At 40.2% G+C, this 65,744-nt stretch overlaps 1 protein-coding gene and 4 non-coding genes across 5 annotated transcripts; 2 read left to right on the top strand and 3 right to left on the bottom strand.

Annotated features, from left to right (window-relative positions):
- Positions 1-17,223: 17,223 nt before the first annotated feature.
- TRNAV-GAC (transfer RNA valine (anticodon GAC)) lies at positions 17,224-17,297 on the bottom strand. The gene has a single exon. It is a non-coding gene; the product is annotated as a tRNA-Val (tRNA).
- A 9,093-nt stretch (positions 17,298-26,390) lies between these two features.
- TRNAV-CAC (transfer RNA valine (anticodon CAC)) lies at positions 26,391-26,463 on the top strand. Its single transcript has one exon. It is a non-coding gene; the product is annotated as a tRNA-Val (tRNA).
- A 1,491-nt stretch (positions 26,464-27,954) lies between these two features.
- TRNAT-AGU (transfer RNA threonine (anticodon AGU)) lies at positions 27,955-28,028 on the bottom strand. The gene has a single exon. It is a non-coding gene; the product is annotated as a tRNA-Thr (tRNA).
- Positions 28,029-32,834: 4,806 nt separating this feature from the next.
- Positions 32,835-32,917, top strand: TRNAL-UAA (transfer RNA leucine (anticodon UAA)). The gene has a single exon. It is a non-coding gene; the product is annotated as a tRNA-Leu (tRNA).
- A 15,775-nt stretch (positions 32,918-48,692) lies between these two features.
- Positions 48,693-64,104, bottom strand: LOC147915540 (uncharacterized). The gene is made up of 3 exons (XM_087438196.1): positions 63,649-64,104; positions 55,446-55,542; positions 48,693-52,148 (listed from the first exon to the last, which is right to left on the bottom strand). Exons 1-3 carry the CDS (start codon positions 63,824-63,826, stop codon positions 52,112-52,114), a joined length of 312 nt encoding a protein of 103 aa, XP_087294322.1. The 5' UTR covers positions 63,827-64,104; the 3' UTR covers positions 48,693-52,111.
- Positions 64,105-65,744: the final 1,640 nt, after the last annotated feature.

The raw sequence follows: 65,744 nt of genomic DNA, 5'->3' as shown, positions 1-65,744 counted from the left end.
CAAACTAAATTTAAATATATGAACGGGAAATGATTTTTAAGCATCAGGTAAAGTGAAAAAAGAATGATGCATGTAGTACAACATATTTGTATAAATTTGAATAAAAACACCAACAAAGATCTGTATCCATTATGGACAAATATACGTATATAAGAACAAAAAAAACAAGGGCATGGAAGGCCACCCCAAATGAATTATAATGGGGCCTATGGGGAGAGGAGGAAAGAGAGGGGAATAAAACCGGGGACGATGGATATATAGGATGCTGCTTTGTATGTAAACATCCATTTATTATTAAAACTAAAAAGACTAAGCAAATATAACAAAATATTAAGTACTTCTGGATTGTGGTTATATAGGTGACTGTCAACGTGCCCATCTCTACCCAGGCCAGCACACTCTCTCCATCATCCCTGCAGGAGCCTCTGGAGTAAGCGCTGACCAACACTCAGCCAGAGCAGGGGGGATCTCTCTGCACTAGCAACTTAAAGCCTCGCAGGATGCCTTCAATCCCACCGCAGGTGGAACACACTCTAGCTGCTTCCCAGACATTGCCCGACTCCTCCCACTCCTGTCTCTAACTCATGTAGAACGCTGCTTTCCCATTGGTGGATGCATTTCCCGCGGGCTCTGTTTGGTTTTTCCATTGATGGACGAATTCCCAATGGTAGCTCTGATTGGTGGTTTTTAAACATTTGCCAGCTGCTTTTTCCCAACAATCCCACCCAGCCCTAGTCCCTGAGTCCCTCCCTCTCCCAGTGGAGTGTTTTGTGGAAGGCAGAAAGTTACCTATGCCGGCCTACAGCTTTTCACTGTCTTTGAATGATATTGTTACTAACTGTCATTACTTCCATATGGCTCATTCAGGCTGTGAACAGGGAATGAGGTCTACACCTTGGCATAATCCTCAGTGACAGGCACCCTGAGCTGATGCAGATGCCCTCCTCCCTCACCTTTCTGAGCTCCAACTCGTTATTCCTTGCTGCCAAAATGGTGTCTTTGTTATTTCCCTTTTTAAATGCAAATTTCTTTACGGCTTTTTATATAATATCTTTGTTGAATATATGAAGCAATACAGAAAAATTAAAAGCTCTTCCAGAACCTTAAATGCACATTACTAAGCAAAAGAAACCAAGTCTGAAAAGACTCCCTACTGTGTGATTCCAACTGTATGATGTTCTGGAAAGGGCAAAACTATGGAGACAGTAAGAATATCAGTGGCTGCCAGGGGTTGGGGGTTGGAGAATGAATAGGCAGAGCACAGAGGATTTTCAGGGCAGTGAAACTGTTCTATATGATATCATAATGGTAGGTACATGACATTATACATTTGTTCAAACCCACAGAATGTACAACACCAAGATGGAATCATGATGTAAATTATGGGCTTTGAGTGATTATGATGTATCAGTGTAAGTTCATCAGTTGTAACAAATGTACCACTCTGGTGGGGAATGTTGATAATGGCTATTGCATGTGTGGGGCAGGAGAAATGGGAAACCGCTGTACCTTCCTCTCAATCTTGCTGTGAAACTCAAACTACTCTGAAAAAAGTAATCTTTAATGATAAAAAATAAATAAATAAATAAGAAAACACACACACTCAAAAGAAGCCCCTTCAAACCCACTCAAACACATATAACAATCAGGTAAATAGTTTGATCTAGGCCAATGTAAACACATCTCTATATATCTGTTGTTTTTTTTTTTAATTTCTATGTTATAGTTGTTATTCCATTCTACTGTATTGTAATCTATTTTATTAAATCCCATTTATTGGAAATCAGGTTGTTTCTAGTTTTCCTTTCTCATGAAGACATCTCCTATGAACACACCTGACCCTGTGCCTGGGACATGTTATCTTTGAAGGGTAGCAGAATATGTCACCCCAAAACATGCCACTTTGGCATAAAGGTTATTGTCTCTGAGCTGAAGACAATAGAAGAGAAGCAGACACAAGAAAACTCTCTGCCTTCCCTCTATTTGCCTAAAAGCAGGACATAAATTTGTAAAGGTGTCCCGCCACCACCTTTATACCAAGGACAGAAGTAAATCACAGAGACAGCTCTAGACTCTTGTCAGAACAGACATGGCGCTAGAGGAACCTATATAACAAACCTTGCTAAAACTAGCCCTTATCTACAATTAGTTTCCCCATATATTTGCCTTGCCACAATTTGCCACCCCTAGAAGCTCAAAGTCCTTTTCCTTTGTCTTGTCACTTCTCTAAAATTTTATTGTTTTTTGTTAAGATGCTATATAAGCCCAAATTCTAACCACCCCTTTGAGTTCCTCATCACTGAGTTCTACGTATTCAAGACACACATGTTAATAAACTTCTGTTTTTCTCTTAGTAATCTGTCTTTTGTCCAGGGCCCTAACCAATAAACCTAAGATGGATAGAGGGAAAACAGTTTTTCCTCCTTTACATCTTCTTCCTCAGGGCTGACCACGTGCTTAAATGACTCCCTAGTCCCTGATTCAAATGCCCGACCCCTGTGGGGATCCCATCCTTACTAGACTGCTCTGAAGCTGACAGTTTCAGTGGAGACTTCATTGGAACCCATAGACTAGGGACCCCTGGGGCTGACATTTTTGTTTCTTTTGCATTGGGAAGGTGCTTCTTGTGTTCCCTGTAGAATAAGTTGGAATCTGAAGAGACTGGAGACATGAATCCAGCAGAGAGGTCACTTCTAGAGTCACACTTAGACCTACCAAGGCCTCTGGGCAGTGGAGGCAAGCCCTCTATACACAATCTTCTTTCTCTGCATACAACAAGAATACTGCCCTCCCCTCTTAGGCCCCTAACTGTACTGAGCAAGGGCTTGCCACCTGATTGGTGCAAGGGTTGACTCACAAAAGCCAACATTGTGGCATGTCAGTCTTTGAGGGAAGAAAGCTTTATTGTGAGATCAATCATCGACAAGGAGACAGGAGGCCAGGCTCTCAAATCTGTCTCCCTTGTCCAAGGTATGGGGTAAAGTTTAAGGCATCAAGGAGGACCGGCTGGTATGTGGAAGTGCTGGCAGGATGAGTTTTGATTGGCAGTTCAAAATTTTTCTCTTCTGCGCATGCTCCTGGCTGGTTCACTGCCCCTGAAAAATAGCTTTAACATCCTGTTGTTATGATGGGTTCAGTTATGGGAGGTTACTGGGAAAAGTACAGTAAACAAGGATGAAGCTGTTACATAGATTTAAGTCATTGCCTTCTCCATTGATAAGAGTTTCTAGAGATTTACAGTCGTCCTCTCCTTCCTGGCACAGAGAGGGAGGCACTCCTACAAATGGAGATTTCTCTTACAAATGTAAATTTCCCTTACAAAAGGGTAACTTCTACTAGGTTTTCAGAGCTTTCCTTGTGTCTGCTGTTCTTAGTAATCATCAGCTCAAAATAGCCCTTACACCAAAGAGGCGTATTACAGGGTGTCAAATTCTGTTCCTGGTCCTGTGGTTACACTGACACTAACTGTGAGGTCATAAGGGAGGAAGAGGGACCTCAAAAGAAGACTTATCTACAAGAAATCATAAGGACTCCCAGTGAAGCTGAGTACCTGAGGGTTACTGTAAATATTTAATATGAGCATGATTACCCTTCAACCTTGTGCCCAACACAGACACAGATGAAAAGAAGTTAATCTTGTTAGTTTGCTGTTTTCTTGTTTAACCTGAGGAGTGACTCAAAGGTCACAAGTATTTATTAGCTTGTTTTGCAGAAGAAAAACAAGACCTTTAAGGAAATTACAATCACCAGATAACTAGCCCCCAGCTGCCATTGATGCCCAGAAGTCTGATTGTCCAAGGGCTTATGTGGAGTGAAAGAAACACAGATTACCCCTTTGTTTCTCCAAAAGTCCTCCTCCCAAGCCCCTTAGCTCTATAAAATCCCCTGCTCTCTTCTTTTGTTAAGGCAGATTTGAGAGAACATATTCTCCCAGCTTCTCATTTTGGCCAATTTGAATAAACCTTTCTCCATCTTCAAGCATTGATATCTCAGTGATTGGCTTACTGTGCATCACACAATCTTGAGATTAAAAGGTTAGGTATCACCAGGAGGGAACTTGCTGAAAACCTGAGCATACAGTGAGGGAAGTTTTCTCTCTCTTCTTTCCCTGCCCAGTGGCTCCTCCCTGACCCACATCTCCCTTGAAACTCAAGGCAGTGTCCAGGGCCTCCTGTCAGCCCTCTGCCCTGGAGATCTCAAATACCAGGAGAGGGGATGCAAAGTGGTCCTTACACAGAAGGAGAGTGGGGGAGGGAGTCTCTCCACACCCAGTTTCCCTCCTCCAGGAGGCCAAAACCCTCTTCTCCCATGTACCCTGAAGGCCTTCTCTAGGAAAGGATTTTCAGCCTGAACTTTAAAGATGGAGCAGGAAGAAGGGCCCCACCCTTCTACGCACAACCAAAGGAGGCAGAGAAGGTGGGCACCTTGCACTTGCACAGAATGATGGTGGCCCAGGGATGGTGAAAGGGCTGGGGAGAAAGGGCTACCTGGTCACACCCAAGAGCATCATTTCTGCAAACAGCTAATTCCCAGCCTTACCAGGAGATGGGGCCTAGGAAGAACACGTCACTCTTGAACAGCTCTCATGACCTGGGAACTAGCTTTAAGCTACACTCCAACACCTCCACATGTTCACCAACCTGGAAGCTCTCTGAACCCAGTCCTTTGGGCAGTTCATTCAACCTCTAGCCCCTCTCCTCTCCCTGGAGGTCAGGAGGTGGGGAATGAAAGTTCCAACCCTCCAATCACATGATTGGCTCCACTGGCAATGAGCCCCCATCCTTAGGTGCTTTCCAAAAGTTGCTTCATCAACATAATAAAAGACACCTTTATTACTCTCAAAACTTAGGAAATTCTAAGGGTTCTGGAAGCTGTGAGTCAGGAACCATGGATGAAGAGCAAATATATGTGAGAAATATATTTTGGTCATCTGAATGACCAAATATATATTTTACTTATAAATCACAATATTGCAGTGTGATTCCAAACATCCAAGCTCTTTCTCCAATATACCCAGGTTACAGAAACTTTCAGCTTTTTAATGCAGTCCATTTCAGATGGGGAAAGAAGAAAGCAGTAGGCATTGTCTACAGCTCTATATAAATGTATTAATCATGATGGTAGGCTAAATACTGGCCCTGAAATATATTCAGTTCCTAAAACCTAGACCCTGTGAATGCTACCTCACTTTCCAGATGTGATTAAGGGTCTTGAAATGAAGAGATTATCCTGGATTGTCCAGGTGAGCCCTAAATGCAGTCACAAGCATTTTATAAAAAAGAGGCACACGGAGTCTTGACTACAAAGAAAAAGAAGACAAAGTGAACCCAAAACAAGATGCTACACTGCTGACTTTGAAGATGAACAGAGGGGCCATGAGCCAAGAAATGCAGCTCTGGAGACTGGAAAAGGCAAGGAAGCTTACTCTCTCCTAGAGCCTCTGGAGAAAATGCAGTCCTGTTTGAAACATTGATTTTGGTCTACTGAAACTGATTTCAGACTTCTGACATCCAGAGCTGTAAGAGAATAAATATGTGTTGTTTTAAGCCATCATGTTCATGGTAATTTGTTAAAAACAGACAAATACAATGAATAAAGTCATTTTTTATTGACTTCTATATGCTAGGTCCTGTGCCAGGCACTGTGCTGAGCACTGAACATTCAGAGCTAAAATATTACTATTTTCCTAAAGTTTACAATCTAGTAAGGATGACCCGTCAGTAAACTAATGATCCCACTACAACAAACATGTGCCTGAATACTCAAAATGCTCAATTTCCAATCTTTATTAAAAGCAAAACCAGCATATACAAAACATTGCTAAAAGAAATTAAAGAAGACATAAATAAATGGAAACACATCTGGTGTTCATGGATTGGAAAACTTAATATTGTTAACATGTCAATACTACTCAGAGTATATTTGCAGAAATAGAAAAACCCATTCTAAAATTCATATGGAATCTCAAGGGATCCTGAATAGTCAAAACAATCTTGAAAAACAAGAACAAAGTTGAAGGATTCATACTGCCTTATTTCAAAACTTACTACAAAGCTACTATCACCGAAACAGTGTGGTACTGGCATAAAGACAGACATGTAGACCAATGAAATAGAATAGAGATCTCAGAAATAAAACCTCACATACACGGTCAAATGATTTTTGCCAAGGGTGCCAAGACCATTCAATGGGGAAAGGACAGCCTTTCCAACAAATGATGCTGATGGGGGTCAGCCTGGTGGGGTAGTGGTTAAGTTCACATGCTGCACTTCAGTGGCCCAGGGTTTGCAAGTTCAGATCCCAGGAGTGGACCTACACACTGCTCGTCAAGCAATTTTGTGGCAGGCAACCCACATACAAAAAATAGAGGAAGACTGGCACAGATGTTCGCTCAGGGCCAATCTACCTCAGCAACAAAGGAAAAAAAAAAAAGGAAACAACAAATGGTGCTGAGAAAACTTGATATATATATATGCAAAAGAATGAAGTTTGGCCCTTACCTTATACCATATACAAAAATTAAATCAAAATGGATCAAAGGCCTAAATATAAGAGCTAAAACTAGAAGCTCTTAGAAGAAAACATAGGAGAAAAACTTCATGACACTGGATTTGGCAATGATTTCTTGGATAAGACACCAAAATCACAGACAACAAAAGAAAAAATAGGTAAATTGGACTTCAACAAAATTAAAAACTTTTGTGCATCAAAGGACACTATCAACAGAGTGAAAATGCCACCCACAGAATGGAAGAAAATGTTTGCAAATCATATATCTGATAACAGATTAATATCTAGAATATATGAAGAACTCCTACAACTCAATGACAAAAAGATAACCCAATTTAAAAATGGGCAAAGAACTTGAAAGGACATTTCTCCAAAGAAGATATACAAATGGCCAATAAGTACATGAAAAGATAGTCAACATCACTAACCACTAGGGAAATGCAAATCAAAATCATAATGAAATACCACTTCACACCCATTAGGATGGCTATTATCAAAAACATGGAAAATAACTGTTAGGGAGGATGTAGAAAATGGACACCCTTGTGCATTGCTGGCAGGAATGTAAAATAGAGCACTGTGGAAAACAGTATAACAGTTCTCAAAAAATTAAACATAGAATTACTACATGATTCAGCAACACTACTTCTAGATATATACCCCAAAGAACTGAAAACAGAGACTTAAACAGGTATTTGTATACCAATGTTCATAGTAGCATTATTCTCAATAGCCAAAAGGCAGAAACAACTCAAATGTTCATGGGTGGATAAATGGATATACAAAATGTGGTATAGACTTACAATAGAATATTATTCAGCCTTAAAATAGAGTGAAATTCTGGTGCATGCTACAACATGGATAAACTTTGAGGACATTATGCTAAGTGAAATAAGCCAAACACAAGAGAACAAATATTGTATGATTCCTCTTATATGAGGTACCTAAAATAGTCAAATTCACGAAGACAGAAAGCAGCACGGTGGTTACCAGGGGTTGGATATTGCAGAGCTGGGGAGTTGTTGTTTAATGGCTATAGAGTTTCAGTTTGGGATGATGACAAATTCTGGAGATGGCTAATTGTGACGGTTGTGCAACATTGTGAATGTACTTAATGCCACTGAAATGTGGGCTTAAAAACAGCTAACATGGCAAATTTAATGTTATGTATATTTTACCATAATAAGAAAAATAAAGAAAATCAGCACGCACACACACATTACACCAGGCCTAATCTGACAAAAGTGCTTTCCTCCACACTTTTAAGGGTCAAGATTTTCCTCCCCATGGGAGTGAGTCTAAGGGACAACTAAGACTAAGACAAAAAGCTTGAAGTCAGCCTTAAGGTGTATGCATTAAACGCCAGGTAGAGAAGGGCATTGCAGACTAAGGATAACACATGTGCACGGGCAGGTAAGGAAAACAGAGCAGGACCTATTGGGACAACTGCTAAGTAGTCAGGCATGGCAAGGAACGAGGCTGGAGGGAGTGATCACGGAGAAGCCAACGCACTGGTGATGCAGTATGGACAGTGTCCTAAATGCAGTAGGAACATGGAAAGATTTTAAGCTGAAAGAGATAAGTTTCTATTGGGTTTTAGATTTTTCTGGCTGTCTTGTGAGGGAGGAATCGAATGGGTACAGATTAGAGGCTTGGAAATGTATGGGAAACTCTGTGGAGACAGCAGCAAACATTAATGATGTGAGTTTGAAAAGATATAAGGAGCAGGACCTGGTGACAGATTGTAGAGTTGGAGGCAGAGGGGATTGTCAGGGTGAACTATTCTGAGGCACGTCCGAGAAAATCTAAATCTTTAAACATTGAGAAGTGCAGAAGAAAACATGAGTTGTATACTGTACCATCCTGTTAATCATCTCTTCCTAATTTTAAGGCAAGACAAAAGGTATTTTTTTATTTCCCAGAAGGAACTGGATTTGTCTGTATTGTAAAGATCCAATAAGCAAAATACACAAATCCTAGCTGGGTTTTGGGAGGGCTGAATCCTCTAGGTTCTGGGAACGTTGTCAGCTCAGCCACCTTTACTCAAGTTAAATTGTTCCTTGTATGTCATAAAGGCTCATTTATGAGGCAGGAGAACCAGTATCAATCTTTAAGGAAACCATGGGAAAGACAATTCAGCCACGCTCTGCTCATTATTCTCAGAGGTTCTGTTTTTGGAATACAGGATGTAAGGGGAAAAGGGAGAATCTGCAAATAAATACAGTTAATTTCAAATGAACAAGAGTTCTTCCCTGGGAATTACTTGAGCCTGTCAGTGTTCAAATCAAATCATAAAATAGGAGACAGAACTCATTTTTCTGTTATGGGCAGAGGAAAAACAGTTATGAAAAATGCTTTACAAAGTCTCAAGTGTACTTGAAAAGCCCCAGGATAAGCGTTTCTTTGTGTTTATTGTGCTTAAATCGAACAACTTCAAGTCAGGGTGAGAACAAGAAACTATATTAAATTCAAAAGTCACAAAAGCAAAGGCTCCCCAGGCTACCAGCCCCTGCAGCTTACTCAGGGAACAGCCAAGTGTTCCTCTAAGAAAAGGACTGCCTGTGACTGCTGGTGACAACTGAGGAAGACCATTGACAAATATGTATTTTCACATCAAAGATTTCTGCAGGAAGGTATTTTCTCAATTAAATTTGATTCAAAATGCCTAGGTTTTCCTCTTGTTTTTTTAATTAGACCTTCCACCTAAAACTTTCAATCTCTAAAGAAAAAGAGAAAAGGTAATATCTCAGTAACACTAAATGCCAAATTTATTTTCAATTTTTATTAAAAGAAAATCAGCACACACACACAGACCATTAACAACATCAGGCCTAAACTGAAAATATACTTTCCTTTGCACTTATAAGAGTGAAGGTTTTCTCCTTTAAGATGAGGCAAATTCACTTTAATGAAAGAATAGTCAAAATCTTATTTCTCAAAGATCTCTAGCTTCAGAATCACCTGGCAGCTTCTAAAAATGCAGATTCCTGGGCCACACCAGAGACCTTCTGAATTAAAGGGGATGTGGTAGGGAGTCTTAGGAACAGTCCGCTTTGAGAACCACTAGCATAAGTTCTGGGCTTTCCCCACCCTCAGCTCAGAGCCAGCCCCTACTCTTCCTGCCCAGGTTCAGAGGGGATCCCAACTGGTGTCCACAGGAGGAAGCACTCGCTTTGTCTGCACCTCCCTGACGGATCTGGTTCTCGTCAGAATCCACACAGTGGGACAGGCAGGTTTTCTGCAAAGAGGTTTGCATGGATTTCTAGAAGGAAAAGAATGCCACTTCTAAATAGAGAACTACCCTGATGTCAATTCATTAATCAGTTATATGTGTGTGTATGTGTATATATATGTATATGTGTATATATAGACATGTGTGTCTATCTGCGTGTGTGTGTGTGTATATTGGCTCACACAGTAATGGAGGAAGAGAGATCCCACTGTCTACCATCAGCAAGCTGGAGAACCAGGAAGGCCAGTGGCCTAATTCAGTACAAGTCCAAAGGTCTGAGAACAGGGGGTTGATGATGTAAGTCTTGATGTGAGTCTGAAAGCCCAAGAACCAGGAGCACCAATGTCCAGATGTCCGAGGGCAGGAGAAGACGGACGTCTCAGCTCAAGCAGAGAAAAAAATGAATTTGCCTTTCTTTAGCCTTTTTGTTCTGTTCAGGCCCTCAACATATTGGATGTTGCCCACCTACACTGGGGCGGGCCCTCTGCTCTACTCAGTTCACCGATTCAAGTGCTCATCTCTTCCAGAAACACCCTCACAGACACACTCAGAAATAATGTTTTACCAGCTATCTCCACAGTCAAGGTGACACATAAAATTAACCATGCCAGGGGTGGTGAAGAGAAAGTGGGGGAAGAAGAAATACCACCAGGCCCCAGGCCTCAGCAGAGTTGGCCAGTAGGGCGTCTCAACTAGCCGATGAACACATTCCCTCAGCCATCTCCTGGCCCAAACCCCAAATCCCCAAGGACTGGATGTGTAGTGGGACTTAATCTGCATCTCTTCTGCTTGGGGCATTTCCAAATGGTCAATGCATGGCCTCGCCTTTGCAGAAAGCTGGGAGCTACGTTGGAAACTAGAACCCGACCCACCTCTGCAGGTCCGCGCACCTTGGACTCCTGGCTCTGGCTCTCTGCGCCTTTGGCCACTTTAGGCTCCCAAGTTCCACGGGTGCAGTATACAATTCTATTTAGACACAGAAAACTCCAGGAAAGGAATACAGACAGGTGGACCAGATGGAGCTGGTTCAGGGGTGTGTGTGTGTGTGTGTGTACACATGTGTGCACCCATGTGTGTGTGTTGTGTACCATTTGCACACAGTGTCCCTCCTGGGCCTTTCAAGGAAACAGAAGGGTACCTATTCCTACTGAACATCCACCTCAATTCAGGCCAAGACTATCTAGAATGGGAGGAGGGGGTCCAATTGTTCCTGAAATGAGGATGGCATCCTAAGAGATAAAGTATGAAGGCTCACTGGCTGCTGTGGTCCTCATGGGGTCCATGACAACCTCGCAGGCCTCGGAAAGTATCCAAGTAAGAGCTGTGTTGGAATATCTAGCTAAGTGTAGACTCTTTATACTGGAGTTGAAGACTGTTTCCAATAAGGAAAATCACTAAAGATATAATACTACTATATTATCCAGCAATCTCAGTTCTGAGCATTTATCCAAAAGATTCAAAATCAGGATCTCAAAGCGATATTAGCACTCCCATGTTCATTGTAGCACTAGTCATATTAGCCAGGATGTGGAAACAGCCTATATGTCCATCAAAAGATGAATAGAAAAAGAAAATGTTGTATATACATTCAATGGAATAGTATTCAATCTTAAAAAAGGAAATTCTGTGAATCCACATGGAAAGGAAAAGGAAATCCACATGGTTGAATGTTGAGGACATTATGCTAACTGAAATAAGCCAGACACAAAAGAAGAAATACTACATGATCCACTTATTTGAGATATGTAAAATGATCAAACTCATAGAATCAGAGAGTGGAAAAGTGGTTGCCAATGGTTGGAGGAGGGAGAAATGGGGAGTTGCTAATCAACATAAAGTTTCAGTGATGCAAGATGAATAAGCTCTAGAGATCTGCTGTACAACATTGCGCTTTAGTTAACAATACTGTTAACTAGACACTTAAAAATCTGTTAAGACACTTAAAAATCTGTTAAGAAGGTAGATCTCATGTCAAGTGTTCTTACCACAAAATAAAGTTTTTTAAAAATCAGAAAAAAAAATTGACTTCCCTTTATGTTTTTTAGCAAAATGTGAGATAAAACTCATACCAGTGAGTAATTAAAACTTGAAATATTTTCTTCCTCTCTGCTCAATTCCAATAAATCCTGCCACTGGCCCCACAAATCTAGGGCCCCACAAATGTAAGGCGCACATGCACCATTGCAACTCAAGGATGGTCCCACTCCCTCCTCCAGCTCCAGATCATCTTGACTTTCTGAGCCCCCACCTGGGGTTGAGCTGGATTCAGAATCCTGAGGAGCTTGGACCCACTTGAACCCACTGAAGAGTCTGAGTGTACTCATTGGACAGCTCCTGGCAGAGACTGAGCACCCTACCCAGAGGACTTTATGCCTGGAGGGACTGGTCAGTCTCCAGAGCCCCATGCAGCACCCAGTTCCCCGAAAGATGCAGCCCAGCATTGACCCCAAGTGGAAATGTTCAAAGCAGAAGAGATGTAGAATGAAGCCCAGATAGGAACTGAGTCTCTGGGGGTCTTTTCGGGCATGAAGGAAACTGAAAAAGCAAGCAGGATCACGAGAGTCAGGTTAAGCAGTGGCCTCTGAAGAGCAAATATTCATGTAGATCCCAAGGGCAGAAATCTTGTCTTATTTTTCTCTCACATCTGCAACCCACAGCTCTTATCCCCCTCTCCACCCACCTCCACACAAACAACCTTCACAGACCGGTTCTGAAAATACTTCTGGTAAGAAAATAAAGATGCCAAAGACACTTGGTGTCTGTTGTCTGGTAGTCACTACTTCTTAAAACACAGAGCAAACTTTTTACTGAGGTATCACGTGTGCTCTATGCTCATTGGCCATTGATGTATTCTGTGTTGGAAATGCCAGTTCAAATCTTTTGCCCATATTCCTTAAGGTGAAAGCTAAATATTTCAGTTACTAGAAAAAAAAGCATAGAACATCTCTGTGACATTGGGATACAAAAACATCTTAGAGAGGCACAAAAAGAACTAAATATAAACGTTAAATAAATTGAACTTAATGAAAATTAAGAATTTTTTCACAAGAAACCTTTAAGCTGTTTTCCAGCCACAGGCAGGAAGAAGATATTCACAATACAAATATCCGACAAAGAACTCTTAACTAGATGATATACACAAATCAATAACAAAAAGACAACCAATTAAACGTGCGCCGCTGTGATTCTAAAGCGAGCTTTTTTCTGTTTTACGTCATGAGAGCTTCACTCTTTCTGGATTGCGGAGGGTAGTCAGACCCACCCAGGCAGGGGGGACCTCAAGCTCGTAATTCCGGGTAAGAAGCCTCAGAAGTTGGGCCACCAACAACGCACGGTGCCGAACAAAGTCGGGTCCTCGCCGCTGTACCCCATTTGGGAAAATTTTCAGCATTCGCCCCTCCACTAGAGTCGAGTTCAGTGAAACTAGAAATTCTCAAAGTGGGGAGAGAAAATATGTAGATACTGACAAGAGGTGTTTCCGCCCAGTTTTCAAACCAAGGACCTCTCCCGTGGGAGGCGAATGTAATAAGCCACTACACGAGCTACTGTAGCCTCAAGAGCTACCGCTGAAAGTTAAAACGGACATTTCTTTGAAGTCCGATGTTCAGTATTATTACATTGGTGTTTTCTGTTAGAGCATTTTCTTATTCGCGGCACTTTTTTCCTTTCCTTATACCTTCCATTTATCAAAACCAATAATATCAAAACTCTATGATCAAGACCACGGAAGGCTTTTGCCCAGGACCCCAAATCCTTCACAAATGCAGGCCAGGAAACGTCAGGGAGAATACAGAGGAATTTGAATTCAAAACCTTTCTTGGGACTATCCTATCCGGTTTCTCTGTCCGGTTCACGCACCCCGGCATTTAGTTCCTGGTTACAAAGAATGACTTTTTAGAACGAGGATCCCAGTGGATGGTCTTGGAGACCCACAGCCATTTGTACACAGGAAATGCTTGGAAGGGAGAACGGCGGCCTGGGGGTGGGAGAAGGGGGGTCGGGATGTAACCAGCAGTCTTGCAAGAGGTGGTGAGGGTACCAGTCAGATCACTTTACTCAGATTCTTCCCATCCTCATACAATTTACCACCTTCCCCGAGGGCTTAGTCATTCAGCTGCTGTTTCACCGGTCTGTTTTCTGCATATCACTATGATTTTAACTTTGATGTTGTGCTGTTGATTCCAATCTACTTTTTGTTCGTTAGTTTTACTTGACATTAAAAAGTCTCCAGTCTTGCTACATAGGCATCTGCATTAGTGGCGACTGCTGCATATTATGAAGAAGATTTAGCCACTGCAGTGCTTACTCATTCTGGTGAGGGACATCCAGGTAACCTCAACTCTCTGCTACCTCAAATTCCTCCAACAACGAGTCTCCGTGAAGCCACCTATGGCACTAAGCTGGAATTTCACTGAGGAACATTCCTAGAAGTGGGATTGCCAGGTACTAGTTAACAAGGCTCTACAGGAATAAACACTCATTATGCCAGTGGAGCAAAATCTAAGACCTAGATTTTTAAGACTACACTCTTAAAAATTCCATGGAGAAATTCACACACAAGTTTTTATCACAATAATTGGAAACAGAGGAAAGATATCTAGCTCACGTGTATCTGAGAAAAAGTGCCATGGGTAGGTGACCCTTGAGGTAAATCTGAAAAACAGTAAATTTGAGGTAAAAAAGGAGAGAAGGTATTTTGAGCAGAGGGACTTCTTAAGTTTAATGACTTCTTTGCTATTAATAATAATTTCTTTGTTATTAATGACCTAAAAATATTTTCAGCAATGTCATAATCTTTCCTGGGGCCATCCTTTTAAGAATTTTGAAGTAACATAGGTAAACCCATTTTATAGGATCTTATAATAGATATTTCTGCACATGGGGAAGATCCGTGAATTTGCCAGTAAATTTCTGCCAGCAAAAGTTCAGTAGCCCAATTGTGGATGCTCCATCAACCGAGGCTCTTAGCTCATCATCATGACTTTCGGGTTGGCACAGTTTCAAGAATCCCCTGTCTTGTGCAGGACCTGAGTTGGGTATCTGACTAGGGACAGAAGTGTAACTTTTGCCTTGTGCCCACAGCAATCTAGGTTGTTCCAGGGAAGAGAGAGCTTTTCTTTTTTGTTTGTGTAGTTGTGATCTTTTAAGCCAGGTTCCTGGATACTGGTCTGTCAATGGATTGTGTACAAGTGATGGCCTTATGATGAAAATTCAACTTTCTGACATCAAACAAAATCCTGACTATTCTTCTATAGTTTTCATGGATTGCCTAGTTTTGCTTTATAGTTGTAGCGGGGAATCTACTATTGTGATTTTGTGACGTGGAGTGTTACCAGGATCCTGCTCCGTTGTGCTCATTAGAAAGAAAGAAACTGTGCTCAGCCCCTACAGGGGGCAATTTGGCAGGATCAATCAAGATTTTGAATTCATATGTCCCTTGATGTGTATTTCCACACGTGTGCAAAGTATGCCTGCACACATTAGAAATTATTATATTCAAATTATTCATGCAGCGTTACTTGTAAGAGAAAGTAAGGGAAAATCTATTTATCATCATAATATAATTAGTTAAATAAATTATGGCATATATACAAAATGGAATAATATGCATATTTAAAAAATAATAAGGAAGATATTTATTCATTTAGTTGTGATTTTTCCAAAGATATCTCTAAGTGAAAAAAGCAAGGTGCAAGACAGTGTGTCTAGATACTACCATAGGGATGAGATGGGAGAGAATATACATTCGTTTTAGATTGTACATGCACTTTTAAACCTTTAGAAACATAGCAAGAAACCCACAACAATGGTAACCTGTTGAGGGGGCTGGGAATGGGGCAGATAGCAAACAGATGGAGGAAGGTGATGTTCATGGCATTTCTATCTGTACTGAGGATGTTTGAACCAGTGAATGTTTTACCTATTTTAAAAATTAAAAAAATTTAAGAAACACTATAAAACATAGCAAACAGCCAGAGTAGTCTCTGCAATGGTAACTGAAGCTAAGTTACTTATTCAAAAAATAAATGCTTTAAGGAAAACTTATAAACACGTAATAAACAGGGCTAGTGGGTGAAGCAAAAGTGGTCCTAAGGAGCCCTCAGAGCACAGAAGCGCCATATGAGACCATTTGGGAAACTCGTGGCAAAAAGAGTAGCAAGATCCGCAATGGCATCCAAGACCGGCGGTGGATGCGCGGTTACGTGAGTTCTGGAAGTCTTGGGAGGATCATCGGATCCAACAAAAATCAGACCTGCTTGTAATGACTTTCCACAGAAATTGGATCTGCCAGCAGTGACCTGAGCCTGTGAATCCAGGGCATGTAGGAATCTCAGCCGGTCAGACCAAGATCTCCCGTCCTGATTCCAACCCTTTGAGGAGCAACCTTGATTAGCTCAAGGACTTCCTAAGAGACGTGGAAGAAATGCTCTCACCGTAGCACCTTCTCAGTGGATTTTCTGGGCCAAATCCACAGAAGTGAAAGAGCGAAGCTTCTTACTTCAAGTCTATCAGTCGGTTTTGGGTTTGGGTGAGGAAGCCTGCTTTTGTTTTTATTTAGGCGCAGGTACAAAGTGGGAAAGGACGTTTTTCCTATTTTCCAAAAACACACAAGAATAAGCACAGACATTCACTTTCTCAAGCTCTTTGCACTCACAGGAGGTTTTTATTGTTGTTGCTTTTTGGTTTAGCTTACAACTATTTAGATGGTTTATAAAGTTTATAAGAAACTGGGTGAGTTGCGACTGGCGGATTACAAAGGTGGAAACAGGAAGAGTTTGGGAATTGCCTGATTTATTAGAGTAAAACTTTAAGTGACAATGCTGGTTTAGCTCGATCTTAAGACGTAAAGAGAAAAGAAATTATTTTGTTAATTAGGTGATTTGAGCGTCGCGAGGATAATGCCGCTATTAGGAGTTTGGTCCTCAAACCGGCCAGGCCAGGGTCTAATTCCCCCTAATTACACAGTTTCTGTGTAAGTGCCAGGATGCATATCCAAATGAGGTTGCCACTAACTACTTTCATGGGAAATCTTCTCTTTGCTTCAGTAGTCAAGAGCAGAGAATAGATTCTCCAATTCCCGGCTCGGCTCACAACGGAATTCTGTTCCTTCTCAGAAATCGCTTAGAAAACTCTCTTTGCAGAAAACCCAAATTCCTGCTCTCAGGATTCCAAGGAAGCCAGTCTCATCCTTTGTGTTGCAGGAGGGGGTCTTTTGCTGCAGGCGCTTCCTCAGGTTGACACCACTAGGGGCCCTAACAGCCTGGGGACTGCAGCTGAAAAGGAGAGAGAGGGGGCGGCGAAACTATCCGGTGGTGGGATGAGGGGGGAGGTAGGACAACGCAAGCTTCAGTGTGGCGCAGCACTATGCAGGGAGCGAGAGTGTTCATCCGTTGATATAAACAAAGATATATTTGGTTCAAATGGAGACTCTGAGAAACAAAAAAAGAAATAAAGCAAGAATAATAATAAAAACAAGAGCATGTTTCCGCCCGGTTTCGAACCGGGGACCTTTACGCGTGTCAAGCGAATGTGCTAACCACTACACTACGGAAACACTCATGGGCATCAGAATTGAAGGAAGTATGTCTGGAAAATCCAGATCTGGAAACCTTTTCTTTTCAGAAGTTTTTCTGGTGTGGTCCTTTCATATCTCTCAGATTTTCTGTTCATTAAAATCAACAATATCACATCTTAATGGTTGATATTTGCCAAGCAGAATTTAGAACATATATTCACCAGATATATTTACCAGAATGTCCAGCAGCCCATTCACAATAGCAGTCAAAAGAAGGGAAACTTCCCAAATGCCCTCCTGCAGTCTCATGAAAAAATAGAATGCAACCAGAAAGAACAAACTACAACTTATATGGATGAACCTCACAGACCTGTTGATCAAAAGAAACCAGACACAAAAAAAGGACGTACACTATGACTCCAACTGTTTAAAATTACAAAGTAGGCAAGACTCCTTCCCCCTGTTAGAAGTCAGAATAGTGGTTCCTGCTGGAAAGAATCTGGGGATGTTCTTGATATGCATGCTGGTGACCCAGGTGTGTTCAGTTTGTGTAGAATCATCAAGATGAAAATTTATATATTGGGGGGTAGGGGTGGGATTTATTGGAGGAATTGGCTTATGCCAATTGTGAGGGCTGCCTAGGCAAATGTCAAATCCATAGGGTAAGCACTCAGGTAAGGCAGGTCATCAAGAAGGGCAGGCTAGAAACAATATTAGAAACCAAAATTTGGTTCTTTGAAAACTTCACCAAAATTAACAAATGTTTAGCTAGACTGAACAAGAAAAAAAAAAAAAAAAAGGATGGAAGAGGAGACTCATATTATTAAAATGAGAAATTAAATTGGAGATATAACTATAGATTTTACAGAAATAAAAATGATTTTAAGAGATACTATGAAAAATTGTATGACAGCACATTGGATAACTTAGATGAAATGGACAAATTCCCAGAAACACACAATTTACCAAAACTGAAACATGAAGAAATAGAAATTTGAATAGACCTATAACTAGTAAGGATATTGAAACGGCAATCAAAAACTTTGTAACAAAGAAAAGCGCAACCCAGATGGTTTCACTGGTGAATTCTACCAAACATTTAAAGAAAAATTAACATCAATCCTTCTCAAACTCTTCCAAAAAATTGAAAAGGAGGGAATACTTCTTAACTCATTCTATGAGGTCAGCATTCTCCTGATACCAAAGCCAGACAAAGACATTACGAGAAAAGAAAACTGCAGACCAATATCACTTATGAATATTGATGCAAAAATTCTCACCAAAATACTAGCAAACTGAATTCAGTAACATATTAAAAGGATTATACACCATGACCAAGTAGGATTTATTCCTAGAATGCAATGATGGTTCAACATATGAAAATCAATCAATTTAATACACAACATTAACAGACTGAAGGAAAAAAACCACATGATCATCTCAATAGATGCAGAAAAAACATTGGACAAAATTCAACATTCTTTCATGATAAAAATACTCAATAAACTAGGAGTAGAAGGAAATTTCGTCTTTATAATAAAAGTCATTTCCACAGCTAACATCATAGCCAATAATGAAAAACTGGAAGCTTTTCCTCTAATATCTGGAACAAGACATGGATGCCCATTTTCACTACTTCTATTCAGTACAGTCTTAGCCAGAGCCAGTATGCAACAAAAGAAATAAAAGGGATCCAAATTGGAAAGAAGAAACTAAAATTATCTCTGTTCACAGGTGACATGACCTTATTTGTAGAAAATCCTGAAGATTACACACACACACACACACACACAAGTGTTAGAGCTGATAAATGAATCCAGCAAAATTGAAGGATACAAAATCAACATACAGAATTCAGTTGCATTTCTATACACCAACAATGAACAATCCAAAAAAAAATTAAGAAAATATTTCCCTTTACAATAGCATCAACAAGAATAAAATACTTGGGAATAAATTTAATCAAGGTGGAGGAAGATGTGTATACTGAAAACTATAAAACATAGTTGAAAGAAATTGAAGAAGATACCAAAGAAATTAAAGAAGATACCAATGAATGGAAAAAACATCTATGTTCATGGATTGTAAGACTAATATGGTTAAGATGTCAATAATGCCCAAAGCTATCTACAGATTTAATGCAATCCTTACCAAAATACCAATATTTTTTCCAGAAATAGAAAAATCCACCCTAAAATTCATATTGAATCTCAAGGGACCCCAAACAGCCAAAACAATCTTGAAAAAGAATAAAGTAAGCGCACTCACTTCCTGATCTCTAAACTTACCATAAAGCTACAGTAACCAAAACAGTGTAGTACAGGCGTACAGCCACACATATAGACCAATCGAATAGAATAGAGAGCCCACAAGTAAATTCTTGCATATGTGATCAATGGATTTTTGACAAGAGTGCCAAGACCATTCAATGGAGAAAGGACAGTCTTTTCAACAAATGACACTGGAAAAACTGGATATCCATATGCAAAAGAATGAAGTTGGACACTTACCTTACACTACATACAAAAATTAACTCATAACAGATCAAAGACCTAAATGTAACAGCTAAAGCCATAAAACTCTTAGAAGAAAACATTGGGGAAAATCTTCATAACATTAGATTTGGCAATGATTTCTTGGATATGACACCAAAAGTACAGGTAACAACAACAGAAAATAGATAAATTGGACCTCATCAAAATTAAAAACTTTCGTGTATCACAGGACACTATCAAGAGAGTGAAAAGACAACCCATAGAACGGTAGAAAACATCCGTGAAGCATATATTTGATAAAGGATTCATATCCAGAATATATAAAGAACTCTTACAACTCAGCAACAACAAAAAACCCAATTTAAAAATGGACAAAGGACTTGAATAGACATTTCTACAAAGAAGATATACAAACCGCCAACAAGCACATGAAAAGATGATCAACATCACTAGCTATTAGGGAAATGCAAATCAAAACCACAATGAGATCCCACTTACGGTGACTAGTATATTTAAAAGAAGAAGAAGAAGACAGAAACTAACGTGTCAGGGAAGATGTAGAAAATTGACATCCTTATGCATTGCTGGTGGGAATATAAAGTGGTGCAGCCACTGTAGAAAACAGTTTGACAGTTCTTCAAAAAGTTAAAAATAGAATTACCATATGATCCAGCAATATCACTTTTAGGTGTATACCCAAAAGAATTGAAAGCAGGGCTCAGATACTTGTGTACCAATGTCCACAACAGCATTATTCACAATAGCCAAAAGGTGGAATCAAGGCAAATGTCCACCAACACATGAACAAAATGTAGTATATACATACAACGAAATATTATTCACTCTTAAAAAGAAATGAAATTCTGATATATGCTACAATATGAATGAGCCTTTAAAAAATTATGTTAAGTGAAATACGCCAGACACAAAGGACAAATATTGTACAATTCCGTTTATATGAGATACCTAAAATAGTCAAATTCATAGAGACAGAAAAAGTAGTTACCAAGGACTGGGGTCAGGGTGGGAATGAGGAGTTATTGTTTAATAAGTACAGAGTTTCAGTTTGGGATGATGAAAAAGTTCTAGAGATGGATAATAGCTATAACGCCACTGAATTGTACACTTAAAAATGATTTAAATGACCAATTTTATGTTATATATATTTTACTACAATTAAAAAAATGCCCTGGAAAAAATAAACATAAAAATGTTTAGCAAAAGGGGTAGAGAAACATATACAACACAAAGGTCAACCATAAAAAAAGTTGGTGTGGGTGTATTAACATAAAAACAAAGTAGACTTTAAGACAAAGAGTATTACCACAGACAGAGATACTTCCTAATAAGAAAAGAGAGGCATTTCATAGTGTCAGAAGACAGACATTTTATAAAAGAGAGATATAACAATTCCAAATGTGTAGGCATCCAATAACATAATTTCAAAATATATAAATAAAAGACATGAAAACATACGTCCACACAAAAATCTGTACAGGATTGTTCATAGCAACCTTATTCATAATAGCAAAACACTGGAAGCAACCAAAATGTCCTCCAATAGGTTAATGATTAAATAAACTACCATGGAATACTATTCAATAGAAAAAAGGCAAGAACTATTGATACAACAAACTGGATGGATCTCAAGGGCATTAGGCTAGGGGGAAAAGGCCAATCTTAAAAGGTCATCCAGGGCCGGCCCCGTGGCTTAGCGGTTAAGTGCGCGTGCTCCGCTACTGGCGACCCGGGTTCGGAACCCGGACGCGCACCAACGCACCGCTTCTCCGGCCATGCTGAGGCCGCGTCCCACATACAGCAACTAGCAGGATGTGCAACTACAACATACAACTATTTACTGGGGCTTTGGGGGAGAAAAAGGAGGAGGATTGGCAATAGATGTTAGCTCAGAGCCAGTCTTCCTCAGCAAAAAAAACAGGAGGATTAGCATGGATGTTAGCTCAGGGCTAATCTTCCTCACAAAAAACAAACAAACAAAAAAAAAAGGTCATCCACTGTATAATTATATTTATATAACATTCTCTAAATGACAAAATCACAGAGATTATGAACAGATTAGTAGTTGTCAAGGGGAGAGGGAAGTGGGTATGACTATAAAGGGGTAGCAACAGGAGGGAGAACTCTGTGGTGATAGAATCGTTTTGTATCTTGCTTTTGGTGATAGTTACATGAATCTACACATGTGATAAAATGACCTGGAACTATCACATGCACATCTTGTACCAACGTCAAATTCCTGGTTTGGATTGTACTATAGTTATATAAGATGTAACCATTGGGGGAAACGGGGAAGGGTATACGGGACTTCTCTGTACTTTCTTTGTAACTTCCTGTAAATCTATAATTATGTCAAAATTTAAAAGTGAAAAAAACCTGATGGAACTAAAACTAGAAAAATCCACACTCTTGGTTGGGGATTTTAACATACTTCCCCCGATAATAAATAGAACAAACATAAAAATACAATCGGGATATAAAAGATTTGAACTACACTCTTAACCAAACAACTTGACCTATTAGACTTGTGTAACACATAATTCCAAACAACTGCAGAATACTCTTTTTAAGTTGTGAGGGATAAGAACTGGCCACCCCAAAATATGTCTCTTTGCCTTGGCTCGATTATTTTTAAGAACAAAAGACTCTGAAAGAAACTTTGGCCTTCCCCTAACTGCCTAAAAGAATTTTAGATAAAAGACCTGTCCCCAGGACAGGCCATCACCATAGATAACTCTGGGTATTGATAGACTGGGAGGGTCCTTGCTAAGCCCATTCTTATCAAAGTTCTGTTTACCAAACATTTGCTTTTCCATCTCCACATGAATTGCCTTCCTTCCCTTTGAAGTCCTAAACCACTACCCCCAATATCCTCCTTTGTCTTTAGCTGAAGATGCTATTTAAGATGAAAGCCTCCACCATTTTGGCAAGTTACTCAGTTTTCCTGGGTCTCTTCCATGTACACATTATAAAGCTTTGTTTGATTTTATCCTGTTATTCTGTCTCACGTCAACTTAATTCGTAACCCAGCCAGAAGGACCCACAGGGTAGAGGATATGTCTTCCTCCCCTACAAAGTGCACGTGGAAAATTTACAAAACTTGAGCCATTAAGAAAATTTCTCTAAATTGTTAAAGGACTGAAATAATAAAGCGTTCTCTAATCAATATAGAATTAAACTAGAAATCAGTAACAAAAAGGAAATGAGAATATCTCCAAATGCTGAGAAATTAACATCACACTCCTAAATAACCCATGAGTCAACAACAAATTACAAGGGGAATCAGAAAATAGCCTAAACTAGAAAATTATGAAGTACGACATACCAAAATTTGTGGATAGCCTGTAAAACAGGAGAGAAAATTGGAGAGAAAATTATAGATTTAAATGCATATTATCCAGTCAGGCATGTAAGAAGTTGGAAGTCACCACTCTGTACAAAAAACAAGTAGAAAGTTGGACAAACTGGAAAAAAAATAACTCCTGTTAGATCCATCAGAGAATGAGGTGACCTGGAGAGACCTGGCAAATGCATAGAATTGCAACTTACCAGAGCAGAAACCCACAAGCATAAACCTCTGCAGGAAGGAGAATGGCGTAGAAACCTGAACTGTAATTTAGGAACTGCTGGAGGCTCAGCGTGGACAAGTCTTGTAAGTGAGCATGTGAGGCCATCTTGTTACACTAAATGGTGCCAGCCCCTCCGCTGTGTGACTACTCGCTATTCTGCACATACTCTAAAAAATTCACATGCTCTCCTGATTTATAGCCTCCGCTTAGGTATGTACCCCCCAATAGCTTGATAAATCAAAAACTTTGTTCTATGGATTTCTCTCCAGGAACAGGCTGACTACAGGCAGGAAACACGCCTACCAGGTATCCATCACAGCTGACAGAAGAATGGAACAACATCCCTGGACCCCCTCCTCACTGCCCATTTTCCCTATATAACTATCTGAAGATTCTGTAATCTTTGAAGATGGGTTTTTGAGACATTAGTCACCTGTCTTCCAATGTGCCGGCTAATCTAATTAAACTTCGTTTCTTGATCTCTAACCTGTTGTGATTAATTGGCTCAGATCGTGGCTACCGGAGCCAGCCCATTGCTCGGTGTCAGTCTGAGAGATAAAAACTCCCAGGGCACCCCATCATCTGGGCTCCCACACTAAATTTTACCTCCAGGCACTCCACCAGCTTCTTGCAGTAAATATGGGAGAAAAATCCTTTCATGCCTCTGGCAAGGGGAGGGGAAAGGAATCTTGTTTAAATACGTGGGAGCATTCTGTTCTTCTTAACAAGGCCTGCCCTCAGGAGAAACTAGTTACCCAGAGTGTAACTTCCTGGGTTTTATCACAGCCTAACTGACTTGGGGGAAGAGAAATAACCACCTCCCGCTGGCTGGAGCCTTCTATGCAGAAGAAAGGAAATACCCAGCTCCAGCCCCCTCTAGACTTCCAAGTGAGAGAAGGGAAATACCTAATTCCAGCTCCCTGTAGCGTTCCTGTACTACCCAAGGCAGGAGGAAAAAACTGAGAAGCATATGTGAAGTTCCCAGTTTAAGGACACAGGCTCACTAAAGGACTGAGACCTAATCATAGGACTATAGGGCGCTTCCCTTCCCCCACACCTCACCATCACATTACTGAAGACCTATTTACAGCAGTTCATTTTAGCCAGGATATCATGTCCAGCTAACAAGAAAAAAATAGAAAACATACTAAAAGTCAAAAAACACAGTTTGAAGAGGCAGAGCAAGCATCAGAACCATACTCAGATATGGCAGGGATGTTGGAATTATGAGACCCAGAATTTAAAACAACTATGAGTAAGATGCTAAGTGTTCTAATGGACAAAGTAGACAACGTACAAGAACAGATGGGCAACGTAAGCAGTGAGATGGAAATTCTAAGAACTAAAAAGAAATGCTAGAGATCAAAACCACCGTAAAAGAAAGAAACAATGCCTTCTGCTCTGTGAAAGACACTGCCGGGAGAATAAAAAGACAAGACAGACTGGGAGAAAATATTTGCACAAGACATATCTGATAAAGGATTGTTATCCAAAATACAAAAAGAACTCTCAAAGCTCAACAACAAGAAAACGACCTGATAAAAAATAGACCAAAGACCTTACGTCATCATATGTCATCAGAGAAATGCAAATTAAAACAACAATGAGATACCACCGCACCGACCACACCAAATGCTGGTGAGCATGGGGAGCAATAGAAACTTTCATTCATTGCTCGGGGGAATGCAAAATGGTACAGCCACTTTGGGAGACAGTTTGGCCATTTCTTACAAAACTAAATATACTATTAGAATGCTATCCAGCAATTGTGCTCCTTGGTATGTACCCAAAGGACTTGAAACTTATGTCCACACAAAAACCTGCACACGGATGTTCATAGTAGCTATATTCATAATTGCCAAAACTTGAAAGCAATCAAGATGTCTTTCAGTAGATGAACGGATAAATACTGTGGTCCATCCAGACAATGGATTATTATTCAGCGCTAAAAAGAAATGAGCTATCCCACCATGAAAAGACATGGAGAAATCTCAAATGCATATTACTAAGTGAAAGAAGCCAATCTCAAAAGGCTACGTAAGATATGATTTGAACTATATGACATTTCGGAAAACGCAAAACTATGGAGACAGGAAAAAGATCAGTGGTTGCCAGGAGTTAGGGGGAAGGGAGGGATGAATAGGTGAACACAGATTTCTGGGGCAGTGAAACTGCCCTGAATGATACTATAATGATACATTTCATTATACATTTCTCCAAACCCAGACAATGCACAACACCAAGAGTGAACACTAATGTAAACTATGGACTCTGGGTGATATGAGTCAATATACGTTTGTCAGTTGTAATAAATGTACCACTCTGGCGGGAGATGTTGATAATCGGGGAGGCTAGGCACGTGTGGGGGCAGGGGGTAAAGGGGAAATGTCTGTACTTTCTACTCAATTTTGCTGTGAACCTAAAACTCCTATAAAAAAAGAGAATGTATTAAAAAATAAGTGCATATACTAGAAAAGAAGAAAGGTTTATGTTTGTGGATTTTACCAAAGGAAATAAAATTTTGAATTTCAAGGTAGGCAGAGAATAATAGATTGAGAGAGCCAAGCCTGGGAGCTGCGTGGAGAGCAGTGAAGAACAGCAGTGAAGAACAGCCTGAACTGGGGACCCATAAAGAACAGAAGGGAGGGATATTTCGTAGAGTTTGAAGGTAAACTCAACAGAATTTGCAATCATTTTGCTGGGTGAGAAGGTGGAAAGGAATTCTGAGAGATGTAGGAGGACGAATTTCAGTGCCTCCATCGTCACGTCAAGAAGTAAAAGTCAAGTTTGGTTAGCGCCAAGATGTTTGAGATTTTTCTGACTGTGGTCATGGTTTTAGTACGAGGCTCATAGAACTTAAAAATTTCTGGGTGTTGGCTACCTCCTAACCTCGGCGTGGTGCTTGCTTTGGATCAATTTTAAAACGCAATTGTAAACAATGACTTGCTAACAAACCTGAATAGAAAGAAGACCACAGATTTTTAGGAACTATCACTGATGAACGCAGGAAACCTAGGTTAGGTCTACAGAGGGTCCGTTGTTACCGAGGGGTTTCCGTAGTGTAGTGGTTATCACGTTCGCCTCACACGCGAAAGGTCCCCGGTTCGAAACCGGGCGGAAACACTCATTCGTCGCAATCTTTTTTTTTTTTTTTTTTTTCCTCTTCTCTCTCCTTCTACCAATTACGTCGCGAGTTTTATAGCGACTCGTTTTACCCTTTCCGACCCAGTGCGTTCTAATCAATTACATGAGTGGTATCCAGTGCGCAGCTTTGCGGTGTGGAATACAGCCTTGTCTCTTCCTCAACGAAGTTAAGAAGAAAGAGCCAGGCGACGCCCCAAGACAACAGGAGGTGAGAATATAATGGAAAGAAAAGCCATCCATCTGCTGTCACCAGGCCAGGTGACGTTTAATAGGACCTGGAAGAAAGAGGAGTTGTTTGAGAAAAGACTAACGAGCCAGAAAAGAAATATTTCAGTTTGAGAGAAGATTCTTTCACAAAGTCATAACTTCAAGAATTGTTTTTACGGTGTAACAACATTTCCCTATCTAGTACCTTTTAAGTTCTCACGCCTTCTAGAAGTACTTGATATCATTGATCATCACTTTAGATTCCATTCCATTTTTAAGTGTCCTTTAAAATCCGGTCTTTTGACAAATGATTGCACTCTCAAACAGGGACGGCTTTATGGATATGCAATCTATGCATTTGCACAAGGCTAGACACTTGATTTAATGCTTTGCTTGCTGGTTTGAAATTCTCAATAATTTTAAACAAAAGGCTCTGCATTTTCATTTTGCACTGGGCCCACAAATTATGTAACAGATTCTTCTCCCAGATGCTCACAAAAGGAACAACCATCCAGTTTCGCCATTCCTTACAAGAAGCAAGAAGCTAAGAGCAATGCCAACCTTTGCTTGGCAAGGAATGTTGCGCACGTTACTAAGGATGAAGGGATGCATTTGTAGAATATAATACTTTGAAGACACGTCCTAGAATATCAAAAGAAGAAGATCAGCTAAAAGGTGAAAACTATTCCAGGGTTTGATGAATTTTTTCCAGCCTTTTATTTTAATCTAAGAAATGATCCAGGACTTCAGGTCTCATTTGCCTCCAGTCTCTTATTAGGATTTTTGTTTTGTTTTGGTATGTTTCTTCACAAATCATCCTTCTTACTCTCTTCGAAGATATCATCATGTTATTCTACTTTCAAAACATTCAATGATTTCCTAGAGTCCAGCATCATGCCAGAAGGAGGAATGGTTGTCACAGAGTCAATTTATACAATATGCATGTCTTATCTCTTTTTTCTTGCCTTTTTTTTGAATTGTATTAAAAGCAAAAATGTTGAGACTGCAAGTTTCTTAGGAAATGTAGAAATGTAGCTACAAAAATTTCAAAGTGGAAAATCATAGTTCAACTCTAGATTATAGCATAGACTTTGCTAATTCATGGTGAATAACTTCCCGACTCCCTTTTCTACTCTCCTCTGCCAAGTGCCTCAAACATCAAGGCTCAACGTCTGAGGCTTCAATTAGGTATAAATCCAAGTTGTCTTAATCACTGACAAGAACTGCCCTTAAGGATTTCACCTTGTAAAACCATGAGGAGAAAGGCCTCGCTGGGATTCGAACCCAGGATCTCCTGTTTACTAGACAGGCGCTTTAACCAACTAAGCCACGAAGCCCCATGCCTCCTGCTCCCAAATCACCTATTATTTTACAAAATTTCACACGTCAATCTGTTAATGTTTTTTATTCCAGCAATTTCTTTGGGATTTAAATAAGAAGGTGTACCTGGGCCTCAGCAGAACCAAAGAAGAACGTAGTTGTTGTAGAATGCGAACAGCGAGTTGAGTAGAGACATCTTCCTTTATGAAACGGTTCTAACATCAGGGACGCCCCTAGACTATAAACTCTGGCAGTTGGGTAGGGACCTTGCTTGTTTTGACAACCATTACATTCCTTAGGCCTAGCACGGAGTCTGACTTCTCTTACAAACTGTCATTTCATTTGTTCACTCTGTGGTAAGTGATATCAGGAAAAATGCCCTGGATTTCATCCACATTTTCCTCTAACTTTTGGCCCCCAGTGATTCTTGTCTCTCTGACATGCAAAATGTACTCACTCCCTCCAAGTCTGATTCCTTTACAACATCAATCAAAGTCCAGGATGGCATCACTGAAATCAGGTGAAGGTTCAGATGAGACTCCTTGGGTAGGAATCCTCAGGTAAGATTCTTCTTAATTTGAACATCTATATACTTAAGATACAAGTTACCTGTCTCCCAACAGACAGGCATAGGATAACCACTATACACACTCCCATTCAAAAAGAACAAAAACAGGAGGTACACTACTCCATGGTAATTCTAGAATCCATTGGGCACACAATGCTACTTTGTTAGGACTCAGTAGTGCTGTCTGGGAATGACTGTCCAGGGCTCTTGGCTCCACCCTCTGGGCTCTCAGTTCTACACTCTGAATCACCAGTCCTTTTAATAGGAAATTTCACTTACTTGCAGCTGAGTAGTTTTCTTAGCCTACTTCCTTCCCGTAGCAGTCTGGGAGGTCCCATGTCCTCTTTTCATTTTGTACTGTCCTCTATCCCCTTTAGTCCAAGTTGTTAGTGTGCAACTACAGTTCTCTTTAAAAACCTGTGATTTTATGAAAGTTGTTGGAGTTTATTCCTTCAGATCTGGAGTTGGCAAACTATGGCCCATAGGCCAGATCTGGCCAGCTACCTGTTTTTATAAAGTTTTATTGGAACACAACCACACTCATTCATTTGGTATTATCTACAGCTGTTTTCCTGCTACAACAGCAGATTTGAGTAGTTTTGACAGAGACTGTGCGGCCCAAAAAGCCTAAAACATTTGCTATCTGGCCTGTTTAAGAAAAAGTTTGCCAACCTCTGTATTAAACAAAAGACTCATTCACGAACCTCATGAAAACAAGCCCTTGTCTGCCTTGGCTTTCTAGAAAGCTGCTGTAGGACCTCACTTTTAAGATCTGTAGAAGAACTTTTGTTTTGTGGATAGGATCTGTAAGGCATGTCCTTAGATTCTTAGGAGTTTGTTTTCTGTTTAGATACCAACTTAACTCACTTTGGGTTCTTAGCAAAGGATTTTACAATCATGCCCGTGGCTTCACCTTTAAACCACATTTTGTGACAGTGCTCTGGATTTGACTTTTGCCTGAAAGTCATTTTTTAATTTTAGCATCATTTTCCACCTAGAGCAGCTGGGAATTGTAAATGGTTTTCCTTTCAAACCCTGTAAGTTCTGGCTTATTTGTATTTAACAGTTCTTCCCTTAACTTAAATCTCTCATCTCATATTTTATTATAAACAGCAAGAAAAGGCTGAGCAACATCTTCACAATTCTGTCTGGAAATCTCTTTAGCTAAATTAGCCAGTTCATAGGCTTGTTTTCTATATTCCATGATACTGCAGGATAACATTTTCCTTGGGATTCATCTGATCCATCTGTGGCTTGCCTGTAAACTTTGCTAGGGTGTCTCCAAACCTTAGTTGGGCTAACTGAGCTCCAATATTAAGGTTATACCTTTGTGAAAACCCCACCTGATGCCCCATAAATTATGAGGTCTCTTCACTATGGTTGGTGAGAACAATTCCGAGCCTTTTATGGCAGCTTACTGTTTTCCAGTGGCTCTTTCCCCAGCGTCATGGAGTTTTAACCCCACTCATGCACCGATCAATATTCCCCCAAACATACAAGAGCTCTCTGCAGACCCTGGACGTCTCTCTTTGTGCAGCTTTCTCCTCCCTAGTATTCTGTCCCACATTCTAACTGCTTCGGCCTCCCTGAAATCCCATCGTTGTCTCCCAATTCAGTGTCTCTTTCTGGCTCTGTCTGAATTCCCCCTCACTGTGCAGAGGCCTAGAAACTGCCTCTAGGCAATAAGCTAAAATCTTTGTAAGACTCACCTCATTTGTTTTCCTTCTCTCAGGGATCAAACGCCTTCACCGACAGCAGACGAATGTCTGAAAACAGTTATTTCACATCTTTATGTCCAGCATCCTAGTTGTTTATAGGGGAAGAGCAATTGCCATAGCAGTAAATCCTTCATAGGTAGAAGCGGAAGTCCGTATCTTTTTCCAGTGCCCTTTGTCAATAGTATTATAATTTTAAGTTCCATCCATGTGCTGCTTGTACCTCTACTCTGTTACTTTTGACATTGCTTAATATTCTAAAGTATGTATTTACAACAGTTTACCTATCCACTGTCCAATAACAAAAATCAAGATTTCTTCCCATTTTAAAAGACCACAAATAATGCTGTGATTAACTTCCTTTCGTCTGCACACTCTGTACTTGTGTAAGATTTGAGGGGGTAGATAGAGTGGGGGAGGATTTACACCTACAGAGCAGAATAGCTCTGTCATAGAATGTAGATATCCTTAATTTAAATAAGAAATTCTCCAGAATGACTTCATCAATTTAAACTCCCACCAGCAGGACAGTAGGGTTCTTATATCCCTAGTCCTGCAATAATTGATTTTACTCAGCTTTTTAACTTTGCCAATCTAATGGCAGTAAAGTAATATCTCTTTTTACTTTTTATTTCTGTGATTACTAATGATTTTGGAAAGTTTTGTAAAATATTTGTTAGTCTTCATATATTTCTCTCTTAAATTGCCTGTCCTATCCTTTGCCCATTTCCTTTGGATCTTGCTGATTTTTATGGCCTCTTGCTATAATATATATATTAAGCCCTTGCCATTTTTGGACAATTCAAATACATTCTATTATCACATCTATTTAAGATTTCTACTATGTGCTTTATTCTACATAGTCTTAATTTTAATGTAAGCAAATACTAGCATTTTTTTTTCTTTATTGCTTGTGCTTTTGAAGTTTTTGAAAGTTCTTCTCTGCTCCCTGGCACATAAGGATATTCTCCTTCATATACTTCCAATAGTTTTATTTTTTACTTTCACATTTAAGTATTAAACTTCACAGCTGATTCTACTGTGTAGCCCATGTTTAGAACAACATTAATAAAGTATTTTGAAAACTTTTGTTATTTGGATTCTCTCTCTCATATGTTTTTTGTGAAACCCTTCAGTCATCTCCATCCCCATTCCCAACTCAGTTCTTGCCCCAGCACGGAGAGATCTGAATTTCCTTCAGTACTTGGTAGAAGCAGGAATCTCTCAGGCCATATCTCATCCTTTCCTAGAAAGGAATGGAACCTTGATCTGGCCAGAGAAAGAACCCAGATCTGGACAGCCAGAGTACTTGAAGGGGCCATTCCTTGTACATGAATTTATCAGGCAAAGAGAAAGATCTGGATATGGACCCATTCAGTCTGAACATTCCAAATAAGGGTTGGGCTTCATTTTCATCAACTGAGATTCTGGGGAGAATTGTCCTCGGATCCTGTTTGCTTGTCTGGTACAGCTGACACAACCTTCCCGTATTGTGGCACTTTCCCTTGTTAACTGAAGGACATGTCACACAGTAGGCATTAAGTACTGTTATATAAATTAATTATATTCTAACCTGTGCTTCAGGACTTCATTTCAGCTCTGTCTTCTCCAGAGACCCCAAATTTCCATCTGGGAGCTTCTTTCGTGGATTCTTAACTTCCCCAGGACAACTTTTACCACAATTAATTGAGTGTACTTAGCAGACGGTTGATGTTAGAGTTACCTGGGAGTGCTTGGTAAAATTAAGATTCTTGGGATCCACCCTATATCTCTTTAATTAGGATCATTGCAAGAGGGATTCTGGAATCTGCGTTTGTAATGTCTCCCTGGGGGATACTTTTGGCCTCTAGGATCGGATTCTCCATTGTAACAATTGCGGGCTTTTCTGGAAGCACTTGGAGTTTGGGGGCGCTGTTACTGTCTGTGTAGCCCCCCCTGAGCTCAATGTGTTCCTTTTGTGGACATGTCGGGCTCTCGGTTAAAGCATTTTGTCATTAAAATCGGAGTCACGAATTTGAACCTCCTCTGTGTCCGTTAGAGATTTCCAAATTTACCCCCCAAGGCGAACTCATTTTAATATAATGTCCCTTGGGCCCCAACCCTGTTGCCTCCAGTGCTTCAGTGAGTCTGGAGTGGAGGCTTGAATTCAGCAGGCAAAACGATGATCTCTTCAGGAAAAACTGGGACAGCGCCTTTGGCGAAGTAGAGGTAGTCGGTGGCGCTAACACGGTTTTTCTTTCTCTTTGGTGGCGCCAGTGCGATAATTTTTCTTACTCTCTGTCCCCCTCCCCCCACTAGTTTTTCTTTTGGTATCAAGTAAAAAAAAGATTTCTCTGGAACAGAAGAGGTGATCGAATGAGGGGAGCTCGGGAAAAGTGGGCTCTTTCTGAAAGCACAGAGAGCATGCTGTGTTTTCTCTATCATAATCCTCATATCTGAATGCAATTCTCCAAAAACAAATAATTCAATATTTTCTTAATGCTCAGCACAAATACATTGGTTCTAATAAAAAAATAATTGCCTCAGAAGGGAGCCCAGGCACCGGGATGGCCGAGTGGTTAAGGCGTTGGACTTAAGATCCAATGGGCTAGTGCCCGCGTGGGTTCGAACCCCACTCTCGGTAGACTAAGTTTTCGTCTCTAAGATGCTTCCTGGGAGAATACCAGCCTGTGGAAATATACACGATCGCATGTCTGTTTTTCTATCCCTTTGCGAAAACGCTATCCTGCTTTTTGTCTTCAAGCCTGAAGAAATTGCCTCAGTAGGCAGTAGTAAGTGCGTGCATTATTTTCTACCTAGGTCTTATCAGACTGCCAATATAAGGAAAAATCACCAAAGTCGATAGTCTGCCTAAAAGAGCTTTTAATATTCCAGGCTTCTCAGTTCCAAAAGCAATGGAACCTTGGTGGCCAACTGCCCTCCAGGCAACAGAAAAGAAGCTCTAATTCTCCGTAGCCCCCGGGAAGTGAGAAGCACGCGCCGGCGGATTCTCATTGTTTCCCAATCGTCGTACTCAGAAAAGCCCAACTCTGCTTGGGCTATCCCTCCCACTCATTCTGGAAAGCACGGTTGAATTCTCACCAGATTTTTTTTTTTTTTTTCCTAGTTTGACACGTAAAAATGCTCCCTTAGTGGAGTTTTATTTTGCATTTCTCTGGTTATAGTGTCGCTGAGCATCTTTTTATGTTTAAGAACCATCTGTATTTCCTTTTCTGTGAACTGCTTATTAACATCCTTTACTCATTTTTCTACTTAGTTGTTGGGTCTTTCTCTTACAATTTGTAAGAGCTCTTTAAATATGAGTCGATTAAGCCTTGTTTTGATATGTCACAGGTAGTCCAGTTTGTCATTTGCCTTTGAAATTTGTGGTGATTTTGGACATGTAGACTTTGGACTATGCAGCTGAAGTTATCAGTCTTTTCTTCTCTTATTATGTCTGATTTAGACATGCCTTTCCCCACTACAAGATCTACAAGAGTAACAAAAGAACTCTATGATTTCTTCTAGAATGTCCATGATTCCTTTTTTATATTTAGAGCTTTGATTTATCTGATTTTTCCTGTTTTAATGTGCGAGGTATAGATCCAATTCTTCTTTATTTCCAGACGACTACCAGTAATCCCAATACCATAACTGAATATCCATATTCTCCCCATCAATTGAAATGCCAGCAGACTAAATTCTATTCTCTTTAAAATTCAGAGGACCAGAAGCCTGGCGTCTTTAGGATGATTGGATAGAGCATGGACTTTGGAACTCAACAATCATATGTTCTAATTCTGGCTTTCCCAAGGACTCTCTGAGCCTTGATTTCTTCATTTGTTAAATGGAGATAATAATCCCTACCTCATGGAAGGCAGCTGTAAGGCTTAACAGACATATATCTGTGGGAGGCAAGATTCATCCTTGCCGAAGGTAGACTTTCTTATCTTTGTTTCTTTCCCATGGATGGGATAGAGGATGAGTGGAGGGTTTATTTTTTCTGAAATGAGACTCCAGATGACAAAGATTTTACCTGAATTGAAACTTTCTAAAGAGAAAACACAGCAGTCTCTTAGTGGTGGGTTAGCAACGTTGTTTAGAGTGTAATGCTGATGACACCAATGTCTGGGCTCCATCCCTATAGAAGTTTACTTATGTCACTTTTCCTCAAGAGAGAGTCAACTGCAGGTCTGAAATCACCATTCCACACCCATCTCTGCCACAGGGAAGATCTGAACCTGTTGTATCTGGCACTTGTTTTTATTAAATTCTTCCAATCATCAATGATACTGGCAATTCCTACTCAACTCCAACTTCTGTTGTTGTTTCTTGAGTAGGCAGAATTCTATGATGGCCCCCAAGATGCCCTCCCCCTGGTGAATAAGCCCTGCACAATCCCTTGGACTGTGAACATGATTAGGATACGTTATATAGCACAGCTGACTTTAAGAAAGGGAGATTATCAGGGGTGAGCCTGACCTAATCAGGTTAGCCCTTAAAAGGGACTGGGCTCTTCCTGGAGTGAGCAAGTGTTAAGTGTGAGAGGAATTGAGGGATTTGAGGGATTTGAGGGGAGGGAGAGTCTCTGTTCCTGGCTTTGAAGATGGAGGGGGCCAATGGACTGCAGCTGGCCTCTAGGAGCTGAAAGCGCCCAGCTGACAGTCAGCAAGGAAACAGGGATTCTACCATAACCATGAGAGCTTGGAATGCAGCCCTGTGGATGATTTTAGCCTTGTCAGATCCTGAGCAGAGAACCCAGCCACCCAGTGCCCAGATTTCTTACCTACAGAACTTTGAGTAGATAAATGGACATGGCTTTAATCTGCTAAATTGTGATAATGTGTCATACAGCAACAGAAAACTAATAGATTTCTATTTATTTGTTTATTTTTAAAAGCAAATAACGTAAAATGCAAAGATGGAAACGTTATAGTAGACAATTGAGTTGTGTAGGGTGGGGGCCACTCATACCTTGCTCTCCCTGTCCCTTTCCTGGGGTCCTGCTACTGAATCTCTGAGTGACCCTCACACGCTTCCTCCCAATGGATACCTGGAAACTGATATTAATTTATGTTTTAGATTAATATAAGCATATGTTCCCTAAGTGTATAATTTATATATATATATATAAATTTGTACTTGTAGATATTAATTTCACATCTAACACGTAATGTAACAATAGCTACCAATTCATCCCTTAAACTAATATTTTGCAGCATGCATTTTGACATTAGGAATGCAGCACTGGGGGAAAAAAAACTGTCTCTACTCTCCCAGGCTTTCTGGGTAGAGGAAGAGACCTATAGGTGGCTTTTCTTTTCAACAGGAAACTGATTCAAAGAGGCAAAATGAGGCTATCTGGACTGTTTTTGTCTTTGCACAAAAATTGTAAATCTAGCCACACTCCTGCCACCTCACTCTGGGCCATCCTGTCTTTACCAATTGTATTAGTCAGGCTTCTCCAGAGAAACAGAATCAACAGGATATATATATATGAAAATAATTATAAGGAATTGGCTTACAAGATTATGGAGGCTGACAGGTCTTAAGATCTGCAGTTGATGAGCTGGAGACCCAAGAGAGCTGATGGTGTAGTTCCAGTCCAAAGATCAGCAGGCCTGAGACTCAGGAAGGGCCAATGTTTCAGTTCAAGTCTGAAGGCAGGAATAAACTGATGTCCTAGCTCAAAGGCTGTCAGGTAGGAGGAGTTCCTTCTTCTTCAGTGTAGGGCTAGCTTTTTTTTTTATATTCAGGCCTTGAACTGATTGGATGAGGCCCACCCACATTAGGGAGGGCAATCTGCTTTACTCAGTCTATTGCTGTAAATGTTAAACTCATCCAAAAACACCCTCACGGAAACACCCAGAGTAATGTTTGACCAAATATCTGGGAACCCCATGACCCAGTCAAGTTGACACATAAAATTAACCATCACACCAGTTCAGTGTAAGAGAAAACAAGATTAAAAAATAAGGAAAAACAATTTTCACCAAGCTTAGCATAGTAAGAATGAAAGAAAAAGATGCAATATTTTTTTGTTTAAATTTTTTTTGTTTGCATGAGTAGTATATTCACACAGTACAAAAATGAGAAACTATTAAAAGGCATAAGGCGGGCCAGCCCTGGTGGCCTAGTGGTTAAGTTCAGCACGCTCTGCTTTGGCAGCCCAGGTTCGGTTTCCGGGCGCGGACCTACACCACTCCTCTGTCAGCGGCCATGCTGTGGCAGTGGCTCACATACAAAATAGAGGAAGATTGGCAACAGATGTTAGCTCAGGACGAATCTTCCTCAGCAAAAAAAAAAAAAAAAAAAAAGAGTGAAAAAAACAATCATTCAATCCTTGGGATCTTTATACCAAAGATATATCCAGCACAATTGGGGAAAAAATGAAGGAAACTATGAAATAATTAAAGCAAAACTTTAGAAAGAATCTCTTGCCCTGGCAGCCAAAGGTTGATGCTCAGAGTTCCTTACTTGGGATAGGAGGCATCTGACCTACAGTCCACATTTGGTATTAGAAATAAGGAAAGTCAAAACAATAGAAAATTAGAACAATTAACATTCCAGTTTTTTATCAGGATTCTATGAATTTGCTCATCTAGATAGAAGGATCCCTCTAACAGTGGTCATTCCCTGGTAAAAAGATACATTTGCTCTTAAAAGGCAGTGGAGTACAGTAGTTCAGAACAGGGACTCTGGAGCAGACTGCTTAGATCCAAATAAGTCTACTTCTTACCTGAGACCTTTAAAAGGGAAAAGTGAGTGGACACATGTACACTGGAGCCCAATTATCTTGTCTCTCAATTCTAGCTTTGCAACTTACTCTCTCTGAGCCACAATGTCTTCTTTATGAAAATAGAATTATAACTTGTACCCCACAGAGGAGTTGTGAGGATACACACACACAGTATGTGGTAAATAGTAAGTGCTCAATAAATATTAGTTTCTTTGCCCCTTAAAAGAAAACCATTCTCTTGCTTTACAAACTGTCCTTAATGAAAATGTTTCTGTCTAATTTCTATAGCTTTTAAAATATTCTAGACATTCATTTCTCACTTATCTAAAAAGTCTGTATCATCTCATTGACACTTTTATCAAACACCTGTGTTAGATATTCTCAGTGGAATGTTCCAGGCAATATATGACCCTAGAGTCTTTGGCATAAACCTCTAGCCAGGCAATCTAACTTTGGTCTCTAGGATCCCCATGCTGTACTTTTTCACAGCAATGGTTTTATATGTAGTAGGGCCAAATGGTTATTGCCCTTCTGGTGACATCAGATGACCAGACAGACGTCAGAGTGAGGAAGACCCCTCCACCAAACATAGACTGTACCCTCTCTCTGAGCCAGGGCACTGAGAGATCTGAATTTGCAACATTTGCTGAAATTACATTGTGGGAAAAAATTACCAGTCACAACACTACAGAGAGAAGAGGATTTTTATCAAAACCTAAACTTCACAGATGGGGAAGGAGCATTGTTATAGGCAATGAAATACCCCTGCAGAATAGGAAGCCCAGTAAGGGTAGATTTGTAGAATAATGGAGAATAGGCACCTACATAATCTAGGAGCCAAAAGAAAAGACTGCCGATCTGCTTCTCCTTCACACACACACACACAATTCTACCCCTCTTCACTTTTCTCTGCCGTGAAACCCACCTATGGTCCTGAGCTCTAGAAAGACAAATGAACAGAACAAGGAGAAGAAGTTAATTCTTTGCAGAATCAGTGACATTGCTCTTGGAGTAAGTGTGGGTGGCTAAGGAATACCCAATTATGCATGGGGATTGAGTTCACTCTTCATTGAGTTCACTCTTTCTGCTTGGTTTTAGGCTCAGATTTGTCTCTTCTGATGAGATGGTATCCATGTGGCTTGTTTGAGATTTTAAAACTCCAACAGCTCCAAAACACTGGGAATTGCAACGGCAGAGGGCTCCTAAGAAATTAACTATACAGATGATTCGGTGAGGACAAGCTCTAATTTCCAGACTTTAACAGGGCCCAGGGACTAAAGTGTAGGTTACCCATATAAATTATTACTGTCAGCCTGTAACACACTGTCCCAGCTGGCTTCCTGGGCATGCGACTTATTACCATAACATGCAATGTATGTGGAAGCATATTTTCCAACTGAGCCTACGCAAGCGAGTACCAACCTCTCCCTTTTGAACATTCATTCCCCACCAGAAATAAAAGGCCCCTGCTTTCCCTTGCTTGGGGGCCACAGCTTTGGAAACGATTCCCCGTGGTTCCTATTTGCTGCAAATAAATCTTACTTTGTGTGACAACTACTTCTGGTGAAGGCTTTGATTTCAACTCACCAAGAAGAGGACCCACTTTGGTTCAATAACAGTCCTACACATTGTTTTCTATTCTCTATTGTCAAGAAAAGGAAATAATTCTTTCTCATACTCTGCATTCTACCTGTTGTTCAACGTATGTTTGGTGCAGAGAGATTGCTTCTTGACCCCACTTTTGGGGTTTATATTGCAAGACTGAATTACAGGGAGAAATCAAGAAAGAAAAAACAAATTAAATAGGTTACTGGACAATAGGAAGAAGTCATGAAGGAGCGTCATAAGGGACATTCATGCCCAGACACCAAAGAGGAAAAGAAGAAAGTTAGATGATTGACTGTTGATGTAACTTCCACATATTTGAGACTATTAGACAAAAAGAAAAGGAAGATCAAAGAATTAAGATTTATCCACTTCCTGGGAGGTTAACTCACCCTCCTCAACCTCACAGAATCCAATGATCACTCACCAGATAGTAGAAATAGGGCAGGGCTGGATAAATTTATGACATAAGGAAGCTTATAGGTAACATTTGATGGATCAGGTCCCTGACTCACTTCCAAAATTTGCATATAACGCATAAGTAATGAGAGAAACACAAAAGTGCCTGTCAACCCTAAAAAGGGGAAAGAGATAGATCTTTTGATTAGCCTATCCCAGTACTTAAAGGTTTTAGTCTAGTATCATGATCAATAAACTAAAATTATTTCATCATCACTGCCCCTTATTCTTCTTCTGCCTCCTTTGAGACCATTTTTTCTCCTAGATTTTTCTTTTCCTTTGCACCCTCCTAAAAATTTTCTAAGCTAATCAAGCTAAAATTCCACCCTAACCCCAAGGCCAAGACATTCAGAATTCATTCCTGATTCTCCTTACCTGTGACAATGAAGGTAAAAGCACAGGAAAGATACTATTTCTGGGTCTCAGGGAATAACTGAGGGAAGTTCAGCAACAAAAACTTCAAGCAGAATGAGAAGAGAAGGGTGCTAATCATGAAAGTTCCACCCAGCATGAAGTAGGCTAAATCCAGGAAGAATGATGGGAGAGAGAGAGAGAGAATATGAGTTTCTTCTTTTTTGGGGCCTACTCTCTGGTTTTCAGAGTCCCCAGTTCTAAAGGCAAATGTTGGGGGGGTGTCAGTAGGAAGGAGAGGTTGTGAGGGAGACGGGGGAGTGCGAACTAAGGTTGCAGGTTAGTAAGGACATTTAACCCTCTCTGTTTAAACCAGGCCGTATTTGGCTTGGGCATCCAACACATTTCTTACTACTGCAGTCAGTGAGAAGTGCACCGACAAGAACGTTGGAATCTCCAGGCAGTTCTAGTTCTGCCCAGGAAGAGACAAGGAAAGACCACCAAACCAGGGTGATGGCCAGGAAATTACAGGTGAGGATCATGGCCTTGTTCAGTTTCTTTATCTTAAACCACCTATAGAGAGACACTACCTGACAAAGGGAAGAGGCAGGGAGGAGTTGCTTCAAACCCTCCAGATTTACTTCTCATCCTTCAAAAACAATTCCTAATGACCCCTCATTCCTAAAATTCTCTTAAATATTCCGTTCTAGCCCCAACATCTCCTCTATGGTTTAGCACTTTATTCATTTAACAAATACTGCATGCCCACAACATGCTATGCCTGAAGTTCTATAATACTGCCTTCTAACCTATCTCCCAGACTCCACTTATTATGCCCACCATTCCAGACTCTAGATTAACAGCCTCTCCCCTAAATAACTTTATCAGGTCCTTCTCCTGCTTGGAAGCCCCCTAACATCTCCCTGATTACATCTAACGTAATCCTTCAGGTGACATCCACGCCCTTCCTTAATCTCTCCTCAACTCATCATTTCAACTTTATTTCTATCTACTCCCCTCCAAAAATTCAACCTCTTTGCCAAAAGAAGGTCACCACACTGTTTCCCAAATCCTACATAGGCAAGATTTCCTGGAATGGACTTCATTTAAATCTTCCATCCCGTTGCCCACTAAGTAGCATCCAAATATCCCTCACTCATTCAGTAAATAAATATGTCTCGAGCACCTATTGTGTACCTACAGTGCCTACCATTCTAAGTGTCTAGAGTGGTGAAAGCCCCTGCCATTGCTCATCCTTATCTACTAGTTCCTCTTCCCTCTTCCCATCAGCCAGTGTAAATCTATCCTTCTAGGCTCAAGCTTGAGTTGGAAACTTACCCAACAACACTGTCCAAACTGTGTTCACCCTGTGTGAACATATATGACAATGACTGACTGTCCTATCTCACATTCAATCATGCATCACCTCATATATTTATCTTTTCCTCTCTGAATATTTTGATTTCCTACCTAGACGAAATGTTCTGAGGAATTCTACTTCTTCTTATCATCCATAGCACTCAGGAAAATGCTTTGTATAAAAAATGAGTAATTTTTGACTATAAAATAGAAAAATAAGAACAAAATAACAACAATAACAATGTCTCTATTGGTCTTCAGCTCTTTCCACACCACATCATTGATGAGGCAGTTTTGAGGTGCTGGGTACTACACCATTCTCATATCACACAGTTTCCACTGTTGTGTATTTCTATTTGTTTCTCATTACTTTTTTGATCTCCTCGACTTCTCTCCTTTAAACATATTGTTTTTGCATTTTTATCCTTTTTTCCTCTTTGTTCTTCCATTCTAAGTTAATCCCTACCTCCCCCAGCCACCCACACATACAGACAAACACATCCTTCTCTCTCTATATTCTCTTTGCCCTTATCCAATGAGGCTCAATCCTGGTCTCCTCTCTAACATTCATTCAGCAAATATTTATTGACCATGCCCACTATGTGCCGGGCTTGGCTCTAGGCACTGGGGATTCAGTAGTTAACAAATCATAGAAAGTCCCCATTCTCATAGTACTTGCCTTCTTATGAGTAGACAGCAAACAGACAAGCAGAGAACCATTAAACAGACTGGGGATGGGACAGGGAGATAGGCATTCTGTTACTATTTTATATAGGATGGTCAGGAAAGATCTCTCTAATAATGTGGCATTTGAGCGGAGAGCTAAGAAAGTTAAAAGAATGAACTGAACAGGTATCTGGGAGAACCACATCCCAAAGCCTAGAGGCTGGAGCCAGCAAGCAAGGAGGCCAGCATGGCAGCTGGGGTGGAGTGAGAGGGGAGAGTGCTAGAGGTCAGAAAGGAGGTGGGGGTCAGGTTGTGTAGGATTTAGTAGGTAATGTTAAAGAATTTGGTTTTTACTTTGAGAAGTCAGAGAATGTCAGCAGAGAAAAGATACGATCTGACTCACATTTCTATGGATTCACTCAGTTGCTGTTTTAGGATTAGACTATAGGACAAGGGTTTAAGCAGGGAACTCAGTAAGTTATTGAAATAATGATGCAATATGAGATGATAGTGGTTTGGACTATGTTCTTAACAGAGGAGGGCATTAAAAGTCACATTCTGGGTTTACTTTGCAGGTAGAGACACTGGACTTTTTTTTTTTTTTTTTTTTTTTTGGTGAGGAAGATCAGCCCTGAGCTAACATCCGTGCTAATCTCCCTCTTTTTGCTGAGGAAGACCAGCTCTGAGCTAACATCCATTGCCAATCCTCCTCCTTTTTTCCCCCAAAGCCCCAGTAGATAGTTGTATGTCATAGTTGTACATCCTTCTAGTTGCTGTATGTGGGATGCAGCCTCAGCATGGCCTGAGAAGAGGTGCGTCGGTGTGCGCCCGGGATCCGAACCAGGGCCGCCAGTAGCGGAGTGCGCAGACTTAACTGCTAAGCCACGGGGCCAGCACAACACTGGACTTAATGATGGAGTAGACATGGGAAATTAGACAAACAGAAGTCAAGAATGACTTCAAGGTTTTTGGATCCAGATCTGTAAAAACTGAGTTGCTCTTTACTGATATGGGAAAGACCAAGTTGGATGCACAAGGAAATGAGAAGTACTTTGATTTTAGACGTGTTCCATTCGAGATGCCTATTAGATATCTGAAGATGTTAAGTAATTGTATATATTAGCATGGAGATCAAAAAAGAGGCTTGGAGATTAGAGTCCAGGCTAGAGATACAGGGATTTAAATTTGGGAAACATCCACAATACATGGGAATTAAAACCACTGAGAGTAAATGAGATCACCCAGGGTATAAGTGTGGCCCAAGGAGAGAAGTGATCCTACGACTGAGCTCTATGGTTTTCCAGTATTTCCGGAGGCCCAGAGATGAGAAGTACCCAACCAAGAGGTCTGGGAAGGAGTAGTCAGTGAAACAGGAAGAGACTAAATGAGAGTGGTGTCCCAGAAGCCTAGAGAAGAAAATGTTTCAAGAAGGAGGAAATGTCTAACTGTGCGAATGCCACTCATAAGACAAGTAAGGTGAGGAATGAAAACTGATCACTGGTTCAGCAATGAAGTCATTGTGACCTTGACAAGAGCTGTTTGAGTGGAATATAGAGACAAAAAGACTGACTGGAGAGGAGGGTTCAAGAAAAAATGGATGGATGGAGAAGAAATGGAGATAATGACCATAGACAACTCTTTGAAGAAGAGCTTTCAGAAAAAGCAGAGAGGCTGCAGCTAGAGGAGAATATGGGATCACAAAGTGTTTGTTTTTTAACATGCAGGAAAGAAATATTGGTAATTTGAGTGAGAGAGGGCAGTGTTCTTGGGGCTGGCCATAAATAAAAGAATGAGTAAATTATCCATAGTAATTAGGAAGAAAGGCAGAATATATGCAAGTAGGTTGAAAGATGAGATACCGAGAATGTATGGAAAATGTCTTGATTGCTTCTATTTTCTCAAAGGAATAGAAAGCAAGGTCATAGCTGAGGTGAGCATGGGGGAGAAGGTGTTGGAGATTTGTGAAGAGAGAGCTGAGAAAAAGTTATCTGGAAGAGAGGGCTAGGAAACTGCGTGGGATTACAGGGTAGCACTAGGGGCTCTCTCAAGGTTAATGGTCATAAATTCACAGCTGGACAAGTCAGCCTGGTATGTTTCTCCAGTTTCATTCATCTGTATGGGTGTAGGCAATGAATATATAGAAATGCAGATTTTTACAAGGGTTAGAATTTCACAAGACAAGTATCAGGGAACAAGTGGGTTAAGAATGTATGCAAGAGAGTGACTGTAATGGTGAACATGGAATCTAGTTGAATTATGGAGTGGGTCTGATAAGATCTAAGGCAGTTTTTATTTTTTTATTTTTATTTATTCATTTTTTTTAGATTTTATTTATTTATTTATTTTCCCCCCAAAGCCCCAGTAGATAGTTGTATGTCATAGCTGCACATCCTTCCAGTTGCTGTATGTGGGACACGGCCTCAGCATGGCCGAGAAGCGGTGCGTCGGTGCGCGCCCGGGATCCGAACCCGGACCACCAGCAGCGGAGCGCGCGCCCTTAACCGCTAAGCCACGGGGCGGCTCCTAAGGCAGTTTTTAAACCTGCAGCTCTTACAGCAGAAAAACATTAGTACGGGCCGGCCCGGGTGGCATAGCAGTTAGCTGCGTGCGCTCCGCTGCCGGCCACCCGGGGTTCGGATCCTGGGCGCGCACCCACGTACTGCTTGTCGAGCCATGCTGTGGTGGCGTCCCATATAAAAAATGGAGGAAGATGGGCACAGATGTTAGCCCAGGGCCAGTCTTCCTCAGCAAAAAGAGGATTGGCGCCAGATGTTAGCTCAGGGCTAATCTTCCTCACAAAAAAAAAAAAAAAGAAAGAAAGAAAAATATTAGTGGACTGAAAAATCAACTTTGGAGGTCACAACCAACGTTTTGACTTTGTCTTTCTATTATTTATTTCGGATTTTTTAAAATGTATTTAAATATGAGAGGACAAATATTTGGTACTAATTTTATATTTTTCCTTAAAAGTAGCAAAGGAAAGTAGTGGATTGTAAAACATTAAGTTAAAAATACACAAAAATACACAACTGCCTGTATAGTCTGGATTAAAATGTATTTATTACTGTGAGCTGAAGTAAAAGTTGGAAAATATTGGTCTAAGCCACATGAGAGGGTTGCAAGGAAAGAGCAGAAAACAAGATCACTGGATGAGAGATCAGGAATTGGAAGCCCACAGTACTGGAAAGATTGTCTCCCTGGATACTAAAATCACCAAGCATCATGACAGTAGTATTGGAGAATGAGAGTGATCTAAAGGCTTAAATGTTCAAGGAATAACAGGAATTACCCCAATAGTCTGTAGATGACAGCAAAAATAAGGGAAAGGAGTGGTGAAATCTAGGAGAAAAGCTTCAAGGCTGGGAGTTTTAGGGAGGAGAGAGGAGAGAACAGTCTGGAAGAGGCAATGAGGAGCAAGGGGAAAACCTACCCACCTCCAGGCCCAGTGGTACAAACGGTAGGGAAGAAGAACCAGCTACCAGTAAGAAGGGCTACAAGGAAAGCAGGGTCAATAGGAGAGAACCAGATTTCAATAGCTCAAGAGTGTGAAAGGAATAGTCAAAGAGACTGAGAATATAGGCAATTTATTCTGCCTGCTCATTGGTGGGACCACTTAGTGACATCATAAAAGTGGGAAAACCCTTCTGGCCCCACTATTATGATTTAATCTGCCTTTGCTAGCACAGCATATGCATTCTCAGCTTTCTTGGGCACTCAGCACAAAGCCATCCTTTGTGTGTGAATCCTTTCTCTGCTCCAGAAGTAGAAAGAAACCCTATGCTCAGAAACAAAGTCCAGAGTGACTAAAAGAGATGTCAGCATTACTTAGTGAGTGGCAAGTTGTTGACAGATTCTGGGCTTGGGGAGGGAGGAGGTGGAGGGCAAGGTGTAATTGATTAGAGTGTGGGAAACACTCCTGGATCCCCTGAACTATGGGCAGGTGGACAGCATAATAGGCCATACCCTCTGCCAGCTTCTCTCTCCCCTAGGCAAAAGAGATTCAGGCCTCCAAAAATACAAGGCCAAGGAACAGGTGCTATCTCTTAACTCTCCATTTCACTACATTAGCAATTGTGTGCAAGTGTAGCATGTAATTAACATTCAGTTCTTTGCTAAAGGGTCACCTTCGCTCTCCATCCCATATGACAGAGCACTCCTCTTTCCATCATTCTCTGTCCACTTACTCTATTTTTCTTCATAGCTCTTATCTACCAGAAATATTATTTTTTGGTTGTTTCCTCTCATTAGCCTGTAAGGTCCATGAAGGCAGGAACCTTATCTGTTTCTCCATTGCCTAGAACAGTGTCTGGCACATAGTTACTGTCAGTAAATATTTGTTGAATGAATGAGCCCATTGCAGAATGATTGTGCTAGTGCTCAGCAAATGAGAAATCACAAGTGGAATATTCAAAACTGAAATGGTCCAGAGCTACATCTCTTTTACCACAGAACTAGTCAAACCTTCAGGGTTGTCACAGCACTTTTAGGAAGAGATAATTGGAATTATGCTACTAGTAGGAATAAAAGCTCACTATAAACACTTGGGTCTTACTCCAAGAGTTTGATGACTGGTCAAGGAAGACTATGAAAAATGGATCAGTGATATTTCCGTAGCAAGATAGTGGAGTAGGAAGCCCTGGACCCTCCTTCTTCCCACAAATATACCAATTTAGCAACAATTCATGGACAGATTCCCTATATGAGACATCAAAAACTGGAACACCCTGCATCCCAGAGGAACAAAAAACTCGACTTACTAAAACTGGTAGAGATTCAGGACATCCTCTTGCTGGAGACCCTGCCCCTCACACAGTGCCAAACAATCAGGAAGAAACTCCCTAGCTCCCAGCTTCACCCAGGAGAGGGAAAGGGTTGACTTGCCGTCCAGTGCCCCAATATTTCCGAGGGGGCTCCCCAGATGCTTGGCTTCTGTCTCACCAGTCTTGGAGCTCTGATGGTTCTGCCATAGTCTAGCTACCTGGAAGAAAATGAAGGTGGCAATTTGGGATGGTAGACATCAGTGATCCTGCCTCTTGCTCAGCACAGAGGAGCTGAAATATCTCAGCTCTGTTTACCCCTGGAGAGGGAAAGAGTTGATCTGTGCACACAGCACTCAACTTATCCAGGGATGCCCAAAGAAGTAGCATCTATCTCACCAGTGTTGAAGCTCTGAGAGGTCCAGCACAGTCTAGCCAAATGGGGGAGAACAGAGGCAGTGGCTTGTGCTGGTAAACACCATGGCTCCTCTCTTCCCCAACTCCCCACCCCCTGACCCCCTGCTCAGCATAGAGCGAGCAGACAAAAACCACAACTGCCTGCTTCTCCCTGAAGAGAGAAAGACTTGGGAGAAGCCTCCAGAATCTCTGGCCAGGCAGATTGGTGGGGATCTTCTCCTGTAGGAGGCCAGTCTATGAAGACTGGGAGAGGTGTCTGCTTTGTGTAATGCAGACACCAACAAAGAGTCAAGGAAAATGAACAATCAGTCAAAGATGTTCCAAACAAAAGAACAAGATAAATCTCCACAAACAGGCCCTAATGGACTGGAGTTATACAATTTACCTTACAGAGAATCAAAAATAACTCTCATAAAGATGTTCACTGAGATCAAGAGCACAATGCTTGAATAAAATGAGAGTTTCAACATAGAAAAAGGAAATATTAAAAAGTACCAAAGAGAAATTATGAAGCTGAAGAACACAATAAATGAACAGAAAAATTCACTAGAAGGGTTCAACAACAGACTAGATCAAGCAGAAGAAAAGATCAGTGAGCTCAAAGATGGGTCACTGTAACTGATTCAGTCAGAGGATCAAAAAGGAAAAAGAATGAAAAAGAGTGAAGAAAGCTTTAGGGACTCATAACCAAGTCAACCAAAATACCCATTACAGGAGAAAGGACCAGAGGGCTTATTTAAATGGCTAAAAACTTCCCAAATCTGGGGAAGAAAACAGACATCAGATCCAAGCAGCCCAAAACACACAAAATAAGAGGAACTCGAAGAAAAACACACCAAAACACATAATGAAATTGTTAAAAGTCAAAGAATTTTGAAAGCAGTAAGAGAAAAGTGACTTTTCACATACCAGGAAACTCCCATAAGACTAGCAGAATTTTCAGCAGAAACTTTGCAGGCTAGAAGGGAATGGGATGATATCTTCAAAGTGCTGAAAGAAAAAAACTGCCAACCAAGAACACTACGTAGCAAAATTGTCCTTCAGAAATGAAGGAGATATAAAGACTTTCCCAGATAAACAAAAGCTGAAGGAGTTCATCATTGCTAGACTTGTCTTGCAAGAAATGCTAAAGGAAATTCTTTAAGCTGAAATGAAAGAATGCTAAAGAGCAACACAATAGCATAAGAAAGTATGAAACTTGTTGGTAAAGGTAAATCTATAGACAAAGAATAATGTATTGCTGTAATGGTGATTGGTAAATTATTTTTAATTCTAGTATAAAAGTTAAAAGTATTAAAAATAACTATAACTTAAAAATATGTTAAAAGACACATAATATGAATAGATGCAAGTTGTGACAACAATAGTATAGAATGTGGTGGGGGAGAAGTTAAAGTGTAGAGTTTTTGTATGTGATTGAACTTAAGTTGTTATCAGCTTAAAATATATTGTTATTACTATAAGATATTTCATGTAATCCCCAAGGTAACCACACACATACACAAACTACCTCTATAAGTTACACAAAAGAAAAAGAGAAAGGAATCAAAGTATATGAATACCAAAAACCAACAAAGGAAGAGAGCAAGAGAGAAAAAGACAGACAAAAGAACTGCAAGACTAAGAGAAAACAATGAAAAAATGGCAATAGTAAAACCTTCCCTATCAATAACTACTTTAAATATAAATAGATTAAACTCTCCAATCAAAAGGCAAAGAGTAGCTAAATGGATAAAAGACATAACTATACACTCTCTACAAGAAACTCACTTTAGATTTAAGGATACACATAGGCTGAAAGTGAAGGAATGGAGAAAGATATTCCATGCAACTGGTAACCAAAAGAGAACAGGGGTGGCTATAATTATATCAGACAAAATAGACTTAAGTGAAAACTGTCACAAAAGACAAAGAAACACTTTATATAATGATAAAAGGGTCAAACCACCAGGAAGATATAATAATTATAAATATATAATTTATATATATTTATAAATAGCCAACATCAGAGCACCTAAATGTGTAAAGCAAACATTTATAGAACTGAGGGGAGAAATAGACAGCAATACAGTAATAGTAGGAGACTTTAATACCCCACTTTCAATAATGGACAAAACATCTAGACAGCAGATCAATAAGGAAACAGAGGCAACTCCTACAACTCAACAGCAAAAAATAAAAATCTAATAGCCGAATCAAAAAAATGGGCTCAAGACTTGAATAGACATTTCTCCAAAGAAGATATATGAATGGTACACAGGTATATGAAAAGAAGCTCAAAAGAAGCTTTGCATTCAGGGGAATGCAAATCAAAACCACAATGAGATGTCACCTCACACCTGTTAGGATGGCTAGTATCCCAAAAAAAAAAAAAAGACATCAAGTGTTGGTGAGGATGTGGAGAAACTGGAACCCTTGCACCCTGTTGGTAGGAATGAAATGGTGCAGCTGCTATGGAAAACAGTATGGACGGTTCTCAAAAAATTAAAAATAGAACTACTGTGTTCTAGCAATCCCACTTGTGGGTATTTTGCCAAAAGAAATGAAATCAGGATCTGGAAGAGAGAACACTCCCATGTTCATTGCAACACTATTCACAATAGGCAAGATGTGGATACAACCTATAGTTCATCAAGTGGATAAAGAAAATGTGATATATACATACAATGCAACATTATTTATCCTTTAAAAAGAATGAAATTCTGCAATATTCAACAACATGGATGAACCTTGAGGACATTATGCTAAGTGAAATAAGCCAGTTACAGAAGGACAAATACTGTATGATTCCACTTATTTGAGATATCTAATATGGTCAAATTCACTAAATTAAAGAACGGAATGGTGGTTGCCAAGGGTTGGGGGGAGAGGGACATGGGAAGTTATTAATCAACAGGCATAGCTTCAGTCAGTGAAGATGAATAAGCTCTAGAGATCTGCTGTACAACATTGTACCTATAGTCAACAATAATATATTGGACATTTAAATATTTGTTAAGAGGATAGATCTCACGTTAAGTGTTCTTTCCACAATAAAAAAAGAAAAATGGATCACTATAGTTATGGACAAGAGAAAGAAAGCAACTTAGTGCAGACACAGAAAAAACTTACAGGACGATGTCGGGCCAGGGAAGAGTGAAACAGGCAGAATACTTATGATTCTAAATTCATATCCCCTGGTGCTATGTACACAGAAACACCACTCTGGGATTGGGGCCAAAGAGTCCTAAAGCAGCATAGAGGTTAATCTTATGATACTCAAAAATTTGGCTGTGACTATTGCTACCAGGACAAATTTTCTACTCAATTTAGGACATATTCAGGATAACAGTATTTATCTGAAAATATGTGAAGAAAAGGTTAAAGATGACCCAGGGTACTCAAACATACATCTCTTAGGAGTGTATATTGACACTGTGAGCACAAACAATTTGTGATTTGCAGCTTTGCTCCACATTCTTTGCAGATATACCTACTTCCTGAGTGAGAAACCAAAATTGAAGTAATAAATTTGTTTAAACTGATGTAGAACATGATAATGAGGATTCTATGAAGTATCTCTTGGTATCCTCTAGTTTTCAAACTGGGTACATGTATTCCTGGGAATACATGGACAAGGTTTTAAGGAAATCAATTTCCTCATCTTGGACTCCACGTGGATTCACTTATGACTGATCTGGCTGAAAACTTTCTGCTTTTCCACCTCCCCTTTTATCACAACCCTTCTCCCATTAAAGAAAAAGGAGATAACTGTCATCCATCCCATATCTTATCCTTCATCTTGCCCCAAGCTGCAAAACCTCCTTGAAGCATCTGACAAAAGAACTCTAAAATAATGGTGTCAGTGATAAAGTGAAGGGCTTAAATGACTGGGTGACAAAATCCTTTTGCAACTCAGGTGGTTTCTGATTATTACATCTGCTTTCAACAAAAGTGAAAGAGGGTCCAACCCAGTTGTAAGCAATAGATTAACAAAATTTTATGAGAGATAACGTGATTTTGGCATGTAACATAGGAGTTAGAAAAATGAGAATTGCATTCCTATTCAAAACTCCTTTAATTCCTATCTCATCTATGTGAACATAATCTCTCATATCTATAATAATGAAAAATAGACATAAAAGTGATGTTGAACTTGTCTCATTCTTGCAACAAGGAATATTCAGCCATAGATACATGAATTAATTAGAAAATCTTAGTCCCATCCACCTCAGTAAGAGATGCATTTGCAATTCAACTTTAGTTTGTATATCTACTAACTTATCAAAATATATAATACATTCACAATGATGATTGTATACCAATAAAAATTGTAATACCTTAATTCAGAAAACAAATTGTTAACTCTTAAAGCTATATGGTCACTGGAAATTTTTTTTTTTTTTTGGTGTGGAAGATTAGCCCTGAGCTAACATCTGTGCCAATCTTCCTCTATTTTGTATGTGGGTTGCCGCCACAGCATGGCTTGACAAGTGGTATAGGTCCATGCCCAGGATCTGAACCCATGAACCCCAGCTGCTGAAGCGGAATGTGCCAGACTTAACCACTATGCCACGTGGCTGGCCCCTGGAAAGTTTTTTTAAAAATTAAGTTCAGGGCCAGCCGAGGTGGCCTAGTGGTTAAGTTAGGCACGCTCCACTTTGGTGGCTCGGGTTTGATTCCCAGGCACAGACCTATACCACTTGTCAGAGGCCATGCTGTGATCACATTCTTTACCGGAAATCATTTTCTTTACAACCATTTGTACTTATGATGTGAAATTTTTAGATGTCAATCTAAAAATATGCAAGAGGGTACATAATTTTCAAAGGGGTGTGCTTTTAAATCTTGAAGACTACTAGTCTAGAGCAGGAGTTCTTAACATGTGATGTAATGTAGTGGTTACAGACATAGACTTAGGAGTTAGTCTTACTAATTGTGTGAAAATGGGCAAGTGACTCAAAATTCAGCTCAGTCTACTTATCTGTAAAATAGGGATAGTAACAATACCCTATCTACAGAGATAAAGTTGTCAAACTTCAGTATATATCAGAATTGCCTGGAGGGGTTGTTAAAACAGAGTGCTGGTCCCCTACTCTGAGTTTCTGATTCAGAAGTTCTGGGGTGGGCCCCCAAATTTGCATTTTTAACAAGTTTCCAGGTGATGCTAATGCTGCTGACTCAGGGACCACACTTTGAAAACCTTTGGCCTAACTCATAAGGTCATTGTGAGGATTTAACAAGTTAGTACATAAAGTGCCCAGAACTACATTGGCACATGACAGGTGCTAACACATATTAGTCAGTATCATCAGTTAGGATTGTATTCACTGTAACAGAAAATTCAACTCTAGTGGGTTAAACAGAAAGGAGTTAATATACGTCATTTAACAAGAGGTCCTGAGGTAAATCATCCAAGGCTGGTACCACTGTCCAAGAATGTCACGAATTTCTCAGGCTCCTTCTGTCTTCTTGCTCAATTGTCTTTATTCTGTGGCTTTCGTCATCACGGATGCATAATAGCTGCTTTCTTTTCTGAGTGTCTGCATTCCAGATAGGAAGAGAGAAGGGCAAAGAAGTATAGTGTAGAAAGTTGATGGAACATGTCAGCCCAGTCGTGCCTCCCTTTTTAGAAAGACCTTATTTTTTTTAGAGAAATCACTCTTCTTTAAAAAACATTTCCAGAAGCCCCCCACAAGCGACTTTTACTTGATTCTCAATGGTCAGATCCAGGTCACACGCCACCCCAACTACAAGGGAGTCAGGAAAGGGAAGGATTTTTAGCTCTCTAGCTACCATGGTGGAGGAAACCGAAGGAAAAAGGAGTCTGGGACAAATAATATACAGTACCTTCCTAAAGGGTCTCCACGAACACCAGAAACTCATGCAGAGTATCAAGTGTATGTGCATTTTTCTGAGGAGTTGGACCATAGCTTTCATCAGATTTTTTAAAGAGTTCAAAAACTATGGCTCTAAAGCTCACATATCTTGACTCGATGGTCCAAATATTTTAACAAAAAGATGTCCACTCCCCCGCACGCCCCATCTTAGTCACCACATGAAATCATAAAACCTGAGGGCATGGAGGCCTCTTAATTGCTGTCTCCCTTCCTTTTTTTAAAGGTTCTACTAAACTTGTAAATGCTGCTTATATTATTTAAATACTTGTTTACAAGTAGACCTATAGGGTATTTTTTGGTGTGTATGTGTTTTAATGTAACTTCCCAAATACAGCATATACTTCTTTAAAGAAAGGCTTTGTATATTTTCTTCCTGTTTCATTTGTATAAAGTTGGGGAACAAGGAGCATTAATTTATGAATTAAGTTTCTCTGTCCTGAATTTCAAGCTGGCATTAATAATTGGAGAGCTGGGTTCTGACAGAAGACAGTTTCTGTCAGTTTCTTCTGACAGAAGAAACTGGATGGATATTTAAAGAAGAGAGAAAGGACTGGATTTCTTTCTTTTCTGAGTGTTTGAAAGATTGCTTAATTCAGGACTATAACCTAAACCCTGAAGAATTTGCATTCTTTGATATATCACTTTCACTTAACTGGAAGAAGGAAGGCTTATCTATAGCAATGATTACTGGGATCATCTGGAACTTCATCCTGTTTCTGAAAACACTTAGATCAAAAGTACTAATTCTAAACTATCAGCTGATCAGTGTATATAACAGGTTAGGGAATGAGTTATGAAATTATTAAAATGTTAAAACTGAGAAAGTTTAAAAATATTTAAAATGGTACATAGGTTCATATTCTGGGAAAAGTAAATTTAGAAAGTTAACATTCACTAGAAGGCTCACTCCCTACAGCAGATGAGTTGGAGTTTGGCAGAGAAGAGCCTTACCACTCACAAACTGGCCAAGTGGATGTTCCAGTGTGCAGAGAACAAGTGATTTACAAGAAACAAGGGACACATTTAAAGAATGAGATAACAACTTATAAAGTCAACCATTAAATAAAATTTAGTTTGGTTCTGCCCTAACAATGTTATGCTTAACATAGTTTTGTGCCAAGCTTTTTACGTTAAATCATTTCTGTTTTTTAATATGCAACCCAGGCTTGCTTTCGCAGTTGAGATACCAGACTCTCGATAGCAGGTGTACTAGTTCCCTTATATTGGCTTATTTATGGTTTAAGAAAATGTGGAAAAGGTAAATGTCCACTTTCGAGGCTCTTTGCTGAGAAATAAACATTTCTGAAACATGAAATCCACTGATCTAGTTCATAGTGTCAGCTTTTGGCATCTCTGCTGTTTAATCGAATAGAGTAGCAGCTGGCAAATTTATTTGGGGCTGTCATAAAGTCATGTTAAATGTTAATGTGAATGGTTTCCTTAAATATGGCTTCTCTGGTGTCAAATGACATGTGAACTCTGGTCCGATACTTTCTCAACTAGTCATCTTCACAAGCTCCCTTATTACGTATTATGGGTTGAACTGTGTTCCCTCAAAATTCATACATTTAAGTCCTAACCCTCAAAACCTCAGAATGTGACCCTTATTTGAAGACAGGGTCTTTACAGAAGTAAAATGAGGAAAAGTTGAAGTGAGGTCATTAGCATGGGCCCTAATCTGACTGTTGTCATTATAAAAACAGGAAAGATGAACACAGGGACATGCATGGAGGAAAGACAATGTGAAGAAACCTGGGGAAAGGATGGCCATCTACAAGCTGAAAGAGGCCTGAAACAGATCTTCCCCTCACAGCCCTGCAAAGAAATAAGCCCTGCTGACACTCTGATTTTGGACTTCCAGTCTCCAGAACTGTGAGACAATACATTTCTGTTGTTTAAGCCACCCAGTTGTAGTACTTTGTTATAGCGGCCCTAGCACGGCCCTAGCAAACTAGTACAGCAGGGAGTCTGATGTTGTACAAAAGTCCTCTCTCACTCCTCACATTCAAAGACCTTGCTCTTCTTTCCCCATGTGAGGACACTGTTATACCAGAAAGGCTGAGCTGTGGCTGAAAATTTTCCCACACTTTTCATACTTACAGACTCTTTCCTAAATATGTGGCTCCTGTGATGTCAGAAAGATTCTCCCAAGTTTTAGCTTAACACAGAGTATGAGCAAAAATGTGTGCGACTTTCATTCTGTCATATCACTTAAAGGAAGCTGCTTGGACACAATATTTTCTTTCCCTTTCCTAAAGGCTGTGATTTGGTTTTGCCCATGTGGACAAGGACAATGCTCTGGAGACTGCAGAGCAGCAAGAAGAGCACAGAACTCTGTGAACTTTTTGGAAAAAAGCTTCTAGAAGTCTCTGTCTTGCCTTTCAGCAGGACATTCATATGATAAATAAATTTTCAATCTTGCTTAAACCACTGTTACTTGTTCTTTGGAGTACTAATCATATACACAACCTAACTAATATAGGAAAAAAATAGAATAAGGGGCTGATCACTGAGGAGGGGGCCAAAGTTTAACACATTTACCTAGATTATTCTAAGAGTCTCTTAACTGATTTTACTGCTTTTGGTCTTGCCCCCTGTCTAACACATTTTCCACATTATGACTATAAAGTAATCTTTCTAACACACAATTCTGGTTATGCCACCTTATTTAAAACTGCCTAGAGTTGTACTGTCCAATATGGTAGCCACTAGCCATATGGAGCTAATAAAATTAATAAAAATTCAATAAAATAAACTCAGTGGTACTAGCCACATTTCACACGTTCAAGAGCCACAAGTGGCTAGTGACTACAACGGTGGATAACACAGATGTGGGACACTTCCATCATTATGCAAAGTTCTATCTGACGGCATTGGGCTAGAAGATGCAGGTCTATGTTCCCCCACAAGATCTATAAAGCTTTCTCTCTCCAGACTTACCTGCTGTTGCTATATGGTTTAGCCAAAGTCACCAGGCTATTTCTGCTTTGTTTATAGTCGTGCTGCCTGGGAATTCTCTCTCCTCCACCTTGTCCACCTGGAAAACAACAATTTGTTTTTTATGTGTTACCTTCTCTATACACATATATCCAAAAAAGACCAGAGGCATTAAAGGCAGTTCAAGAATTAATTCTGAACATAACTGCTCTTTTATCTACAATCCCTACAAAGAACAGCAGATCCAGGAAGTTCTTTAAACTAAAAAAAAAAAAAAAAAAATCCACAACCCAACAAACAACTTGATCAAAAAAATGGGAAAAAGGGGGCCACCCCGGTGGTGTAGTGGTTAAGTGAGCGCGCTCTGCCTTGGCAGCCTGGGGTTCGCAAGTTCGGATCCTGGGCACACACCAACCTACCGCTTGTCAAGCCATGCTGTGGTGGCATCCCATAGAAAGGAAGATGGGCACGGATGCTAGCCCAGGGCCAATCTTTCTCAGCAAAAAGAGGAGGATTGGCATTGGATTTTAGCTCAGGGATAATCTTCCTCACCAAAAAAAAAAAAAAAGGAAAAAAGGATTTGAACAGACGTTTCTCCAAAGATATACAAATGGCCAATCAGTACATGAAAAGATGCTCAAAATCACTAATCATTAGGCATATGCAAATCAAACACACAATGATAGCACCTCACATCCATTCGGATGGCTACTATCAAAAAAACAGAAAATAACAACTGTCAGCAAGGAGGAGGAGAAATTGGAACCCTTGTACACTGTTGGTGGGAATGTAAAATGGCACAGCCGCTATGGAAACAGTATGGAGGTTCCTCAAAAAATTAAAAATAGAATGATATGATCCAGCAATTCCACTTCTGAGTATATACTCCAAAGAACTGAAAGCAGGGTCTTGTAGAGATATGTGTACACCCATGTTCATAGCAGCATTATTCACAATAGCAAAAAGGTAGAAGCAATCCAAGTGTCTATTGATGAATGAATGGATACACAAAATGTGGTATATACATACAATGGAATAATATTCAGCCTTAAAAAGAAAAGAAATTCCGACAGATGCTACAACATGGATGAAACTTGAGGGCTAATATATTCTCAAACACCCTTGATACAATGATCTTACTTTTCTAAAGACAAGACCACAGATACATAAAAAAAAATATGAGAAGATCCATAAAAAGATATTTCTGCTGGTATAAATAAGACTGGTGGGAGTTGTGAGGAAGGATAAGGGTAAAGTAACAGTTGATTAAGAGAAAAACACACCTACGGGAAGCCACTGAGCAAGAAACATACTCATCTGCAGAAGGGTGGGTGCTGTCCCTGAGAGAATGCATGTGACTAGGAGTGTGCCAGGCAGTCTCCAGCCAGAGTGAAGGAGCTGAGGCCCACTGCCCTGCTCTGGCATGGCGTGATCTTAAAAAGGGCAGGCATAATCTAAGACTAGGCTCTGATGTTTGCTGCTGCGGCACCTGGCCTCTGATCTCCCTTTCCCGGCAAAGCAGAACTGTAGGCAGAGCAAGAAATCAGTCCTAGTGCTGACTCTCTTCACTCGGGCCAGCTCCCCAAACAGTTCATTCTGCACATGTGAGCTGCAGATAAATCTTCTACCAACATATGAACATGACCCACATCCACTACTCCACATGAAGTACGGTAAAGGAAGGGGCTAAACACAGTGGCAGGATTCATATTAATCTCAACATAAATGGAAGAGGGGATACGTTTACAGTGTTTTAGCTCATCGTACAAAAACACAAACGTGACCTTTATGTTAGTCTATTCTAAAGAAATGTCACACTTTAGGAAAAAAAAGATTAGTTATTTAATAAAATTAATCAGCTTAACAGTAATATTTACAGGGAATGGAGGAAGACTATGTTTTCTTCAGCTATCATAAAAGATAATGACACCCTGTAGGACATATATTTACACATACATCATATCATTTAATCCTGTCTTATCAACTCATTTTGCAAGAGTAAATCGAGACTCTGAAAGCTTAAGCAACTTCCCAAAGTCATTCAGTTAATAAGTGTACAAAGCCTGGGTTCACATGGAAGTCTTCTGGGTAAAGCTCAGTTCTGGGAATTTATCCTAAAGATACACTTGCACGTGTGAAAAATGATATAGGTATAAGGTCATTCACTGTTTGTAATGGCAAAAGATCAGAAACAACCAAAGTGTCCAGCACTGGGAAACTGGTTAAATACAGTACGGTTGTCTGGGGAAAACTCCTCTTCCTTTACTCACTGCTCACTGTAAAGGAAAACTGTTCCTTTCTACTTCCCTCAATACTTCTGGCCACCAACGGTGTGTGGGCTTTTTCCTAGACCAAACAATTCTGCAACACCAGCTCCGTGTCCTACAATTCAATTCAGTTCTGATACTATCTACCTGCAGATAGCATCAGACCCCCAGGTTAAGGGCTCAGTCCCATAAGACTGCCCTAGCTTCAGATGCCAAGTGAAAGTCCAGGTTGTTACCCGTGCTTCTAATCGACTGGCTATAAATTGGAGGTTCCCACTATCTCTCTGGTTCAGTTAATTTGCTAGAGTGGCTCACAGAACTCAGGAAAACAGTTTACTTACTAGATTGCTGGTTTACTACAAAGGATATTAAAGGATACAAATGAAGAGATACATAGGGAAAGGTCTGGAAGGGTCCACAGGAGCTCTGTTCCCATGGAGTTTGGGGTGCACTACCCTTCTGGCAGGTGGATGCTTTCTTGTTCACCAACCTGGAAGCTCTCCAAACCCTATCCTTTTAGGTTTTTATGAAGGCTTCAATGCAAAGGAACGGTTGATTAAATCATTGGTAAGTGATTAATTCAATCTCCAGCCCTTCTCCCATTCCTGGAGGTCGGTGGGTGGGGCTTTAATCTCAAGATCGGTTTCCCTGGCAACCAGTTCCCTATCTTAGGTTATCTAGGGCTTTCCAAAAAAATCACCTCCTTAAAATAAATTCAGGTGTGGTTGAAATGGGTCTGTAATGAATAACAAGACACTCATTTCACATTTATCCCTCTGAAGCTATTTCAGGAACTGAGGACAAACACCAAATATTGTAACAAAAGATGCCCTGCTTCTCTAATCACTTAGGAAGTTACAAAGGTTTTGGGATCAGTGAGCCAGGAACCATGGATGAAGATCAAAATACATATTTCTTATTATATCACATCACAGTGGTACATTCATACATAAATGAAGAAGCTTTCTATTACTAATAAGGAACTATCTAGGATACAGTGTTAAATGGAAAAAGTGGGTATAGTATGACACACAGCATAAGAGTGAAAATAAGAATATACATTGTATTTGCTTGTACTTTCACAAAGAAATTCTGGAGACACCTAAAAGCACTAAAGAAAATGGTGTTGTCGGGGGAAGAGGGAGAATCACCCTCTGCCCTTTCCCTTAAGGTTTTTATGGCTGGCCAAATAATCAACAAGACAGGTTAGCAGGAGAAAATAATACCAAGTTTAATAACATGTATACATGGGAGAAAGCAGGGACACTGCGTTTCTCAACACAATAGCAGAAATTTTTGTCTTAAATATCATTTTCAGCCAATGACAAAGGAGGATTTTGGGGGTGGGGGAGTCAGTTACAGGAGATTACCACTAAAGCACAGTAAACAAGAGTAAGGTTTATTATGTAGCTCAAGGCCTCACCTTTCACATTGATAAGTCACTAGAAATGAGCTCATCCCCCTCTCTTTTCCAAACAGAGAGGGAGATACCTTTACAAATGGAGATTTCCCTTATAAATGTAAATGATTGTCTGGCAACTCTTCGCAGGGTCATCTAGAGAATGTGGCCAGAGAGACAGAACTTTTGATAAGAGGGGCTTGTTGGTGCCTTTCCTATTGTAACATTTACCCTACATTATCTTTACAGCCATCATGATAGATCTATTCTAGGAAGGAGCTACCATGTCAAATTTTTTAGGCAGTTAGTGGGGGAGGTCAAATGTCTTCAGAGAAAACAACCAAGGTAAAGAGATAGATTTCAGGGTGGCCAAATCTTGATCTCCCACAGTGTCAACGCAAAATAACCAATAACCATTCTATAGATAGAGTGATAATGTGAGTTTTACTTGAGCCAGGATGAGGATTATAACCCAGGAGAGTTTTACCAGAAAGGAAGAAAGTGTTCCAGAGAAGCATGGTTTTCAGTAGAGTCTTAGACCTTTTTAAACAAAGAACATACATTAAACATGCCCAGGATACATATTCACCGAATTTTCAAAGAGGTATTCAGTTGCAAATTAGCAGGTCAATGTGATCCTGATGATGGGAAAGGGACTAATAGGGCGTTACTGATACAGCGTAGGAGGGGAAGTATGCATTCTTATGTTAAGAGAGTGCATTCTTTACTTTAGTGGTTAAAGCAGATGTACACTGTATGTTTGACAGGCCATATATCAGGTTTCCTTAGTTTAAGCCGAATCAGTTTTGAACCCGAATAGTTACCCCATATACCTCAATATATGAAAATCTCTTGTCAATGGTTACCAGTTTGCTTGGTGGGGAAGGGAATAGGGTCAATGGGAGCTAGGGCAAGAGTGAGACTTTACTGTATACCTTCTTTATGATTCTGATTTTGAATTAGATGATTATATTTAAAAATAAATATATAAGTAAAGATATTTTAAGTAATGTATGCTCATTATATAATTTATTTATTTATTTTTTCCCCCAAAGCCCCAGTAGATAGTTGTATGTCATAGCTGCACATCCTTCTAGCTGCTGTATGCGGGACGTGGCCTCAGCATGGCCAGAGAAGCGATGCGTCGATGCGTGCCCGGGATCTGAACCTGGGCTGCCAGCAGCGGAGCGCACGCACTTAACCTCTAAGCCAGGGGGCCGGCCCAATATATGCTCATTATAAAAGGTTACTGCAGGCAAGGTAAAACTTCACCTCTACCCATATTATGTTTTAGGCCGGGAATCTTTAACAAAAAGACTAATGATACCGAACCTCTTAAAATCTCAACTTTGTGTGCCCCATGCACAGTAAGTCAGTCACTGAGACATTGGTGCTTGGAGATGGAGAAAGGTTTATGTGAATTGGCCAAAATGAGAAAGCAGGAGGGTAGGTTCTCTCAAATTCGCCTTCAGAAGAGAAGAAAGCAGGGGTTTTTATAGAGCTAAGGGACTTGGCAGGAGGAGTTTCAGAGAAACAAAGGGCTAATCCATGTTTCTTCTACTCCAGATAAGCCCTTGGGCAATGTGACTTCTGGGCATCAACGGCAGCTGGGGGCTGGTTATCTGGTGATTGTAACCTCTTTGAAGGCATTCTTTTTCTTCTTTAAAAGAAGCTCATAAATCCTTGTGACCCTTGAGTTACCCCTCGGGTTAATCAAGAAAACAGTAAATTGACAAGATCAACTTCTTTTCGTCTATGTCCATGTTGGAAACAAAGTTGAAAGGTAATTATGTTCTTATTGAATATTTACAGTAACCCTCAGGTACCCGGCTTCACTAACAAGAGGAAAACAGTTTATTAACACATGCAGTGCACATCTGGAGGGAGAGATACAAATGAAAAGGAACTCAAAATGGTGGCTTAAAACTCCAGATTATTTAGCATCTTGAACAAAGAACGATAAATTTGTAGAGAAACGACAGGACAAAGGGAAGCAGTTTTAGGCTTCCAAGAGTGGCAAACCATAGGAAGGTAAATATAGAGGAGGAAACTAATGGTGTAAGGTTTGTTTGCAGATTCCTCTGGTACCTCTCTGGGCTGTTAAGAGTTAGCCTCCAGTAAAAGGACGATTTATATTCCACTTTAGGCAGAAAACGGAGAGCTTTCTCTGGGTTTGCTGCTTCTTAATTGCTTTCAGCTAAAAATAATTTTTATGTTAAAGAGGCATATTTTTGGGTCACATATTCTGGTTTCCTTCAGTCTATTTTAAAAGATGTTTCTTTTAAAAGCCTATTTTTACCACCAATGTCAATTCTGTTCCTCTCACTAATTCTATCCCTTCCTGACTGGATTCTGATCACCCCTGGTGTATTTGTGACAGTCCTAACACATCAGTTTCTGGTCAACAGCATAGGGCTTCTTACCACTTCCAAAACAAAGTATGATATTTCCTTCCTGGAATGCTGTTTCCCCGGAATCCTCATGATTCACCCTCACTCCTTCCAGTCTTTGCTCAAATAATAGTTAGGCTACCCCAATTCATCTGATTTTAAACTGCAACACCCATCCTTCACACTTCCCCACCCCTACACTCCATATTGCTATTTCCTGCTTTATTTTTCTCCACAATACTTACCACCATCTGTGAAACTATATTTTCCCTCTAAAATATAAAGTCAACAAGGGCAGAGATTATTGTTTTAAATGAATGAGTTAACAGAATGGCTTCTGTTAAAGCCTCTATTCAAAACCAATTGGTCAAAATTAGCATCCTATTCCTAGTTGCTATTTTTTCATGAATTGACAATTTGGTACAACCTGGTTCTCATATCCCATTCCCCTTTTCTAGACATTTCTTTCTTAATCGACATACTACTGAAGCTTTTCTTTTCTTTGTAATAAATTTAAAAACCCAGATCTCTGCAATTACAATGATTGCTAGAGGCATTGCACAGGAAATGGGTCCTTTTAGGTACATACTGAACGAAAAGTTTGTGGAATGGTTGGGGGTCACAGATCTTGATATAATTTGACTTTTTTATGTGGTAAAATAAAATTTAAAATGAGAGACCATAGCAAAAGCACTCCATTGGCTTAGAAGTTGTGAAATGTGAAACAAAATGGGGTCACTTATTTCTAAGGGCTTTAAAATGGAGCCGGGAAGCCATCAAGGGAATGGGGCTTACTCATGTCCTCATTGGACAGAACATGAACTTGCCAAGTGAGTCAAGACACAAATATTCTGAGAAATCTGCAACTTGTCACAGTGATAGACTTTTGGCTCCCCCTTGCTAGCCTTAGCAATCAATTCTGTTTAGCCAAGATTAGCTTTCTGCCACCAACCCCAATTAACATTCTTTGTAATGCAAACTTCCCTCTTTTGCCTTTAAAAGCCCCTGCCTCTTACTCCCTAGCGGGACACTATTTGGGTTGCTACTCTTATCTGTGCTCCCTGAATTGCAATTCTTTGATCCCAAAATAAATGCCTCTCTGCCTTTCATTTTGGCTCTTTATTTTTAGGTTAACCAAGTCAAAAACACAGGCTTTGATGTCATACAGACATGAATTTAAACTCTTGGTTGTCATGCTTACTAGCCATTGATCTTGAATTTGTTACTAGGTTAAACTCTCTGAGCCTCGGCTTTACCGTCATAAAAATGTATGTAACAATAGCATCTCTCACACACGGCTGTGAGGATTACATAACATTTGTAAAGTTATTTAGTAGTATCTGGCATACAATTCCTCAATAAGTGTTATTATAATCATTACAACAGAATAAGATAATTTGAAGGATATTTCCAAAAAATTAGAGCTTTAAGAGCTTCATTGAGTTTTTACATTAACTCCTGACAGAAAAGACACTGGAATTCTATCACTGAGCTCCTGGCAATGCCAGAAAATCCTTTTATGGCTTTCGTTTTTGTGAAGAAAATCTGCTTAAACAGAGAGAAATATTCCTGAGTTCCTCAGATTAGATAAGGATAAAATGAGAACTCGCTTCCTCTACTCATTCCTTGCATTATCCAAGTTTTTGACTCAGTAATCTGCTGGTAAATTTCATTCTGAGAACTGCAGACACGAATAAAGTGCTAGTTAAACCACAATGCCTCGACTAGTGTCAGAAGAATGGTTTCTGCCCAGAGTAAAGGGTGAGAGGCACCTGTTGGATCTGGCCATAGTCCAGTGGCTATCATCACTGGCTGCACATCAGCATAACCCAGGAAATTTAAAAACTCTCCAAGTGATTCTAAGGTAGAGGCAGGCTGTGGAGATGGACTGCTACTGTCTGATGATCACCTCCCCGCCGTCCCCCCTCCTCGTCATAGCATTACACATTTCATCTTTACCTGATGCCCAGAATCATCAAACAGTGCACTCCACACAGTCACAACTTTTCTGCCTTCTGGGTAATGGTTTGCCCCAAGGTACTGTTGCCCAGAGCAGGTAAACTCTTCAGCACCTGTCGCTCAAGAACCTGAATCCCTCCCCGCATGCGTCCGTCGCTCATAAAGCACACCCATAAACAGTGACTTATTACCGCCCACACGGCCAGGCTGCTTCCGGATGGACCCTATCTGGTGGGGACGTCCAGGCCTATGCCATCTGCTCCCGGGCCAGAAGAGTCTCTGCAGAGTCGTCGACTTCATTCCCTTCCAGAAGCCGCCGAGGTTGCGTTGGGGTCCGGAGGCGAAGCGCCGGCGCTCATGTGCCTTCATCTCCTCCCCGTCACCTCCTGAATGTTGCAGTGTGCTGCTTCTGAGCAAGAATGTGTGCCATGGGGACCAACTCTTGTCCCAGACTTAGCTGTCTCGACATTTGCTCAAGTCCCACCGTCGTCAGGTTGGAGGCTCCGAAGCCTGGCCTTTCCGGAGCCGTCTCAAGGCTCGTGGCAGTCCTGCTTGGGCACAGGATTCGGGGTGCTGGTTCCCGAGATCGCGGAGGCCCACTTCCAGAAAAACAAGACCGACAACACTTTGCCCTCTGGGGTCGCATAAAGGGACTGGGGGTTTGTTTACCTTCCCTGGCGTCATTTCCAGGTCCGCTCTAGGAACCTGGGAGGTTTCTGCGTCTCGGTGGTTATTTCTAGCTGTTAACGCTTCACGTGCGTCTCTCTCTCTCCTCCGCCCAGCGCTCTAAATGGGCCGATAAGGGTTCAGGTTTGACAGAGAAATTTTTGGGGAAAACTTCAAAAGTATATACACAAAGATAGACAGGATGGTATAATGAATCCGATGTACATATTGCACACCTTCAACAGCACCTCATAGCAATCTTATTAACCTATAACCCAACCCTCATTGCCCCCAACGCATTGTTTGAAGTAAATCTCAGACATATATCATCATAAATTTAACACAGCCAGGACTAAGGTGAGGTGAGTGAGGCACTTGCCTTGGGCACAGAATTTAGGAGGCAGCCAAAAAGCTTGGCAATCGAGACAAATAATATTTAAGGTAATTTTTTAAAATCAAAATTAATGCCAAAAATTCATAATGAGCACAATTTCAAAAATTTTAATAGAGAATCAGTATTACTGACTTTTCCTTTTGCCTCAAGCTCCTATATGACTGACACAAAACTAATACATAAGTATCTCTAAAAGATAAAGACCCTTTTTAAAAACATAATCACACCACCATTATCACATCTAAAAATAATGACAAAAGTAAGATTGCCAAGCATTCAACCATTGTTCATATTTTTCCAGTTTTTTACATATTTTATAAATATATTCTATAATATAAAAAGCATATATATATAAGATATATGTTTTTTAAAACAATTCATTGGCTGTATATGTCTCTTAAGTTTTTTGAATCTATAGTTTCTCTCTCTCTTTCTCCTTTTAAGGTATTTGTAGAAGAAACATGAGGTTTTCCACAGTCTGGATTTTGTTTCCCAGAGACTTTTAAGAGTGCACACAGAAAACTCCAGTCCTTCACTCCAGTGTAGGGGAGGAAATATAATCTTTCCCTCTATCCTTCTAAGTTCTCAGCTCGGGACCCTGTAACAAAAGACAGATTAACAGGAGAAAAACATACAAATTTATTTATTGTAAGTTGTATGTGACATAGGAGTCCTCATAAGGAAATAAAGACCCAGAGAAGCAGCTAGAATTAAATGCATATATACTGAATCAGACAAAGAGCAGTAAAATTATGAAAAAATGACAAAGCAAAGGGGCTTGGGCTAGGGTAGTTAGTTGAGTGAAATGACTAGGAAGATAAGGGTTAATTTGTACAAATTTCCCTCTGCCTCAACTTTCCATCCTTGATAATAAGAATCTTACTTTCCTCTTGGTATAAACAGGGCATCTTTCACATGGGAATTTTCATCCTGAAAAAATGATATCTAATTTCTTTCTCTTATCCACTATATAAATATCTGCATTTTCTTTGTTACACAGACGAGTCTCAGATCCAATGTATTTTTTTCTTTTGATCAAAGGATAATAAATAAATACATCTCAGTCCCTTAGTCTAGATTTTGCTGTCCCAGAGGTGATTGTAATTGAAACTTTACCCACCTTCTACTACACCAACCAGTCGTCTTTTGTTGTAGAGTTCCTTGTGTTAAGGGAGGCTCACATCAGAATGAAAAGACTACATACCACACTCAATATTATTCCACGGT

The sequence above is a fragment of the Ceratotherium simum genome, chromosome 13 (genome assembly GCF_057802395.1).
Source record: "Ceratotherium simum simum isolate JZ-2026a chromosome 13, ASM5780239v1, whole genome shotgun sequence".
NCBI lineage: Eukaryota > Metazoa > Chordata > Mammalia > Perissodactyla > Rhinocerotidae > Ceratotherium > Ceratotherium simum.
This window is presented reverse-complemented; position numbering and strand designations above follow the sequence as displayed.

What these genes read in the sequence shown, in the direction of transcription:
- LOC147915540 (XM_087438196.1), bottom strand. Translation starts at nt 63,826, where the DNA reads ATGAAGGCACATGAGCGCCGGCGCTTCGCCTCCGGACCCCAACGCAAC. An exon ending in GCAGCCTGGCCGTGTGGGCG is followed by an intron (nt 55,543 to 63,648) that starts GTAATAAGTCAC and finishes GTTGTTTTCCAG; the next exon opens with GTGGACAAGGTGGAGGAGAG. An exon ending in AAACCATATAGCAACAGCAG is followed by an intron (nt 52,149 to 55,445) that starts GTAAGTCTGGAG and finishes TCTGGAATGCAG; the next exon opens with ACACTCAGAAAAGAAAGCAG.